The 72,089-nt window shown below is 43.7% G+C and overlaps 1 protein-coding gene across 1 annotated transcript; it reads left to right on the top strand.

The window, feature by feature from the left end:
- The first annotated feature begins 25,713 nt into the window (after positions 1-25,713).
- On the top strand, positions 25,714-51,497 carry GDNF (glial cell derived neurotrophic factor). The gene is made up of 3 exons (XM_033164666.1): positions 25,714-25,886; positions 40,087-40,269; positions 50,487-51,497. Exons 2-3 carry the CDS (start codon positions 40,113-40,115, stop codon positions 50,978-50,980), a joined length of 651 nt encoding a protein of 216 aa, XP_033020557.1. The 5' UTR covers positions 25,714-25,886; positions 40,087-40,112; the 3' UTR covers positions 50,981-51,497.
- Positions 51,498-72,089: the final 20,592 nt, after the last annotated feature.

Below are 72,089 nucleotides of genomic sequence, written 5' to 3'. Positions count from 1 at the left end.
GAGCACCAATTTCTTTTAAGCGGGGGACTAAACTAGGCATTGGCTATGGAGTCTACTGGGGTCCTGCCAGCACTTGGCCAGGACCAGTTGTACGCATTTAAACTATCCAGTTGTTGGTCTGCCTCTTGGCATGGCATTAGACACATGGTTGATTCAATGTGTGAATTTTGTGTACGTATGTTTGTAGCCGATTTCTTGGGATTCGATCCCACAGTGCTTGGTGGGGAGGGAGGGGGGAGGAGAGGGAGAGAGAGAGAGAGAAGGGGTCATAATAAGCATGCTCAGTGTTATTGTTCTAGAAAAAGAGCTGCCAGAACTCACCATGAACACTTCTCTTGTTCTCCTATGGCAATAGCGCCCACCTGAGAGGTGCCAGAACTGAGTTCTGGTGATTTCCAGCTGGAAAAAAGCCCTGAGCATGCTCATCTGACACCAGTCATCTTTTAACCCAGATCGCCCGGTCACTCCCCAGAACAGTAATCCTCACCTTGGGTAAACACAGATGTCATGGGAAGTTACCACATGATGAAGTAAACCCACACCGATTGGCTCTTGCATATGTTATGGCTGCAACAGGTTGGGATCCCCCAACCACACAGAAGGAATTTTTCCAGCGGTAGCCATGTTGCTTAGGTAATGCCTGAACTGAGCCAAAGTTTCGGGGTAACGGTGATATCTCGGAATTGGAAACGTGACGTAAGGAGTTATGAAGCTGCTTGACAGAAAAGTCAGCTCACATGCCTCCCCTGAGTTACAGTCTGATTAGCATAAAGAGAGGTGAGCAGCTGAAGCATTATAAGGATGCAGTAAAGGCCACCCTGAAGTCCAGCAGAATTATCACCTTGCAAGGCATAGTTACTGATGGACTAAAGGCGTCATGCTTGTCGGGCTGCGAGGCGCCCGGCATATAAGGCACCTTGTGCCCTCCTCTCTCATAGTTACAGCTGGCGCCTGTGACTGCACATGTGCATCCAGAGCTGGGACTTTCTCTCGCCTGCATGCCCATAAAAGCAACTAAGATTCATCCATCACACTGACAGGAGACACCATCCACATCATCGCTGAGTGAGAAGTTATTCCAAGGATGGTGCCATCATAGAGCAGAAAGCAACAATACACATATCAGCTCTGGATTGCTGGTGCCAAGCTCAAATGTCTCTATTTGTACAATAATAATGAAGGTAGACTCAGCAACGATTACTGAAATCACATGTTTGGTTTTACATGGGGTCTTTTCCTCCTCCGTTCTAGATTTTCTCCGCCAGAAAGGCTTACATCACAGTAACGTGTAAGGGGGAACTTGGAGGGAGAAAATTAAGATAAGTTAAGCTTTGTCTTCAACCATCCACCACAGAAGTTACTAATCCCAGAAAGAAAAATTCCGCTAAATGTGCATGTTAAAGGATACTTATTTCTCGAAGAGATTGTTCATCTATAGAGCAGCTTACCTGAGCATTCAAAACATTTCACATATATTGTTTCAGTAATCTGTGCAACAACACTGCCATTCCCTCCAATATTACTTGTTGCTGAGGGGCTTTTTGCTACCTGGTGTATGCTGTTCCCGTTTACTCTGCAACAGCCTCTCTGGCACTGATTTGAAAGCCGGCGTAGTATTTGTCCCTTAAGTGAAAGATGCATTTCAAAAACCTAATTTATCACCAACAGCTCAAAATATACCTCAGCAGCTGCAGGGTGTGAACCATATGCACAGGTCTGCATGCAGCACCCTGGGGCAACTGCTGGGGCCCTACACCCTGAAAGGGTTGAAATCAGGGGAGGCTAGCTCATTACCTCATATGAGGCACTGCCCTACCAAGCTCAGTTTACTTTCAGCCAGCTACAGTCTGCTTCCCCCAGAAACCAGAATTACTTTGTACACTTAATCTTAGTGTATGCGTTTGTGTACTCCTTACTTGGCTGAAAAACTACATTGCAAAATTCAGAGGTGTGTGAATTTTGATGGGTGGCTATGTTTTGGTTCACGTAATGTTTTAGAAGTGAATATTAGGTAGACCTGCCTTTAAATGCAAACTTCCTCTCCCATCCCTACCCAGTCCTGCCACTGCTGTCATGTGCCTCTCTGTCCACACACTCAAGGCATGCCTGCAGAGCAGAAGATTACTCAACATGAGCTGGCACCCTGCACAGTCAAGGTTCCAGCTAACCTGTACATGGTTGGCAGATTTTCCTTCTTCCACAAGACATGGATAGCAAGGGAGGTGGTGGGAAATGCTAAGTTTAATTGCACACTGAAATGGAGAATGTATGTTGCCAAGGGTTTAACGTTGGGAAATTCCATTGGAGTATGCTAAGCTAAAAAGATCTCTCTCTTAGCTTCTGGCTGAGTTCACAATCAACTGTTGATGTTCTCTGTTAGCCTTCACATGTGTGTTTAACCTTAGATATTGTGAGTAAAGTACTCAATTGCAAATCTGCCATTATGAGGAGAGTTGGTCTTTGCGTCTTTTGTCCCCAGGCACAGAGAAAGAAGGATGGGATAATGAAGCCTCTCAAGGAACTGCATAGCCTTAGGCTGGATGCAAGCTAATGCAATCTGTGGGAGAGACAGAGCATTGATTTCAGTTCCAATTGTGATTCAATTATATGTACAACTTTCTGGGTGTATCATTGTTTGGTTTGATTTGTATCTGTTTTGAAGAAGTTCTGGCTAGTAAAGCTTTGAATAATACTTATGGGTTTGGACAATTTTTATTCCAAAAGGAGTCAACTTTTCTGCATACAATTGCTTCATGCTGTGTAGTTTTAATATCTGAAACAGAAAACACGGGAGTGGGGTCAGCATATGGGACTCAGTATAAAACATCTTCCACTCTAATGGTAGGATCAGACCTGGAAACGCAAGAAGCAAAAAGGGCTTCAATGTGGGTTTTAATAATGTACTTCTGGAGTGTGGATTGCAGTAGATGTGCTGATGGTCTGGTATTCTCTGAAACTATCAGGGGTGGACAGCACATGGAACTGACAGTACATCCCTAAAAACCATACATGCACCCTTAATTTATTCCACATGGTTTGGGGCTGCCAAATCATAAGCCAGACCTTCTATGTGAAGAGGAAGAGAGAGAGAAATCCATTCTGGAAGCAGGGAAAGAGGCTTGCCAGTCTCCTGGTTTGTCTATCTCCCTCTATTTTTAATTTTAATGCCTGTGAGGAAACTGGCTGAGCATGAAGACAATGGCCTGACAGCCATTCTCCAGAGAGCCAGTAAACTTAGCAAGTATGCTGGAGGCTCCTATGACAAGGTTAATGGGTGCTAGGTGGAATTGCAGCCCCGTGGAATATGTCCCTCCTTCACTCGGTAATTCAGAAACAAAAATATTATAAATTGTTGCCATGGATCACATGGGGCACAATATTTTCATTAAAATAAATGGAACTGGCAATGACAGTATATCAAAGAATAGTTTCACTTAGGACAGCCAGCAAAGAGCAATTGATTTTAAATGGAGGTGAATTAGCAGAATGATATCAGAAAATCAGGCCTTCCTTTTTCTGAAAGTCAAAGGGAATGCCAGGGCAAATGAGGAAAATGGGATCTGGAATAGGAAATGTTGTTGCAAGAAAAGTTTCTTACCTTTTTAATTAATGAAATTCAGAATACGTGGGCCAACATTTCATTTTCCAAACAACAGAAAGTCACATGACAAATACTCAGCTGACATTAATCATTCAATAATTTTCGTCCCCTGGGTAGCCAATGCAAGAGAACTCATTGGCTTTGCATAAAAAGAAAACAGATATGGGAAGAATAGGGTGTAAAGTCCTGTTGCACAAGCAGAAGCTGTTCTGCTCACACAATTGTTTATTTGAATGCTTAATGGCTGAGTGGAAACCTGAACCTGAGTCTCCACGGTTCTAGCCTGACACTCTGACTGCTACTACACAAATCTGGCTTCTTGGTACTTGAGGTCCTGCATTGATATTGAAACCAACTATGTATCTTGTCTGTTTCCTCTTCCACTTCATAAGATTCTAACACCATCGGTTTCCACCTGATCTCTTGCTAACACTAGATTTCACTGGTCAAGCCCTCTTGTGATCAGCTTCCAACAGCTAAATATCTTGAGGAAGTTGGGTTTTCTTTTCCTCTGTGCTGATTTATAAGACACACAAATACACTTTAAGGGTGTCAAGAACCCTGTATCCAACAGTGAGCTGGACACAGAGTCAGAGGCTTCAGGAGCACCAGATGGGGAGCCAGGTCTGAGTCAGGTCTCACAGCTGACTGCAGAAGATAGGGCTGTCATTGTGCTGGAGGGGGTTGAACAAGAACTCCAAGTGGAACCTCCAAGACCACCAGGGCATATAGGACCAGTGTCTGGGCCCTCATGGACACTTGAGAACCAGATGCCTCCCACTGCACACCAGCAGTCCAGTCATGCTGGAAGCACATCAGGAGGGAGGTCAAGGAATGAAGGAGGAGTGCCTTTCTTCATGCCACAGGGTTGGCCCTTAAAGGCTCTGAAGTTCTCTCAAGGGGTGAAGCCTGGACGAAGTAGTCTGGAGACTGAGACATTAAAAGCCGTAGTCTGATCCAAACCTTTGTTGGAACAAGTTGCTCATTTGGAGCTGTCCATGGTCCAGGAACCTTCAGCTAGCCTCGCCTCACCTCCAGCCTTGCCACTTTCCCTATGCACTCTGGAATTGGACCAGAACATGAAAAGATATGAGCCATAGTGCCAGACCTTGGGCCTTTTAAAGTTAAAGTTAGCTGCTATCTCAGGAGTAGGGAACCATTTTCATCATCATCATTATCATTTTATTATTTATACCCTACCCATCTGACTGGGTGGCCCCAGCCACTCTGGGCGGCTTCCAACATATATAAAAACATAGTAAAACATTACACTTTTTTAAAAAAAAAAACTTCTCTATATAGGGCTGCCTTCATATGTCTTCTAAAGGTTGCATAGCTATTTATCTCCTTGACTTGGGAGTCACATGAGACCATCATAAGTCTCCAGCACTCTCTTGTCTCAAAGAAACTGACTCCATAAAACGCTGCTCTTAGAAATTCCTACATCTCAGGGAAGTGGGAAAACACGGGACAACGTTTTTCAGTTGAAGCTAAGACTTCAAACACTCGCTGCCAGGGTCCAGATAGCCAGGATATCTTCTACTTTGTGGAGAATTGCATGTCTGTTATCAGGATGCCACATGCTTCAGTAATTTCTTTCACGGGCATTAAAAACTAATCCCGAGACCAGATAGGTCACTTTCAAAACACAACAACAGAAACCCAGAAATCCCTTTGCTGAGACTGTCATAAAGTTGGTGCCTCGAAGCTCCAACACACCCTGCATCCATTGGAATCCAGGAGATCTGCCTGGGGCAGTCTGACAGGAGTCCAGCAGCTCTGCAGATATTAAGCAGAACTATCCGTGGCATGGGGCACGAGCTTAAGTTAAATCTGTTGCGTGTCACAACAGACACTTTTCTCTTTGGGGGTTTCCATTAGGAGGCCTAAATCCATTTCCCCTCCTATCAGCCCATGCCAGAACAGTAGCTATAGTAATCATTGCTGGCCTTTACACAGAGCACTGGAATGACCTGCTCTTTCTGGTAAATCTCTTGGCATCCAACTACACAGTTTAACTACACAGCAAGATCTTCAGCAAAAAGGCAAAACCAACTTTGACCTGAAGAGATAACATTTCTAATTCCACACATCTCTTTCACCTTCCTTCTCCCTGCCTCAGGTGCAGAGGTGAAATGCATACTGATTTTGTTGACCTGTAGATGACCTGTGTTATTACTACCACTCAAGACCACCACCACCCCCAAATGGTCTCCTGGTAAGTTAGTCAGAAGAGTCAGGGAATACTGCAATCCCAACAACTCTTGACCACCCAAGTATCTGCTGATGTTAGTGGTCCTATGGGAGGGGCAGATGGGAATATATGCCACTTATTTCAAAAGCCCCCTTTTAGATGGCAATATGGATTATTTCACATACTTCAATGTGTAGTAAGTCAGCTCTGGTGCATTTTGGGACCCTCCTACTCATTCTGTGGAGTTGTCTCCTGGACTTATGGCCCCAAATTCTGCACCACTTTTCACCAAGGTGCTGGGCGACATCTTTGGGGGCAACTCAGGTGCCTCCTGCTGCTTCCTGCTGGAGGTCCTAGGAATGCTCACTTGTTTGTGTTTGTTGCTGTTGTCGCAGCCTATGGGTTCTTGTGTGGTAACTGTCTGGCACTCATAAATAAATGCAAGCAGAAAGCAGAAAGTTACATCATGGGGTGATTAAAAGGAGAATCCCAATCCAGTTCATACAAAGAGAATAAAAGAATCTAAATTCTTTCCACCACCATTCACACTTACAAAATACTTTAGAACCTGATTTCCTTGTAGTTCTTCCTTGTTCCCATTATCTTATCTTCCCACACAGATTGCGTCAGGAAACGTTTGCTTTATTCTGGCGGTAAACTACAAATCCGGTGCAAATCACCAAGACATCAAATAATGGATTAGTTTTTTTAATGCTGTTTTCTTAAGTTTAATGTCTTTCCTATGTATAAAATAGTTTTTATGGCAAGCATTCATCATACTGTTTAAAAAGTTAGCTACACCAGTTTGACTCTATTGCAAGCTGTTTTGTGGAGGTTGTTTGCTCTTAGATTAATACTATAGATCTATGAAATCACCAAAAAAGAAAAACCTTTGTGAGCACCAACGCCACTAATTGAGCAAACTCAGTACATAATGTTGAAAGCACTGGCTGACAAACTAAGTTAAAATCAGTGAAAAGAAAGCTAGCCTATGAAGTTATTAACAGTAGTATGGCAATCAGTCTGGGGAGTAACTATTATTTCCGTTTTACAGATAGGAAGGCAAGGCCGAAACAGAAGCTTCGGGTCTCTATGGGGCTTCCATGCAAAAGACCTGCTTTGGACCACCACCACCACACACCCAAGACAAAAGCCCACCTCTCTTGACTTTTGCTTCCATGACCTTTAATCCACCCACCCCACTGGTGTCAGGGGATGTAAGGGTCCAGTAGTGCTCCTCACGAGTAAAAGGTGATGACTCAGGATCTGTATATTTACATCAGTTTATTATACAGATATGTACAAGTCACAGCTCAAATTCCGGAAGTAGCACTTTGCGAGAGCGCCTCCAACAAAACAACCCAGGGACCCCAAGTCTCCTCCTTCCATTTAAGCCCCCTACGTAGTTGGGGCGACAGAACTATCGATTCCCCCTCAGCCCCTGAACTGCTGAGTTGGTGTCGGGACCCTGCAACATCTGACTGCCCTTCCGCCACGGTACTCCCTCCCTGCCTATCGCTCCCAAAGGAAGTCTCAGGGCTTCTCTGGCGGTGCTGGGTACTTTCAACATCAGGGGTCCCTCCCTCCACCTCAGCCTGCTCTCCTCTGCCTCCAGAGGATCCCCTGACAGGGGAGGAGCTTGGGCCAGGGAACCATTCGGTGGCCCATTCATTCTCCCTGCTGCTCCAGGCAACTCAACCTTGCCTGCAGCTTCTACTGGCCATGAAGGAATGATGTGCGACTAAATTAGGTCCTTCTGGTTCACGTTTGCAGTATCAGCTGTCCTTTGGCACCTGCTTTGTTCAGGCAAATGGTACACAAATTGCATGCAGGAAAGGAATGGAAAACAATGTGTGTAAAGTATATAGTACAGCCCGTGTTGCCTAGAAGATCCTTCCTCTGTCTATTTGCTAGGCAATCACTGGTTTCCATTCTTACCTGCCTTCTCTGCTGAGATCACAATATACACACATCCCAGTGCTTCCTTATCCAAGTTTGTTTCATCCTATGAATTATATTAAGTTATTCTGCCAGTGATGCCTGGCTGGCACCTTATCAAAATTCTTAATAGTACGTGCTGTGGCTTCTGAGCATGTCACATGTAGGCTTTGACATCCTAGCCTGATGCACCTCCAATCCTTTAAAAAAAAAAAACTAAATGCAAGTTCTCACTCCCAAATTTTTACCGTCACAATAACAAGATCCCCTTTTAATACCATTTCGGTTAATCGCACAGGACTTTTTAAAATGGCACACGAATTTTCTATCTGACAATAGTAATAAGGCCTTGAGTAACAGGACTACAGGCAAGTCCCCATTTGTGCTGGGATTTCATTTTGGGTCATTGTGTACATCAGTGGTCATGCATATGCCCGCTCTGCCCTGCCCTATTCTGTGCCCTTCTGAGTTCCTTCCACCTTCCCCTTTAATATCCTTATGATCTACGTGCCATGGAAGCTAGACAAGAACTTTATTGTCTCTCTTAAACAAGAGTATAATAACAATACAATATTTCTGATGCCACCCAGAAACAACTAAGTCCAGCACCACCTAGCGACCAAACTATGAAATGACACTATCCACACACTCTTCAGCATCAATCTGAAGGGATTGCTAGACTGGTTTTCACCTTGTCCTCACAGGACAAACATGGAGTTAGTAATGTCTTTCAAGCAGATTGTTCCAACTTACATCATGATTGTCTGAGCATTTTGGCCATTTCTGGAAAGGGTGCCAAATCGTTGCCTGCTGTGTGTCCTTGCCACGTTCCAATTTACCCAGGTTGTACAGCATCAACTCCATTTTGAGAATCCCATTTTGACAGCTCAAATCAAGGTCTATTTCAGGAAGCATTCCCTGATCCAATCCCCTTCTGTGTGCTACTGGGAGCCAACCGTACAATGCATACCTTATAGCATGGGTAGGCAAACTAAGGCCCGGGGGCTGGATCCGGCCCAATCACCTTTTAAATCCGGCCTGCAGACAGTCTAGGAATCAGCATGTTTTTACATGAGTAGAATATGTGCTTTTATTTAAAATGCATCTCTGGGTTATTTGTGGGGCATAGGAGTTTGTTCTTTTTTTTCAAAATATAGTCCGGCCCCCCACAAGGTCTGAGGGACAGTGGACCAGCCCCCTGCTGAAAAAGTTTGCTGACCCCTGCCTTATAGGTTCTCTAGACCACTTTGGGCACCTGGTTCCAAATTGGAGAAATGGTTACCTTATTATGAGGAGAATTGCTTTACAATTTGCAGCTGCTCAAGAAAATTCTCTTTTCAGAATTATGCCAAGTGCTCAGACCCAAGGACAGGCAGTAGGCAGGTGGAAGCCAATTGGGGCGAAAGGAGGATCTGGCAGCTCAAAGAGGAGCTTGTGTCCTCCTTCTGGAAAACATTGCCCAGTCTAAGAGAAGACAACAGCTCAAAGACCTCAGTTTCACACAGTGGCATTTCATTGGCCCTCTAATATCACCTGACTCCTCTACCAGGAAGATTCTGGAGATTTTTGTGGAAGTGTTCCCACAGTTCCATCCTCCTGAAAGAACCCTGGTTGGCACAGAAAGCCAGCCTTTGACCTACAGGATTCCTGGTTTACAGCTATGATCGCAGAACATATTCTAGGAAGCCATTTCTCCTGACACACATAGTCCACATGTCAATCCTACCCTCCTTTCCATTTGTTCAAGAGCAAGTCAGATGCTTGCACATATAGGAAAAGAATGCTGTATGAATCCAACCAGCACAAAGTTCATTTAATTTTTATTTTTTTTAACTAACTTCCTCCCAGGCAAAGTGAAACAAAACACTATGTAAATAGTTTGGGCATTACTCTGTACTTATCCAAAATATGGGTCAACATTCAATGTATTTTTAGATCTTGCACTCACTCGGTATACATTACTACATATAGTATAGCATAGCCATGGCCTGCCATTAAATCTTTTCTTAATTTAAAGGGCTATGACAAACCGAGGGGTGACATTTGTCTTCGAATTCTGATACCCAAGTACAAAACGCACGTATATGGTGCAAGTTATGAAGAGCAGCTGTGTGGGAGATAGACAAGAGAATGAAGCAAGTCCTCACCCCATTCAGATATAAAGAACAGGTCTCCTAGGAAAAAACAGCACACCCACCCCTTACTAATGTGTGTTAGGAAATTTCTACATGTACCCATCCTTCAGAACTGACATGAAATGCATGTAGGTGGTATTTTGGTTTGTTTTATTTAAGTATCTTTTTGCTCTCATATTTGTCCTGTTCTTCTACATGAACTGTGCTCAATGTGGCACACAAAATATAAATAATCATTAAAATGCCCCCCCAAAAAAGATTAGTTTTTTTTTAACCCAATGAATTTGCTGATTGTATGCCATTCATTTTGATGGATTTTTGTGACTCCTTCCTCTTGATTTACTCTGTTTTCATAGAATCACCAAACTCTGGCATTGGAAGGGACCACAAAGGTCATCTAGTCCAACCCCCCTGCAATGCAGGAATCTTTTTGCCCAACATGGGGCTCTATAAATAAACGACTTTCCGTTGCAGTTGGAACTTGCTTATATAATATAGCCTGCTGAGCTCCTGCATCCTTGGTTACTCTTTAATCCTGCATTCTGGCTTGCTCTTCTTTCCTAACTTTTGGTTTGTTCTTCAGTTCTGACCTATGGTTTTTTCTTCAACCCTGGCTTGTTCTTTGACTCTGGTTTGTCCTTCAGTCCCAACTTAGTTCTTTTGGCCCTCGTTTCTGGCTTGTCCCACAGCTTCGTATTCCTGGCTCCTGGCTTACCGCATATTGCTGGTCACAGCCCAGCCCTCACACTGCACCCTGTCTCAGCATCAATCCTATCAGGCATTTTGCAATTTTTTGAATTTTCTGTTCGGAAAATTTGGTTTTCTTTAAAAGTTTGGTTTTCTTTTTTAAAAAAACTGCCCTTCATATTCTCTCTGTGTGTGTCTGTCTCTCTATTTCTAACTCTAACTAACTCTAACTCTAACTAACTCTTACAGAGTTTGGTGTAATTACAGCTAGAAGACTACTCCATCACTTTATGGGAAGTCATATAATTATCTAATATACTGTATTCACTTAGTGAAAGTGATAGTTTGAGACTAAGAAGGGGATTCTGCTCTACATGAACCTGGAGCAAATTCCATTTCCTTCCAGGAAATTACTCCAGATTTATGCCGGCGTAACAGAAATAAAAGTCTAATAACCCAGGATTTCTTTTTCTTCACTGCTTCTCAACACCCACACAGCTCTTGCTGCCAATAATTTGACTACCTCTAAAATAAGGTATTTTAAACAAAGGCTTTAATTACCTGTACGTTGTCGGGCATCGGCCAATATCCAGCTACCATGGGAAGCTTCTGCTTATTAACAGAGCAACAACCCTTAGACCTGAACGTCATTCAAAAAGTATTTTTTTAAAAAAAAAAAACAACAACAAAACCCTTTCTTCTGCTACCTTATCTCAGCTGATCAGGAAGAGTTTTATGTGTGCACCAAAATCTTTATATTCAGGAAAACATTGACCACATCACCCAGATGGACAGCTACCCGGAGGCAGTTTTGCCACCCTCTAATGACAGATCCTGAAGTTGAGGCTCCAGTACTTTGGGCACCTCATGAGAAGAGAAGACTCCCTAGAAAAGACCCTGATGTTGGGAAAGATGGAGGGCACAAGGAGAAGGGGACGACAGAGGATGAGATGGTTGAACAGTGTTCTCGAAGCAACTAGCATGAGTTTGGCCAAACTGCGAGAGGCAGTGAAGGATAGGCGTGCCTGGCGTGCTCTGGTCCATGGGGTCACGAAGAGTCGGACACGACTGAACGACTGAACAACAACAACAATGGTGTCAAGGCAGACTTAAACAAAAGAAGCAGCAAAATCACATTGGGAATTCTGCTAGCTGCTTTGCAGCATGTAGAGAATGCCCGCAGCTCTACCAGTAATGTGCACACTGTGGGAAAATTTACCTTATGGAAAATAATCATCCATATTCCTCTCGCCTCTGTGTCCCAGTGAAATCCATGGGACTTAATTAAACTGAACCAGAAGAAGGACCTGTATCAACTTACCACAGGTACTAGAAAAGGAAGGTACTGGTACCTTTTATCATATGTGGTGGACTTGTAAGGTAACAAAAGCTTCCTGGGAGATGATATATAATGAATTTTTTTTTTAATGCTTAAAATAACCTTTGTTAAGAAACCAGAAGCCTTTTTGTTAGGAATTACAGGTGCCGTCATTCCAAAAGAGCAGAAAATACCTTTTAATTTATGGAACAACAGATGCTCGGGTGTTAATAGCCCAAAGATGGAAAGAAGACAAAGACCCTACCAGAGAAGAATGGCAAACCAAGCCGGTGGACTATGCCAAGATGGCAAAACTGATTGGAAAACTCAGAAACCAAGAGGACAAAAACTTTATAAAAGAATGGGGGGAAATATAAGTTACCGGTACTTAGGAGACCACTGTAAGCAGATGGTAACATTGGCAGGAATTTGATTTCACTTCTAGTGTAATAATTACCATGGATAATATGGTTTGATATGAAAATTGGAGTATGGAAGAATATGTCTAAAATGGGACCCCATGGAAGGGATGGAGGGAAGTCCTGAAATTCGGAGGAATCTCTTTATATGGATATACTTTTTGATTTTTTTGTTTGTAACTTTGTATTTATAAAACCAATAAAAATTATTTCCAAAAAAATAATAATAATAAACTTGCCACAAGTACTCGACACATCTTCACTGTGCCTTTGCCAGGTCATGTAAGGCAGATGGAACCAGAAATTAAGCCACCCATACCATTTAACATTATTTGCCTGGAACCAATATTGGTATATTTTTGGTGCCATAGAAAACACTTTCGTTCTCCCAGGACTTTTAAAGTTCTAATGCTAGCTCTAAGTTCCAAGTCCTTATGGCTGCTGGTGTGATTTTTCATTATATTCTTCCTATTTATACTCTCTGGTTCATATTCTTAATTCTGTTTTCTTTGCATTTATTTGAAAGCATGGTTGTATATTCATTAAAAAAATACATAAATTGTGATGAAGAGCTTTTTTACACAAAAGGCTTAAAACAATCCTTGCTGCAAAAAGTACTTTGTAAGGTGCGTCTGAAACCTACACTAGTAATAATGCTAATTTGCATTACAGATCTCTCTTTTCCACACTACCAGCCACCAGCATAAATTGCTCAAGAGACGTTCAGCACCAATTAAAGCCTCGTGCCTAAAATCTGCCTAAATTTCATTCCAGTGCTCGGAAAAGGTCTCAGGCTCCAATCCCATTCTTTTTAGTTTGAAGGAAGCCCCACTGAATTCAAGGGGATTTATTTCCAATAGCATATGCATAAGATCGAGCTTGTACTCAGTTGTCTGTTTTCGCTGTTTCCAGTTGGTTAAAATAATGCTGTAATTCAAAAACTGCCAATTAAATTATCAGCTCCTCCAAGTGGCAGATCTTTATTTCATCTGTCCTTTACACGCCTTTTATCATCAATCCATTTTTACATGGTGATAAATTAATCCTCCCCGTCATTAATACAGGAAAGAAGCAAAATGCTGTAGCCTTCACCAATGCAATTTACTCCAGCAGATGTGTTTGTCTGCAGCCAGATCAATCAGTGCATGGGTATCAAGTTTAATTTTTCGGGTTTTGCCTCGGGGCACATAACTGACATTTGGTTACATTTGCTACAGTATATGCCAAAGTTTAAACCACAGGCAGAAAGGGCAAATAGATTACAAAAGAAGCTGCTTACAGACATTTCAAGTGAGTGCCTTATTATCTGGGTATGCTCATGTTGACTAAAAAATTAAGCACAGGCTTCACTCCATAATGAGGCCAATTGAGGACACAATGGGAGCCTTATGTCTTCTGGTACACGATGGGGGTCTTCCACACTCCAAAGGAAGTTTCTAAGCTGGTGCCTCCCTGCAGCTCTAGTACCATCCCATAATGTTCCCAGCTCACTGAGGGCGCATCTATGGAATATTCCCACACTCTTGGTCTGGGACTTTATAGCTGATTCACATGAATGCATAGGGAGGGAGGGAGGGAGGGAGGGAGGGAGGGAGAGATCACTTGATTTCATCCACATGAAAACATTCTGTCTGAAGTGATACATGGTAGAATTGTGTGTGTGTGTGTTTAGCATAAGAATATAAGAAGAGCTTGCTGGATCAGGCCAATGGCCCATCTAGTCCAGCATTAAACCAAGGTTTGTTAAATGTGATGTGCAAACTGGGCCATCGAGTTGGAAGGGGCCATGTGGATCATCTAGTCCAAATGCCTGCAATGCAGGAATATTTTGCCCAACATGGGACTCAAACCAAGGACCCTGAGATTAAGAGTCTCATGCTCTACTGACTGAGCTATCCTCTAGTCAGGTAACTTCCTATGTTCCTACCTGGTCCTAATACGAGTATTATGGTATTTGGAGTGTTTTCTAATGGAACAGCACAGTTGCCAATGGTTTTTATGTTTCTTGGATAGTGTAGACAACCAAGAAACCTGGATTAACAAAGCACACTTAGATGGCACTGTTCATTTTTGCTGCGTTGCATCCTTCCACAACTTATATGTATATGTATATATAGCTAGAACATTCCTTGACACTTACTGTAATCTCTTGTCTCTCATGCTTTACTATACAGAATGTAGCAGAAGCTATATCATGAGAGATCACCGAGCTAAGGACACTGTCATCAGAGCTTCCCACTGTCTAATTTCCACATTATGGTTAGTCTCAAAGCAGTTTACTTGTAACCAGTAAAATATAGGGTTTGTGAAGTCACGGAAGAGAGTGCTTCTTCTTTTTCCTCTCTCTTATTGTTCAAAACTATGCTTCTTGTTTATTGCTTGCTAACTCTTGTATATAAGTACTCCTTTTTGCCTACATTAAGGTCATCTTGAGGTTAAATGGTTGGTATGTAAGGAAATAAAAATGGCTCAGTTATGTAGACAAACAAAATAGGTTGTCTTCTGATTTGAGTCTTTCTCTCTTCCCTTATTAATTCCAGGAACAGCTCCAGATTTAGAAGGGAAGTGCAAATTCTCCCCAAACACTGGTGGAAAATGCAAAGCAACCCAAAAGCCAATGCCTTTTTCCGTCATTAGTGGTCAAGCCTCTGTATGCCAAATGAAAGTCCAAGTTTAATGTTGAAAAAGTCCAAATTTTGGGATCAGCCCTTATTGCAGAGATTCCCCCCCCACACGCGTTGTTTGTTTTGGGTTTTTGTTTTGCTTTGTTTTTGTTTTGTTTTTCTTCTCCCCCCCCTTTCCTTTCTACCCAAAGCAGCTGCTTATAAACTGCCTTGGTCTTCTTGAGCAGGTTAACGTGAACAGTCAGTGCAGAGCTGGACATTCCATGAAGCTACATGAAGGAGAAGGAGCGGAGGGAAGGCACAACCACCATGTAATCTATACGAATGGGCTGTTTTGGCTCACCCTATACTTAGAATGATAGACTAAGAGATAAACACACACAACCAGCAGCTTCATGTGGTGTATCCGTTGCCAGACTGGACAACTTCAGACAGAGGCTGAGGTGAATCCAATGCTTCAACGTAAGCCGCCGCCAGAACCCGTTGAAGGGCAGGGTGGGAAATCAGCATCGGCCTCCAAATCAGCGTCGGGGAACCAGGGCCCCTCCAGATGTCGCTAGACAACAATTCATACCCAGGGGCACACTTGGGTAACCCTTTGTCATATGGCACCCTGTCCGAGACCAAATTTTGGCACTTCCAATTGGATCTTCTCAATTGTGGATCTTCTCAATTTTGCACCCCCTCAGCACAGTGCCCTGTGCAGACGAACCTCCTGCACCACCCTAAATTTTGGAATGTTCACACCATTCCTCTTTTTGTATTTTTTTAATTAAATTTTCTGTTTTACAATTTGGAATATTCATTTAAACAACCTTAAAATGTCAATGACTTCCCTTCCTCTCTTTCCATGGTTCATTTTGCGTATCATAAACCCCTGCATAGTTTACATAAACTAAACCATTCAGTATTCCATTACTACATCCATCAAAACTTGTTTACACTGTTGAATTTATCTTAATGCTGCCAACGTTTTCAAGTGTACACATTCCCCCCCCCATATATTCAATAAACATTTCCCAATCTTCTCTAAATGTATGTTCTTCTTCTTCTCTTATTCTATGTGTTAGGTCCGCAAGCTGCACATATTCCATCAGTTTAAGTTGCCATTCTTCATTTGTTTTCCATTTTTGGGTTAGCAAAACATGGGCCGCATTAGTGGCATACATAAATAACCTTTTTTGACACCTGGGAATTTCCATCTGAATTATCCCCAACAAAAAGGACTCTGTGTTGTTGTTTTGGAGAAGTACATTTCTTCAATTCATTATGAATTATTTCCCAGTACTCTTTTACCCTTTTACAGGCCCACCTAACCTTTGGGAATGCTGACTGGGGCTGCTGGGACTTGGATTCCAGGAATAATGATAATGATAATATAATTTATTATTTATACCCCATCCGTTTAGCTGGGTTTCCCCAGCCACTCTGAGCATAGCTAGAGAGAGCCTCAAGTCCCCACCCCTGCCTTAAATAAATCTATACATCCATCTATACCTCTCAGCACATTCAGAACTGCTCTGGGGGTGGACATGAGATTAAAATCTTCCCCCCAAGACCCAGTAGTTTTGTAAGTTCAGGGTTGTTGCTGTTTCATGTCAGAGGATCCATTTGCCCATCTAAGTCTCCATTGTCTAACTGGCAGAGTCTCAAGCAGAGGTCTTTGCCATCTGAGCTCTTTAACTAGAGATGCAGGGATTGAACCTGGGACTGTTGGCTCATAAAGCAAATCTTCTTCTTAGCTGCAGTAATGCCATTGGAGCGGGCATTTGGGGCTGAGGTCCAGGGCCCCGCCCCCCACCAAACACAGCAGGGCTGGTTTTCCACAATTTGAAGTGGGGAGTAAAATATGTTATAATCTAAAGAAGAGTTCCCATAGCAAAATTAAGCCCAGGATCCAAAATGAACTACCACTGCTGAGTTATAGCATCTGCATTTAAATATAACACCGTACACCACTCATTGGACACTATTAAGATCATAGATAGCTGTATAATTTTCACAAATAGAATGCATTCCTGTATGTTATTTTCACTAATATATGCATTTTTATGGACACTCTGCATGCATTTTTATCCACATTTGACTGGAGAACTGCATTACAAAATTCGTAGAAATGTGGATTTTGAAAGATGACTGTGTTTCAGTCTGCAAATGGTTTCAGAAAGTGCAAAGTGAATCGAATTTCTCCCCCATTGCTATTGACCATTTTTGGCTGGTTCTGTATGTGCTGCTTTCAGCCTGTAGCAAACCCCAGGTTTCAAATACGCGAGAGGAAAGAACAGATACAAGGAGATCGTCCAATGTTTGCACTTGGCCTGCTGTGTCAGATGAACCAAGCAGCACAGCAAATGGCTGAGAGCTTTCCATAGATATAAAAACAGAAGGTGGATCTTGGTGTTTTAGCAAAGGAGACAATCTGCTGATTGAGGCTGCCATAACAGCAGACAGAAAAACAGAGGAAGAACAAGCACAGAGGGTAGCAAAAGATCAGGAACTTTGCCACGAAGAGCAACAGTTGTTGAACAATAGAGTAAACTCTCTTCTAGTGATTATTGGAAGAATCTCCAAATAACATGAATGAGCAGCTAAGGAATGTGAAAGAAGCCCCATGGTCAGTATGATCAGTAATGACAAGAATTCAGCAACAGTCCATTGCCAAATGATAGAATATTGCCAAGAGAAGCAAAGAATTATGGGAAATGTGCTGACACCCTTGTTTTCAGGCATTATGGCTACTGATGAAGGACAAGTGCAACCTGAGAAACAAGGATGTAAAAAAGAGCTCTGCTGCATTAGACCAAAGGCTTGTCCAGTTTAGCATCCCATTTCCCACATTGACCAACCAGGTGCCCATAGGAAACCTCTAAGCAGGACCACAATGACCCATTCCTGCTGTTGATTCCCAACAATTGTATTGGTTGAGCATATAACACCAACACTGGCTGCCCATTAGCTGATTTTGACCTATAAAGCCTTAAATGGCTCAGGACCGCAATACCTCAAGGACCAACTCTCCCCATATGAACCAACCTGGACCCTGCAACCATCATCTGAGGCCCTTCTTCATGTGGCCCCTCCACTAGAGGTCTGGAGGGTGGCAACGTAAGAACAGGGACCCCACTGGTCTCTCTTCCAGCATCTGCAATGCATAGTTGTAACTTAGCAGCAGGGTAGCCAACAACCTCCTTAAAGAAAACTCCAGGCAAGGAGAGCCCAACATCTCCCAAGGCAATCTGTTCCATCATCAACAGCCCTTACCATTACAAACTTTCTCCGAATGCTTATAATAACATTTTAGATAAATAATAATAAATACACATCTTGTGTTTGCAATATTTAAAGATATGGCACCTTGAGATATCTATTCGTTGCTGTTTTAACTGTACACATTTTTTAAAAAATCAAGAGTATACCATTGTGTTTATCCAAAGAACCGTGCATTCAATTTGCGTCACTGCATCTATCAGAAGTAGAAGCCCTTCTTTTGTCCACAGCTACTGTTTTTATGCTTGACGAGTCTAAATCAAGCTCACATAGGCAATATGGAAGATCATTTCTCACACCTGTGTTTTAAAGCCAGGAGACGATCATATGACAAATCCTATCACGGACTATTCTGAATGAAGATGTTTTAATAGGCCAGCTATTTAGAACCTGCTATTTCTGTTTAACCAGCATCACCTCATTCTGGCTTAATGACCATGAATGAGGAGACGCTCCCAGGGGACAAGCAGTCGCATGTTGTGGCGCGATAAGTCATTAAAGACCCACTGACGCCCCACGGGCTGGAGAATTTGGAAAGCCAGCCTGTGTAAAGACACTGCCACTTTTGCTATGCAAGAATCATTTCTTATGATGCATTAATGTTCAGGCAAATCTATATCCATGTGCAAGGACACCTGCATTTTGCAATGTTTCTGCTTATCAAACATTCATGTATGGTACTATCTGTGGCTTCAAAACAACAACCAAATCCAACATTTATATACTGTTTTATGGAGACCTGAGAGTGCTTCAGATAGAAGAGTGTTTCCAAAGATCTCAAAAGCCTACTCTGTGGTAACTCAGAGCAGGGCTTTTAGTGTGGCTGCCCCTGTTCTGTGGAACAATTTCCCTGTCGAAATATGGCAGGTGTCCACTATCTGTACTTTCAAAGGAGCCTTGGTGTCCACCATATAATAGCCATCCTTAGTGAAGCCCCGCCTCATTCTGTTCTACATGCTCACTCCTCCTGGCATCTGATCATCTCAGCTGCTATAACAAAGTATGAAGTTTGTTTTCTGAATACACACCCTCTCAGAGCCAGGGGTCAAGCTCCTCACAGCAAAGCAAAGAAAAGGAAACTCTCCAAATGTCTTGTCACTGATATGCAGTAAAATAATAATGCTTTGTACTCAATGGGGAAAAGCAATGTTAAAACACCATGGAGATCAAATAGCATTTTTAAGAAATTCCATGAAAGGGAAGGAAGGAAGGCTAGAATAAAGAACATTGGGACTGAAAGAGCACCAATGCACAAAGGCATCTTGGCAAAATGCCCTTCCATGAACTGGGGAGGGGGGGACATGAGCTGGAGGCAAGTGGGGCACCGCCCAAGCAACCTGCACTGACCCCCAGCCACACCCCAGCTGCCTGCCTTATGACATACTTCCACTCCAGGGAAGGAACTGCCTGTCAGCTTCCTTCCCCGTCCTTAGTCTCAGTCAGTATTGTTGTGGTAAATTCAGAAGTGCAGAGTCTCTCCATGACAGCCATAGGTGCAATCCTCACAGCCCCACCTGCTCACGACACACCTGTCTTGAAACTGTAATAAAATAGAATTTCTAAAAGATGGTTTGTCAATGAAACAAACTAGTTCAGGTAAGAGAGAGCAAGAGATTAAAAAAATGAAGACCTTGGTCGGCTATGCACCTGCCAGAAAGTGACCGTGTTTGCACAGAAGTGGAAGGCCACCCAAAATGGACTGTGTTTGTAATTATGTGCGTTTGTAAGCAATCCTAAATACTCGTGTCTGTGTGTTATTAATCAATGGGGAATTGTGGGGCAGAGGGCCTTGGCACGCAACTAGCAGTGGTGAAATGGTATGCCTATATATTGCAAGATACAACATGCCATTGCTTGTCAGCTATAAAGTCCTGTCAAATATGGTTATTAACAGTGCAATCATATACATCTCTATTTTAACCTAACTCCCATTGACTTCAGTGCTATTTATTCCCAGGCAGGTGAGTATAGGATTGCACCACCTATTGTGTAAAAGACAGACATCAGATTGTTGTCGTATTTTCCAGCAAATATTGGAGCACTCAGAGAACTTCTGGAAAACTTAACATTCAAATTTGCAGAGGAACATTTTGGAAGAGAATTCTTGGCAGCTCTAGTCCTAAGTGGCCTGGGAGATATAACATTACCTGCATTCCATGGAATGGTACTTGGCTTTGCATGATCTGTCAAACTTCAGATCTGTCAAACTTCTGACCATTGGCTTAGGATGAGAACAGTATGGAAATGGTGCCATGAATAACAGATTATCTCATATTTTGTTTAGGATCTTCTGTTTGGCTCATCTGTCTGGATCTATGGTAATCTCCTGAACAGCTTAAATTATCTTTCTGCTTCCTTGATTCAAATGCCATTAAAACTCTTCCACGAGGCCAGAAACAAATCACCACTATTGTATTACAGCAGCCTTGCAATTAACCACTAGCCTGGTAGCTGCAGGTGACAAGGAACTCCATGTAGGTGATTAAGTGTGCTGGCAGAGAAGGGACAGATTGCAAGCAGGCTACAGAGGAGAGAAACCCACTCCTTTCCTCCCAGCATAGAAATGGAGGAAGAACAATGCTTTTAGTGCCTTCTATGCTAGTTCCAAGTGAACTAGTACTTTTTTAAGGCTAGTAGTTTCTGAGAGCTTTTTGCAAAGCATTTCAGTAGCACATCTCCAGTCCAGACAATGATCATTCTGGAGATTGGGTGGTTAGTCCATGCAGACATAGTTATTGGTTTTGACATTAATAACCTATGTTTTCTCCAAGAAAAGAGCTGATTATCCCCCCCCCCCATGAGGCGGAGATACATCTTAAACTGAGAGACAGTGACTAGCCTCAGATTACCAAGTGAGTGTCACAAATGGGCAGGATTTAGTATGCGTGTGTCCCCATTCCATTGCACCACAAAATCCAATGTTCTCTTACATCACAAACTGGCCCTCAGGAATGCTTCAACCTCAAGTATTTCCCCTATGAGGAAAGGTGGCAGCACTTGACTTTTTAGTTTAGAGGAAAACCAAGCAAGGGGTGACATCACTGAAGTTTGCAAAACAACGCACGACACAAATGGACCGAGAAAAGTATTCATCCCTCCCCCATAACGCTAGAACTTGTAGACATCCAATACAGCTGAATGTTGGAAGATTCAGGTCAAAAGAAGGTACTTTCTCACACTGCACATAGCTAAGCTATGGAACTCAATTCCAAAGGAGGCAGTTACGGTTCAGTATTACCTGTGCATCTATGCTAATCCGCTCCCCCGTTTTAACCTGGGTTTAAAAAACAGACTTTAGGGTGCCGTTGGAACCCTGAACTATGATTAAGGCTGGTAAGAAAAAGAGGAAAGAATTCATGCCAGACTTGGAGATGGGAAGATGACGGGGAGGGGGGGGTAGTCCATAGCCCACTTCCAGACTTTTAACTGTGATTAATACCCAAATTATGTCTGCACAAGACTATAGAGTTATATAATGTATTTTTCTCCATTGTGTGTGAGGATACTGGGTACTTGTGCTAGAGGTCTTTCCAGGAAACCAAATGCCATTTTTTGCATTACTGTGGTTGCATAACAGCTACTAATTAGACTGCCTATTATTTCAGTATTCAAGTATTCATTGTTCACTGTCTTGCTCTTAAAAGAAAGTAGGAAATGTTTCAGCTAAAGTAGGGGTGAGGAACCTGTGACACCTCCGTAAATTGTTGGACTTAACTCTCATCAGCCCCAGCTAGCCTGGTCAATAGTGAAATCTGATGGGAGCTGGAGTCCAGGAACATCTGGAGAGGTTTCCCACCTCTGGACATTATTAAACTGACCACCACCACCTCTGATTCTCCAAATTTCCCAAAGGTTATGGAGGACTTAGCTATACATACAGCACTTTCAACATGATCCTGACCTAGCCTTAGTGATGACCCCCAAAAGGCTCTGTTCATTCACAGCCCATGTCCCTCAAAAATCCACTGCATTCAGGGTCTGTCTGGAGAAAGACAATAGCTTTTTTCAGAGAGCTGGAAGTGGTACGACGGAGGCATCATTGGTCATAAGCGTGTGCACACTCATTTCTTTTGACTCATTCTTGTTTTCTCCAGTCACACAAATTGCCCTAATTTAAGACACCCCCCCATTCCCCGAGACCTTTTCATAATATGCATGAATAGCCCTAAAAGTGTAAAGAATTGTGTCAAATGTACAAGTACAGAAACCAAGCTGCAGCTGACCGGGGTTAGGTGTTTTGTAAAGGGTGAAATAGCTCTTACTCAACTTAGTTAAGCAACTTGGTGCCCTCTAGATGTTGTTGGACCACAACTCCCATCAGGCCCTAGCCAGCATGGTTAATAACCAGGGATGATGGGAATTGGGGGCCAAAGCATCTGGAGGGCTCAGGACTGAGCTACGCTGCCATAAAGTGATTCTGCCTGACAAAGCTTTTTGTGCAATCAACATGCACTTTAAGTGATGATACAGCCATCACCCAAATCATGCATTCTAGCGAGACATCAACATATTTTTTTAAAAAATATTTTTTATTAAAGATTTTCTTGATTTACAAAGCTAATGCAATGTCTCTCTCGTATTTTTCCGTATAACATTTTTACAAATCGGTTGTTGTCGTTGAGACATTAGGAAGAGAAGGGGGAGAGAGGTGGGTGGGATGAGGAGATGGGTGGGGTAGGGTGACGATGTTTTTAAGAACTGTTCCGCTAATTTCCATTGCCCCTTGGTATACTTCCTGAACTCTGTAAAGGAATGTTCCCCAGACTTCTGTGTGATGGTATCACAACAGCTACCCTGTGGCAGGGATTCCGAGCAAAAGTGCAAAGATCCCTATGGAGTTTGAGGCAGCAGAGAAAAGGCAACGATGTGGCAGAGGCAAATGGCAACTAGAACAGTAGCAACATTTGGCAGCTGTTTACAGTTATATTCAATTAGTCACTTTTAAACATTGTTGTAGTAGGAAGTGTGTGATGAGAATAAGCTGCCTGATTCTCCAGACTTTTTATACATTGCATGCTGAACGACTTAAGGTGCAGTTCTATGCATGGGCACATAATGAGTTCAATGAGACTTACTCCAAGGAAAGTGTTATAGGATTACAGTATTTAGTTTTTTAAAAAGCTAAGTTTTAAAAGAAAAACTGCATCAGGGTTGTGGATCAGTGGTAGAACATCTGCCTTGCATACACAAGGTCCCAAAATGTTCTTTTGCCATCACGGCAATGTTGGCATGGAACTGTGCCACATGGCAAGGAACGAGAGGGTGGATTCTTTGGGACCAAGAGTCATGATAACATTGCACCAGACTGCTTATTTATTTTTGCATTTATTTATTTATTGCATTCATATCCCACCTTTCCTCATTTAATTCCTATAAAAACCCTGTGATGTAGGCACGGCTGAGAGGCAGTGAATGGACCACAGTCACCTAGGGAGCTTCATGGCCTGAGTGGAGATTTGAACCCTGGTCTCCCAGGTCCTAGTCCAGGCATAGGCAACCTTCGGCTCTCCAGATGTTTTGGCCTACAACTCCCATGATCCCCAGCTAACAGGACCAGTGGTCAGGGATGATGGGAATTGTAGTCCGAAACATCTGGAGAGCCGAAGGTTGCCTATGCCTGTCCTAGTCCAATACAGTACACCACACCTGCTCAGACTATTCTGTCCATTTCAAATACTAACTAATATTTGTCCTTCAGGGTTATGGAACCCTAATAGTTCACCAAGGTCCATTAGAGCAATAGTAGTTTATAGGATGAATGTTGGATAAGCAACAGCCAAGCTTTGGAGCTTGTTGAGGTAGTCTTGTCCTTCTCCTCTGGTCATCTCCCTGGTGTAAACATCAAGCAGTTAGCATTCAGTTTCAAAATATCTCTCTCATTCAATCTGTGCTTAACCCTGCATGCAAAACAGTGTGTGCAAATCCAAAAGTGCTTTCAAACAACCTGGGCAGAAACTCCCAGGTTATGGTTAGATGGGTCTATATTTAATTTTCTCTTCCCCACCCCTCCTCCAACTTAGTCCAAGGGCTTGTTGCAATGCCTCTGGCCATCTGCAACACAAGCCACTGATTTATGCACCATCTGCGATTAGGGGCGGGGCTTCTTGGACATGGGCGAGGTTTTGTAAATAAGTTTATTCCTGGGCTTTCCCCATTTGTACAACTTCATTGATCTTGCCTCTTCCCTCCATCCCATCTACCTGTGTATTCCCCCCCCCCCACTCAACCAGAGAACAATAAGATATTGAAGAGGCGACAAGAAAGAGGCATATCTTCGGGAGCAGCAGCGGTGGCAGCAAGCGATGGCAGCAGCCGTCGACCTGCCCCTTTAGCAATGAATGATGCGAGCGCTCTGGAATTGGGGACAGGGCTGCCTGCGGCGGGCGGGCGGGAGGGGCGGCCGGCTGCCCAACGCCCCTCGGGCGGCTTGCACCAAAGTGCGGCGTTGGGTTACATCAGCAAAGCAAATGTGAGCCCAAGACGCCGGGCCAACTTCAGAAGCCTCCTTCGCGCGGCTGGCCATGGAATACGCACGATATGTCGAGCCGCTGACTTCAGCCAAGAGATATTCGCTGGATCTCCTCGTGTTGTTTGATGCTGGCCCGGGCTGGACGGAGCGCGCGCGGGGGAGGCGGAGGCGGGGGAGCGCGAGCAAGAGAAAGGAGAAACGCTCGCGCGTGAGAGAGAGAGAGAGAGAGTGTGTGTGTGTGTTTAGGTCCGCGGGCGAATCAGAGACGGCGATGGGGGCCGCGTCACCGAGCGCCAAGCCTATAAAAGCATCTCGCGGGCCGTCTCCCCCTGGCAAAGAGAGCTCTCGGCGTGCGCTTGGGACGGCTCGAGCGCGCCCTCCTGTGCCCCCTGGCGTGCGAGCGGAGCTAGACCTCCCGCGGCAGGAGAGCCTTTCTTCTTCTCTCGCTTGCCCCCCTCCACGTCAATTCCAGAGGATCTTACAGTGACCTGGTGGTGCTTGGTGGTGTTGGAAGAGGAGGACGCGAGGGGAGGGCGGGAAAGACTCGGCGGCCCTCCGAGAGCGCCGTCTGGATTTTGCACGAGCCTCTGTTGGCGCAGCGCATCATTCCACGTGGATCTATCTGCCAAGCTTTGACTTGCCCTCGGGGAGGACGCAGCTTTGCTGGCTTCTGAGTCCCCTTTCTTCCTCGGACCCTCCACTCCCGGGGCCCTTTTCTCCCTTGGGTGCGCCCCGCGCCCCGCCCTCTCCCCTCCCCACCTCTTCTCCCTGGAGCAGCCGGCGTGGCCGGGGCCCCCCGATGTCTTCACTGGACTCCCCGCCGCTGTGGGTGGGGTGTCTCTCTCCGGCGTCCGGCCAGCGGCTTCTTCTTCTGAACTGTAGGCTCCAGGGCCAGTTGCGACTGACAGGCGGCGCGCCCCGCGGCCAGGCGAGTTTCTCGCGCCGTCTACCTTGAAGATTTGGATCGGGCGCAGCGCAAGGCGGGGGAAAGGCGCGGCGCCCCCCGGCTGCACCTGCGGGGCGGCGGCGGGGGGAGGGTGCGGGGCGGCGGGGGCGGCAACATCTCCCCCCCCCCGCCTGGATTGCGAGCAAGGCTCTTCTCCCCACCCCATCCCACATCGCCCACCCACTTCGAGGATCTCCGCGCCCCGGGCTCCACATGCATCTCTGAGCCGGAGAGCCGTGGATCCCGGGCGTTCATGTCACCCTTGGGTCGGAAGAGACCAGATCCGAGGTAAGCCGAGGGAGGGCTCTCCGGGGAAACCGGCTTGGGAGCTCAGGGAGTTGCGCAGCGATGGCATGGCTGGTTGAGGGGCCTGGGATGGGGGCGGGGAGAGACTCGCCTGCTCCGAGGACAGGAGTTTTGGGGCGGCCTCTCCCCACCTCCCCCATTTTGAGAACTCCGCCCTGGTTATTCTGGATCCGCAGCAATCCAGGGGTCTAAACCAGCAGAGTCGGGTGATAACATTTCAAGAGCACCAGTAGCGACGGACCTCTAACAAAAAAAGGAGGGGGAACTTGCAAGAGTTAAAAGTGGTATTTTTTATAATTATTTTCTTGGAGAGTGGGTTGCTTCTGTCTCCATCCCGCCATCTCGCGTTGGTGAAGTGGGCTCCTTTGCCTACCGGGGAAGGGGGGGCGTTTGGGAAATCCCCAGGGAGGTCTTATGGCACGAGCTCGTTTTAGAAGTATAGACTCATCCTCTGGTCATTTCAAGCGGGTTAGTTTAACTTCACTGTTGAACTTCTAAAAAAAAAAAAATGAAGGTTATGAGCGCGTTCCAAATAACTGTTTGGCCGTCATTAGAGAGGCAGTTACGTCGGGCCGAAGTTGAGAGAAAGCCTTGTGAGAACTGGACAGAACCGGGGTCCTGCCCCCACTGATGCGACTCTGGCAGCGAGACGCAACGTTTGCTTAGATTTCTGGAGAATGCGCCTCTTTGCTATATAAGGCCACTCGCAACACCACCCCAGATCCAAAACAGTAGGCTAGCCTATGGCTGGGGAGTTATCTGAACCCGGATCCTATGTCTATTTTTTTCAGAAGGGAGTCCCACTGTCTTCAATGGGGCTTACTCCCAGGTAAGTGTGTAATTATAATAACTCCCCGCCCTGCAGCTCTAAATATTTTGCCGTCGGCCTGCTCACCTGAAAAGACGCTTCCTCTGGAGAGCTTCAGATGTGGGGGAATTAAATTTGTCTCGTTATTCTCCCTTGGACCAAGGCGGTATAGTAAATATCTGCCTCTCCCCGTTTTAGTCTAACATCAACCTTGTGAGGTAGATTAGACTGAGAGACTAATCTCAGGGTCGCCTGGTGAGAGTTTCAAGTTGTGTGGGGGTTTTGAACACTTGTCTCTCAGGTCCTCCCTGTTATGCCAAGGTTTTCCTCAGCTTCAAGAGTGAAGGGCGACATTTTTTGCATCCATCAATAACAGTGCAAGCCAAGAAGTAGGACCTGCTGAGTTCAGTGGGACGTACTCCTAGGTAAATCGTTCTAGGTTTTCAGCCAGGTTCGTCCATCCTTGGTGTCCCTGGAAAATATCTCTCTGGTTTCGCTAGGATGTAAGGGGCTTAAGGTGTCTCTGGGGGAATTGATCCTAGAGATGCGTAAAATAAGACTTTTCCAGTGCCGAGTGTCCGCGCTGAATGGGAGGGCTGGGGAAAGGCGAGTCAACGGACCGTGCGCTCCACAAAGCATTTAAATCGCAAACCAGCTTAGTGCCACGAAAACCTACAAGAGGGCTAGAAGCTTAAGCGGTCGCCTAAACTTTTCCCTGGCTGTTGTCACCTCCGCCGTCTCACCGTGGATTGTCCTTTCCTTTAAACTAGCAGCCTCCGAATAGCGTCCGCCGATCGTGTGGGAAAAGGAAACCAAAGCGCATGGAAACAAAAAGTGCGCTGGATGGGTTTTCCCCAGGCGTGAGCTGGGCACCTCTTGTGTGAATCGAGAACCGAGCTTTGCTCCCATAATCGCTTCTCTCCGGAGGCCCAGAGTTTCCTGATCCTGCTCGTGCTGGGACGGCAACACCAGCCCCGCCGAGCCAGCGCCTCTTCTTGCGCCTAGAAACGTGTCCGAAGAAGCGCTTATCCGACGGCGACGCGCGCTTCGATCGCCCTCTTCTCCTCCCACTGGGAATGGGGAACACGCCCAGCACCGCCGCCTTGCATCGAGGCAGGGACTCGCTCACCTTTCCTCTCCGAGGAGAAATCCTCGTCGGCAAAGGTCGGGAATGCTCAGTGGGAGCGTCGCGATCCCAAGGGAAAGAGAGCTTGGGTTGCAATTGCCCGAGCCATCTTATTTCCCTAAAGATTTCCGTGGGGTTCGTAGGTGATCTGGAGCCGCCACCGAGCGACGCAGAGGCAACACATTTTGGAGAGGTGCGTGATCTCTGGAGAGGGAGAGAGAGGGAGAGAGGGAGAGAGAGAGAGAGAGAGAGAGAGAGAGAGAGAGGACACGATTCCCCTCCGGGATTAAAAAAAGGTAGTTCGTTAGAGGTGTGAATCTGGAGGAGGTAGTTAATGCATATTCAAAGTTGTTGGGCACAGGTGATTAGCACCCTAGAGCAGGAGAGGATAGGAAATGCCCAGAGAAGGAGCCCCAAACCGGGCTCCATCCTGCATCAGAATCTTCCCACTGATCACATCCAGGGATGTTTTCGATTCTGGGGCCAGTGACAGGTGGGAGGGGGTCTATTGCCAGAGTTATAAGATGCTTGGGCATGTTACCCAGAATTCAAGAGTAGTAACTCTTTGTTGGGAGTAGCAGGCCTATATATGCATAAAATCACCAAAACAAAGGTCTCTAGTCGCATCTTAAAGACGAATTATAATATTTACATAAATAAGGCAGACACTTTCATGGACTGCACTTGGCCAGGTGCGTCGGATGGAAGCTATTTATTTGTTGTAAATAAAATGAGTTGGTCTTTAAGTTGCCACAATACTTTCTAAAATTCTCCGCCTCCCCCCTGCAACAGACTCACACTGCTACCTCACTGGGAAATGCACAAGACCGCAGCATGCTAGCCTAACCAAGAGGTAGGCTGAAAATAAGAGCTGTTCACACAGATAGGCTTTTGTGAGAAGATTGCGTGCAATTTATTTATATAGATTTAACCTGCTTGGTGTATTGAGTCCGGAATTGGACAAGGGCATCTCTCTCCCTCTCTTTGCCCTGTTAAGAGATTTGCATGTGCAAAAGAGTGTTGTAATAATTTGATTAGGGTTGTGGAGTTTTAAGCGGTTTCCATGGTGATGAGGCAGCTTGGCTTCCCAAAGTTATACAATGGGGGGGGAGCAGGGAAAGCCCTCCAAAAATATTGAGGAAAGGGGAGGGGCCGCATGCTGCAAACCCAGGAAAGCCAAAGTAGATTTGGACTGCCCTCTAGTGACAGGTTTGAAATGGTAATTTCACCTGAGCACTAACCGAAGCAGGACTGCACCGCTTGTCATCACCAAGTGTGTGGTGGCCCATCAGAAACGTGGCCAAGTTCTGGTGTTTGCTGCTTGTCTGAGGCTGCAGAAACAGGGGAGTTGCCAAGCACATTGGAGGTCGAGAGCCAATGTGGTGTAGCAGTTAGAGCAGGGGTAGGCAACCTAAGGCCTGTGGGCTGGATGCAGCCCAGTCGCCTTCTCAATGTGGCTCGCAGAAAGTCTGGGAATCAGTGTGGTTTTACATGAGTAGAATGTGCGCTTTTATTCAAAATGTGCGCTTTTATTCAAAATGCATCTCTGGGTTATTTGTGAGGCATAGGAAGGAATTCGTTCATTTCCCCCCCAAAATATATTCCAACCACATGGTCTGAGGGACGGTGGACCGGCCCACGGCTGAAAAACGTTGCTGACCCCTGAATTAGAGTGTCTTTGATTAAGACCTGGGAGATCTGAGTTCGATTCCCCACTTTGCCATGACACTCACTGGGTGACCTTGGGCCAGTCACGCTTCCCAGACCAATTTACCTCTCAGGGTCATTGCAGAGAATCAAATGAGAGAGAGAACCATGTGCATCGCTTTTTGCTCCTTGGAGGAAAAGGTGGGATATGGATGCAATAAATAAAGAATAGCTGTATTTGGTTTGGTTACAAGGCCTGCCTGGAGAGTTACTGAGGTGATGTATCCATACATGAAGTATGGTGACACACCATAAAAGCGGGGTGGGGGTGGCATTGAAGGCATGAACTGCTGTCTGAATAGTGCAGCAAGGCTTTTTTTTAAGTGTTGGCCCTAACTGGGAGGGGTGAGTGGAGGTGCCCTAGCGCTCCACTTCAGGTCCAAGGCCTGCCCCCCTTTGAGGTGCATCTCTGTGCTGGACTCTGTGGTTCAGCCATGGGATATGAACATATGGCAAAGGAGGACAGCAGCTCTGAGCCTGTACAGAATGCTTTCCCCTCATCACCGACCAACCACAGCCAGCCCTTGCAACACCTTGGCTGGAAAGCAACGGGATTGGATGAGGAAGCAGATTTCCTGGCAGGCATTCTGGACCACAGCAGAACTTTTAGAAGCTGTAGATTGCCAAGGCAAGCATTGAAGGGAGCTTTTTGCAGTGTTTTTGCATGCTTAACTACCTCATTTCAAATATGAATATATACACTGGCTTACTGATGAATGCCCTTGTTTGCAAAGGTCTATGGCTACAAGCAGTAAATACTCACTGGATTTGAGTGCCCTAGTTCTGGTTGTTTACGTGCACGGTCTCTCCTTCGCTTTATTTTGAGAGCCCTGTGTTACTCTTTAAACCTTGCTCTTTTAAAAAAAATGAATGAAAATGAAACATTTCCCCCCAATTGTTTACCACATTTACAACAACATTAAGAAACAACCTATTAACTGCAATAATAAATAAAGTAGGATCATATTGGAAAATGTAGCTAAATTGCCCTATAATGCATGTATAAGTGTGGCAGTCCCAAATCAACTCAGCTTCTGTTACTGTATAGAGTTCTATCACACAGACAAGCTGTCTTGCCTTGGTGAATAAATTTGCATAGCAGTCATTGTCAGGCCTTAAGTTCTTTAGGCATTGTAGCTATTGGCCAAAGTCGAAACAGATAGGGGAACTTTGGAAGGACCACAGTGTGGTCAAGCCAAGAAAGGTGAAGCTCCACCCAAGACTTCAATTCCTGTCTGGTTTGTGTTAGCAGAAGTGCAAAATTTACCCTCTTTGAGGAATGCAGGTTTTTAGTACCAAATGCTTAAGTTTTTGAGGATAACTTTTAAAACCAGTAATGTGCTTTGTATTAGCCTGAGATTGCAATGGAGTACCTAAACACATACCGGTAAATTCAGATTTAGGCTCATTTATTTGCAGTCTTGTAACCTCACCATAGTACCTCTGTTCCTTTGCAAGCCCAGGTGTTGCAGTTTCTGGTTTAGATAACATAAGGGCGATGTCATCAACGAAAAGGCTGCTAGTATGCTATCTCCCATTTATTGTTACACCCACCATTTTCACATTGTTTTTAACAGACATCGCTAGTGGCTTGATAGAGGGAACAAAGTGGTGATAAAGGGCAACCGTGTTTTACTCCACACTATCAAGAAGAGGTTGGAGTCAAGACCATCCATTCATACTGTGGTAAAGGAGTGTTCATACAAAGCAAAGATTGAGCTTATGAAACACCAGAACATCTTTAGAAATTAACATCTTTAGAAAGATGCATCTTTCATATTAGTGGATGAAAGCAGACATTTTGTCATGCACATACAACATCTTGTTGTATTTATATTTTGTTGGAATAATAAATTATTATTATTATTATTATTATTATTAACAAAACACTAAAGAGCAGTGTTTGCGCTTCCAAGAGGAGTTCAACTTAACCAATAGATTGTTCCATCCAAGGTCTATTCACAGCCTTGTCCTCTTGATGTGTATTTGTTTTCAGGTGGCTCTTAGTTGTTCCATTTCATGAACCAGACCAGGGAAATAACCGGATAGATTGTTTGCAAAGGAAGGTAAAAGGGGGGAGGTAAATATACTGGGGGAAATGGCACAGGGCACCCATTCCCAGGAAGTTCTACTCTGCAAAACTGTGCCAGAGAGCATTGGTCAAATGTTAGACATGTCAGCATTTCATCAGTGGGCTCCACAGCAGGATTGGATTGGGTATCCTAACTATGCAAACTATTGAATAATGGGACCAGTTGTCCAGGGAAGCTATGACATTGCATTCTATGGACATTTCAGGCTAAGCAATCCTGAACAATGCAAAGAACTAGACTAGCTTACCACTGAGCTTTCTCCTAAGTTTTCATTTCAGATCATAGAATCATAGAATCATAGAGTTGGAAGAGACCACAAGGGCCATCCAGTCCAACCCCCTGCCAAGCAGGAAACACCACCAAAGCATTCCTGACAGATGGCTGTCAAGCCTCTGCTTAAAGACCTCCAAAGAAGGAGACTCCACCACACTCCTTGGTAGCAAATTCCACTGCCGAACAGCTCTCACTGTCAGGAAGTTCTTCCTAATGTTTAAGTGGAATCTTCTTTCTTGTAGTTTGAATCCATTGCTCCATGTCCGCTTCTCTGGAGCAGCAGAAAACAACATTTCACCCTCCTCTATATGACATCCTTTTATATATTTGAACATGGCTATCATATCACCCCTTAACCTTCTCTTCTCCAGGCTAAACATACCCAGCTCCCTAAGCCGTTCCTCATAAGGCATTGTTTCCAGGCCTTTGACCATTTTGGTTGCCCTCTTCTGGACACGTTCCAGCTTGTCAGTATCCTTCTTGAACTGTGGTGCCCAGAACTGGACACAGTATTCCAGGTGAGGTCTGACCAGAGCAGATGACCCGACAGGTTGTCTTTCTAGAGCTGTAGTGCACAAACCTGCTAAACAGGGGTGCCAAGGGAACAGAACTTGTTCTAGATTGAATACCATGAAATGCAAAAACGATCTTATGCATGCTGTGTGAAGTTGTGCACTGCCAAGTAGATCCACCAATTTTTGCAGAGTTTCTCATGTGAACAATTAAAAGATGTCCAGTTCTTCCTTCTTTTGGCCCTAAACATGTTGCTTGGAAATGTAGGACTTAATTTCACGTGGCATGTTGATAAGGATGTCTGGCACCTTAATGCCCCCCCTTTTTTTGAGGGGGAGCACCAAAAAGCAGTAATTTATATAAGGAGAAAGGCCATGTAACTTTGCATTGCAGAAGAACCCAAGTTTGTTTTGTGGCATCTCCAGATCGATGGTCAGGTAGCCGATAAAGGAAAGACCTCTGCCCAAAGACCCAGAGAGCTTCTGCATGACATAGTACTGTGTTAGATGGGGTAAGGATCTGACAACACAAATACAGGATGGGTGACACCTGGCTTGAGAGCAGTACATGTGAAAAGGATCTAGGAGTCTTGGTAGACCACAAACTTGACATGAGTCAACAGTGTGATGCAGCAGCTAAAAAAGCCAATGCAATTCTGGGCTGCATCAATAGGAGTATAGTGTCTAGATCAAGGGAGGTAATAGTACCACTATATTCTGCTCTGGTCAGACCTCACCTGGAATACTGTGTCCAGTTCTGGGCACCACAGTTCAAGAAGGATACTGACAAGCTGGAACATGTCCAGAAGAGGGCAACCAAAATGGTTAAAGGCCTGGAAACGATGCCTTATGAGGAACGGCTTAGGGAGCTGGGTATGTTTAGCCTGGAGAAGAGAAGGTTAAGGGGTGATATGATATGACATGTTCAAATATATAAAAGGATGTCATATAGAGGAGGGTGAAAGGTTGTTTTCTGCTGCTCCAGAGAAGCGGACACGGGGCAATGGATTCAAACTACAAGAAAGAAGATTCCACCTAAACATTAGGAAGAACTTCCTGACAGTGAGAGCTGTTTGGCAGTGGAATTTGCTACCAAGGAGTGTGGTGGAGTCTCCTTCTTTGGAGGTCTTTAAGCAGAGGCTTGACAGCCATCTGTCAGGAATGCTTTGATGGTGTTTCCTGCTTGGCAGGGGGTTGGACTGGATGGCCCTTGTGGTCTCTTCCAACTCTATGATTCTAATACAAGGCAGCATTCTGTCTTTGTCACTACCTGCTATCACTGGAGCTGCTTAGAGTTGCCACCTGATGGGTAACAGATCAACTGCATCATGGCTAAAAATTCAGCAACTGCAGCTTCCATCATCACTGTCTTTACGCTCAGCAAAGCTGCAATTGATTGGTGTTCTTTCCCACTTTCCTTGCAGAGCCTCTTTTGAGGAGACAAATGATCTCATTGACTTTGATAGGCTATATCCACAGCTCAGACAGCTTTAAATAACAATTCCTAGAAAGTGCAGTTCTGTGAGTTGGGACTAGGGAACATTAATGTAAAATTCTCGGCACATCCACCAGGTGACAGTTCCCGGAATCCTTTGGTGCAGCCATGATGGTTAAACTTGGATAAGGCAGATAATGTGTTTGGGGGGGGGGAGTGTACAGATGTTCTTAGTCGGACAGCTCATCCCACTAGCCAGTGAAGAAGAACTGGGAGTTTAAATTAATTTTTAGAAGCTTTAGGGCTTTTGAAGGTGATTGGTCCAAAGTAAGCCAGTCCTATCTGTTAGGGAGAGTGAGGTGACCAGGGAGTTGATTTTGAGTGTCATGAAAGGGAAATGGATTGTTAGTTTTTGTTTGTTACGATATTATATTTGTGTTTTTATATTGCGAACTGCCCTGTGTCCCTCAGAAGAAGGGCAGTATAGAAATTCAATAAATAAATATGAATAAAATTAACCATGGAATCATAGGTCACATTGATGACCACAAATGTGTTCGGTGGTTAGTTTTGTTGTCATCCTCGGTTTTATTAAAACAAACAAACAAACTGATGAAGAAGCAGCAAGGACCTATACCCTGACTGAGCATTTTTGAAGTGTTGATGAGCACTGGAGATGTACGGGGGTTTTTTTGTTTACTATGCAATCTGCCAATGGAGGCGCTGGTTTGTTGGTGGGTTTTGGTTTTTTATTGAAACATAAAACACAATGCATGCAAATTCAAGATGATCTGTTTTAATTCTGGCTGCCCGGAGATGAAAGAGACTTGCACCTGTTAGAGACTGGGGAGTTTTTATTCTTGCACAAGGTTTCAGAGCTGCCAGACCATAACTCAAAAAGTGATACTTGTACTAAGTGTTAGTGACCAACACAGCTCTTACTTTAAATTCCTTTATGGAGGAGGAGACAAGCAACCCACAGCTTCTTCCACCTGCTTTCACCTCACAGACATAGTGCCTAATTTACAGTGCAGCTCAAGACACCAGGAATCTTGCTCATTACCTCTGATGTGGAGGGCTAGATCTAAATAGCTGATATATTTCCATGAGGACTTTTTAAAAAAAACGCAAACTGATATGGAAATGCACCAAGCCAGCTTGGGCTGTGGGCTTAGGCTTAAGGCTTGCAGAAACCCAAAGCCCAGCCAAAGGAAGCCAGAGACCGAGCCAAAAGCACCTTTAGACCTCATTTCCAGCTTTGGCTTGGCTTTGGCTTCAGTTTCCAGCTTTGGGTTTCCGAAAGCTGGCGCCAAAAGCCGCAGCTGAAAGGCGCGGCCAGAAGTCGGAAGCTGCTGCTGTCGAAGCCAGAGAGGGCAGCAGCTGAAGGAGAAGGGTGCATGGTGGCAGTGGAACATAATGCTCATGGCAGTATCCAGTGCTGGACTTATGTATAAGCTGAACAAGCAATAGCTTAGGGCCTCACTCTCTTGGGGGGCCCAAAAAAATTTAAAGGGGAAAAAACTGGATGTACCTTTCCAAAATATAAGAAAAAAAAACCAAATAAAATAAAACCTACATACAGCAACAGTGTTTTTTGCTGTGTAGGCTCCTATGATGTAAGTAATGGGCCCCGCCTGCTAGCCTGCTCCCTAAAATTTCACCTGCTTGCTCATTTCTATATATAGGGTGCCTACATTCTGCATGTACAAATGGCTTTAGATACCTATTAGGTCCATAAATTACCATATAGCATATATTCAACACACAAAAAACAGTGACAATTTGTTGTTGACAAAGGACAGCTGGACATATAAAGGGCCCCATTACCTTCAGTAGCTTAGGGCCTCATCAAACCTAAATCTGGCCCTGGCAGTGTCCCTTGGGTTCTGAGACCCAAGGTGGTTACTTCAGTCTGCCTCATGGATGTCCCGGCCCTTCTAAATACAGTGACACTTTTTGTGCATAAAAGATGCACAGGACTTCACTTACTGGTGTCAGCTGCATGAAAATAGATCCATTGTGTCTTCTCTGGTGCCACCCAAATGAACACCCCAAGTGTGCAAATACAACTCTTCCCCCAATGTTATGTATGCCTCAGTCCAGTATACATGAAGGAGCATCTCCACCCCCATCATTCTGCCCGGACACTGAGGTCCAGTGCCAAGGGCCTTCTGGTAGTTCCCTCGCTACAAGAAGCCAAGTTACAGGGAATGAGGCAGAGGGCCTTCTCGGTAGTGGCACCCACCCTGTGGAATGCCCTCCCACCAGATGTCAAAGAGAAAAACAACTACCAGACTTTTAGAAGACATCTGAAGGCAGCCCTGTTTAGGGAAGCTTTTAATGTTTAATATATTATTGCATTTAATATTCTGTTGGAAGCCGCCCAGAGTGGCTGGGGAAACCCAGCCAGATGGGTGGGGTATAAATAATAAAATTATTATTATTATTATTATTATTATTATTATTATTATTATTATTATTATTATTAGATTCCAGGGCAGCACCAACAGAAAGTCTTTACGCAATATGTGGTAGAATTCTACCAGAATTAATAAAACTAATGAGGGTAAACACAGGTGTTGGAAATCCCACAGAGGGGAAAGCTGCCTTTACGTGCCATGTGTCATTTAGGCTGGTCTAATTTGTTCAGGATGTGCTGCCAAACGGGTCAAATCCAAATGTCTCATCTTCAAGGGGTTGCAGATAATGCGGTAATCCCGCTGAAATCCAGAAGTGTCGGATCTCCGGTTCGTGTAGAATTCGTTTGTGTCATTTGCCTTAGAAGCCCTAATCGGAGCTCCGAGGATACTGCTTGTGGTTACCCAGTGGCGAGGGAAAGGCACTCTGCACATGCGCAACGGTGCTAATTTTTTTTTATTGTGGCAGAACTAAGCCTTGCAGAAATAAGTCTTTTTTCACAGTGTAAACAGGCTGGCTTGCAGGGGATCCACCCTGGCTCTAATTAAGCACCTGCAAGTGCTCTGGTTTCCTTTGCCCCTGACCTCAGATCCGCTTGGGCAGAACTTTCCAAGAAAGACAGAAATGCCTCTCCGCTAGAACTATGTTCTGAAATATTTACAGTGGAATTTAATGCAGTCCACACACCAGCCTGTTCTTGGTGAACAAGCTGAAAGGATGGGAAATGCCTGATTGGTCCCAGATTGCCAGTTTGCAAGGCGGATAATAGTTTCAACTAGGATAGGAAAACTCAGCCAAGAGAGAGTTGCACGCCTTCCAGTTTTGCAGATGCCTCCTCCTGTTCTCCCTCCCTCCCTCCTTCCCTTTTCCTCTCCTCACTTTACCAGGCCCGACTGGTGCCTATATAACGCTTTATGACTGAAAGTTGCCAAATCACTGCTACTTTGATGTGAAAGCCAAAGTATCCCACTTTCTGTAAAGTTTACGTATCAAAGGCCCTTTAAATGTAACCCAATCTGAATCCCCCCCCCTTTTAAAAGAAATCAAAAATCAAAAACATGCAGAACCAGGGGCAAACCTTAAGCTACGGAAGCTGTTCTGAATCCCAGTGCTGATGCACAGTGGGGAGTCCAGCTGAACATGTGCAAAGGGTCTCTCCCATACTAACCAACAGTAGTGGTCAGTGGGGCACAATGGGGATTTTTTGCTTACCTACCTTTCCAATACAGTATTACATTGCTTCCACTTACTGAGAGAGCAAGTTTATCTGCACAATTCTGAGCAGGCATCCTACTCAGGAGGGGATTTTTTTTTCTTCCATGGGAGGAAGAAGACCCAGGTCATAGCCTTTCTACTGATTATATCCATTGGGCCATTCCCAACTCTTCCTTTTTCTTCTTCGCCACAAACTTGGAAGCTTTTGGCTAAAGCAATTAAAACCACATTAGTTGTTGCAACACACACATGTTGCCCAACCCACTACCGGCGATGGGGCGGAAGAGATATTCAAATGTTTTGCGTTTTAACGAGGAAGCATGTAATTCGCACTTCTCGAACCAGTACGAGAAGTGAGGCGCAGCTATCATTTGAAATTTGCGCTTGTCTGAATTTTGTAACAATCCTGTAACTAAACAGCGAGTCCAAAATGCATGTATCAGGGAGCTGCACTTTAAAATGCACATGTTAGTAAAAATATGATGGACAAAATTTCATTCTGTTGGGCAAAATTGCTTGCACAAATATGAATATATTGGGTAAAACTGCTTACAGAAATGTCTGTAATAGGAGAAAATTGTGCTAAAGTTCTGAAAAATACAAGGATTTAAATAATAATAATAATAATAATAATAATAATAATAGTGATTTTTAAGCACTATGCCTTGTCACAGGGCTGAAACAAGTTCTGTGTTTTTATGTATATGATGCTTAAATCTCTCATTAGGTTGAATTTGGGGGTGTTGGGTTTTTTTCCATTTCCAATCCTATGTAATTGAAGAAAAGGTTCTGCATGCATGTTTGGATTATAACTTAATACGCAAAATGTCCTGTTGTCGTGTTCTGATTGGAAATGAAGCAGTATGTCCACCCTGAAACTTTTGCCCATACAAATGCTATTTTGAAGCAGATTGCTTATTATTATTTATTAAATTTCTATGCCACTCTTCATCCTCAGATATCTGGCTGTTACAGGTGGGTAGCCGTGTTGGTCTGCCATAGTCAAAACAAAATCGAAAATTCTTTCTAGTAGCACCTTAGAGACCAACTGAGTTTGTTCCTGGTATGAGCTTTCGTGTGCATGCATCTGAAGAAGTGTGCATGCACACGAAAGCTCATACCAGGAACAAACTCAGTTGGTCTCTAAGGTGCTACTAGAAAGAATTTTAGATATCTGGGTGGTTCACAACATAAAAAAATACAATATAAAAGCACAAAATACATGATAAAGCAAGAACAAAAAACCCTACAAACCATTAATCATTATTTCACCCCCCTCCAACCTGATATAATCCTGAGCACAAATAATCATGAATGCACCCTTAAGAGGATACCAGGGTGGGGCCTCAGGCAGCACAATGCCTTGGGCAGCCCTGAGTGGGCTGCTCATTGTGACGAGAGAAGGATGTTCTGTGTGCGCTCAATTATTACTTCATGGGGCTGAAGATAGGCCACAGTCAAGTGCTGCAGAAAGCTCGGCATGAGTGCTTTTACACGTGACATTCACCTCACCTGCTTTTTGCTTGTTTGTTAGCTTTTCGATTTCCTGTGTCTCTAATATAAACGTGCAGCCTGGTTAGAGTGTCAGACCTGAGAGACCAGGGCTTGAATCCCCACTCGATGGGTGGCCTTGGGCCAGTCACTGCCTCTTAGTCTAACCTACCTCACAGGGTTGTTGTGAGGATTAAATTAGGAAGGGGAGAGACATGTCCACCACCTTGAGCTCCTTGCAAGGGAGGAAGGTGGGGCCGAAATGAATAAACAATGATACTAAAAGGTATGGTTGTTTTTTTCAAAAATAGTATTCATGACACTTTCTCTCCTGTATGAACACAGTAACCAGACATGCTGGCAATGAGTGTGAGGGAGACTCAAGCGCTCATGTCACTTGGGAACGTGCTGTTGATGGAGCAGAGTGTGTGTGTGTGTTGGTGTTTGCTGTGTATCTGAAGGGTTGTCTGGTCCAAGCTAGGTTGAAAGACAAAGCGTAAGGTTTGGAACATAGAAACGGAGAGCAGGGAAGGGCTTTGAGGTTGGCCATCAACAGTTTGCACCTTAACAGATCCACTGTCTGGCAGCAGCTTTTGAGAAGACAGTGTTGGGTTCCTTTCAACGGCTCTTTAAAGAAGGTGCGGACCTCCTTACTCCTCCCTGACCAGCAGCTGAGTCACAGAACCAGGGCCAGCAAGACGAGTTATTACTTGCTTCTAATAAACATGGCCTCAGTGCCAAGCACTGTGTTTGTTATTGTAAAGGAAGATGGAAATGGCAGCTTTCTAGTCCCAGAAGACTTGGCGCTTTAAAGCAGACTGCCAAGATGGGGATATGAGATAGAGGCCAGGGATTGGCACATGACATAAGAACATATAAGTCACACTACTGGTCCATCTAGCTCAGTATTGTCCACACCGACAGGCAGTGGCTTTCTGGGGTTTCAGGCAGGAAGTCTCTCCGAGCCCTCCTTGGAGATGCTGGGCATTGAAGCTGGAACTTTCTCTACATTGAGATGCTCTGCCACTGCGCCATGGAGCAGTATGGATGGGATCAACGGAGAAGATGCAAACACTAATGTCATGTCTCTCTCCTGTTTGCCAGGGTCCTGTGCTGGAAGGAAATCTAAGATGAAGTTATGGGATGTGGTGGCTGTCTGCATGTTGCTACTCAACACAATCTCCACCTTTCCTCTTCCTGATGGCCAGACCCGCTCAGTGCTAGAGGGAACTGAAGACGATCACACCTCCAACCGGCTGCTGACTCCTTATGCTGGCCAAATGGACTGTAAGAAAAAGTTCCCTTTCCTCCTTTCAACTTCTGTCCATCTTAACTACTGAAAAAATTCTTTTGGTTGTCCTGGCACCAAGTCTGGACATTTGTTTAATCAGCTCTCCTGGGAGGGTTCCTCTTTTCCCAGCCTAGAGCTGAGAGAGAGCTAAACCCAATAGCAGAAACGTAGCAAGCGTGACTGACGGCTCAGGCCCAGTCATGCAGAAGCCATTGGGAATTAAGAGGACTAGGCCGACTCATTCACCATGAAACTGTAATCCCATTGGCATCAGTGGGTCTGAGGGTCCGTTCGCACATATGCTTGTCATTGTGTTTTACCGTTTGGTGGTTTTAGGCTTTGGGAATGGTAGTTTGGTGAGGTTGTTGAGGATACCTTACTAGAGATTAGATGCCATGATAGTCCAATTGCTATAAAACCAAAAAGATTCACAGGTGTGCTCTTGTGGTGCCACCACTAACTTCTCTACTTGCTTGCCCTCTCCTCTTTCTTATGAGGAGGAAGCAGCATGTGAACCAGAAGTCTGTACATGCCTGGTTCCAAAGGAGTGCTGGGATTCCTTAACTCTAGTGATTCCGTCAGCGTTCTTGCCATTGCGAATAATCAGGAACATGTGTACTTTCAGTATATTTGCCGCTTCCTCTGCATGAATACAAGGAAGTGCAAACCTCTGTCTGTTTGTTTTGAAATCAGGCGGCACTGCTGAGTGCAAAGCATCCCTAATGAAGTCAATGAGGTGGCAGCTTTTGTTCGTGGAGAATGAGTCAGAGCTCACCAAGAGGAAGGGGACACACCAATGGCTGGGAGGTGGAACAATGCTTCTTGGGCTTAAATTCAAAGTCCATCAGCTAGCTGGGCTCAATTAGGCTATGACAAAGAATCCCACTTGTAGGTGCAAACTGAAGGCTTGTGCAGATCCGATGCTTTTCAGGGTGCAATAAGCAAACTGTGTATCTAGCATATTGATATGCCAAATCACCTAGAAGCACCAGCTGCTAGAAATAGGATTGCCACAAATTACTGACAGTCCAGTTCTCCTCCACATCAGTGGAGCAAAATGAGTAGGAGACCGAAAGGGTTAGCTACATTTAGTAGAAGCATCTAAATGTGAAGTTGAAAGCTGGTCCCTAATGTCCAGCAGCCCAGTGCCAGATTTGTGTATAAGCTAAACAAGCTATAGCTTAGGGGCCCACTCTCTTGGGGCCCCCAAAAAAATTTAAAGGGAAAAACCTGGATGTACATTTCCAAAATATAAGATAAAAAACAAATAAAATAAAACCTACATACAGCAATAGCGTTTTGTGTTGTGTAGGCTCCTATGATGTTATGTGCAAATGGCTTTAGATACCTATTATGCCCATAAATTACCATATAGCATATATTCAACACAAAAAACAGCCACAATTTGTTGCTGACAAAAGACAGCTGGACATATAAAGGGCCCCATTACCTTCAGTAGCTTAGGGCCTCTCATCAAACCTAAATCCGGCCCTGGCAATGTCCCTTGGCTTCTTCTTCTCCTACAAAGTTGCCAGTTTTCATGACAAGTGATGTAGCTATTGAACATTTTGCTCACGTTGGGTTGTACAGAATGGTGTTATTTCCGTTCACCAAAGGCTTTTCAGTTCAAGTGAACAGAAAATAAGCTTTATTTATTTTGTTATCGCACATACACCCCACCTTTCTGCTTGGATTGGGCAGCCCTTCAAATACGTCCTCTGTTTGGTAGGCCACATGTCCACCCTGCTGCACAGCATCCAAAACTGAAAGTTCCTTTACCAAGGATGCTTTTGGATGCCTGGCATCCGCCTGTCTTGGGAGACAATGAAAGTGTGTGCCTTTGGGATTACTTCAGAATAAAAGCCCCTTGAATGGCCGCCATCAACGTGCATTAGAGTACTGTAACTCTAAAATAAAATGAGTAGAGTTTGTAGGCAAGTCGACAATCCATATATTTTGGAGAATCTTGCAATTTTCTTCCAGGATTTCTCTGGCATAAGTGAATTGCAGTTTGCAAGGCCAGACATCCTGAAACCGATTTATGGTGTCATTTGCCCAATTGCAAAGTATGGCACATGGCACCCCAGCTTTCAGAGACAACTTTTTCACTGAAGCCCTTTTCATTCAAGACTGTTTAACCTTACTGACTTTTTTTACAACTAACCAGGCTGAAATCAAAGGATGTCTGGTAGTTGATTTTCCCTTTTCTCTTAACATAGCCCACTCTAACCCAGAAGCTGGTGTTTCAGCAAAACATGAAAATTGTAGGCTACTATTTACATAGAAGGTGATAAACAGTTTGTGTTAACCAAAAAGTTTCGCAATATGAGGGGAGTCTTCTATTTTCATTTTTAGTCATACACACACACACACACACACACACACAATCTTTGCCATTCAGTTTTAACAGTTTTAACTGGGTTGTTTATTGAATTGACAGACAGTTTAAGTAGTTTGTGGATTTTGGTGCCATTGGCTTTCACATTTTGCAAACTGACAAGTGTCACATTTAGTGTCACAGCACACTAAATTCAAGTGTTTGGAAACTTTAGATTAAAAGTAATTGAGGGCACCAATGTAGCTTTAACTCTGTAGAGGCTAAAGCTGCCGTGTTCAGTGGTGAAATGGGAAAAATGTAGGGGGAACATAGTATGGGTAAAGTATATTTCTAGGTGGGTGTCCTACATGTTAAGATCTCTGAAGGGGGAAAAAGAAAAGGTAACAGGCTATGTTAATAATAGGAGTCCAGCAATGGGGTGGGGTCTTTCCCCCTTCCTCGCTGCCCTCCACTCAGGGCCATGTTCACTGATAAAACCAAGTTGGTGTTGGACAAAAGCTGCAGTCAAGAATACATTAACTCCAGAGATCCCCTGTTGCTTTCAACAGGACTGCTTCAGATTAAGTGGTTTACATGTAACAGCCACACAGCTCAATCCTATGCATGCTTGCTAAGAGGCCTATCTCATGGAGTTCATCAAATGATAAAATTGTAGAGTTCAAAGAAACCCATGAGTGCCATCTGGTCCAATTCAGGGATCTTTTTGCCCAATGTGGGGCTCAAACCCGCAACCCTGAGATTAAGAATCTTGCTCTGCTGACAGAGCTATCTTCCAGGTGGGAAACATTCTGTGAGGTGAGTTGGGCTGAGAGACTTCAAAGAAGTTTGACTAGCCCAAGGTCACCCAGCAGCTGCATGTGGAGGAGGGGAGATGCGAACCCAGTTCCCCAGATTATGAGTCTACCACTCTTAACCACTACACCACACCGGCTCTCTGGTTAGGTTTACTTCAAGCCTGTCGAGCAGGGCAGGAGTCACATAGAAAGCACTAAGGATGGAAAGAAGCATGCAACAGGCTACAAGACTGAGCGGGCCACAGTCAGGTTCACAGGCCTGCCCAGAATATGCCACATACGCCTACTTCCCTGTTCCACAGGCCACCCATGCTCACTGCAGCACATAGGGCACTGTGCTCCCAGGGTAATTATTGTTGCTGCAAATCACAGAGTCCTCTTCACTGTTGCTTTCCTGTGAGAGAGAGGGATTCTCAAGCCTCTTTTGCCTTCTCAGCATCTTCCCAGCAGATGCAAAACCACATCTGCATTCTTTCGCTTTCTGCCTTGTCTGATCCTCCTCCTCTCTCGCTCTCTTCCCACTGGAATCTTTCCTGGGTTTCCCTCTTCACATTTTGGAGAGAAGCCACATTTCCTTTCAAGGAATGATGTACGTTGACCAAAAGACCTAACTGTCTCCATTCCCTTCTCCTTCCACCCTGCTTGCCCTCTGCTCCAGAGCGTAGATGAGCGAATGCTTGGATGTCTTGTGAACTTGCTTTTCTTTTTTATGAATACAGATAGGAGATCCTATGTAATCTCATGTTGCCCTTCATTCAGAAGCCACCTTTGGCAGCCTTATTTTAATTCATAAAAATATTTATATACCTCTCTGTCTCGTGCAAAATATCAAGGCCAATTGGAGGTTGATCCCAAAATTTCTACTTGGCCCTCAAGTGACTGGCTCTTCCTTCACAGCTCTGAAAGTGGGGTGAACGAGTCATTGCAGAGGCTCTGAATGTGGAAGGTGAGGGTAGAAAGGTAAAGGCCAAAGGTAAAGGACCTCTGGATGGTTAAGTCCAGTCAAGGACAACTATGGGGTTGCGGCACTCATCTCGCTTTCAGGCCGAGGGAGCCAGTGTTTTGTCCACAGACAGCTTTCCGGGTCATGTGGCCAACACTTCTGGCACAACAGAACACCATGATGAAAGCCAGAGCACACGGAAACACCGTTTAACTTCCCAGTGGTACCTATTTATCTATTTGCACTGGCATGCTTTCGAACTGCTAGGTTGGCAGGAGCTGGGACAGAGCAACGGGAGCTCACCCTGTCATGCAAATTTGAACCGCCAACTTTCTGATCAGCAAGCCCCAAGGGCTCAGTGGTTTAGAACACAGCGCCACCCACTCCCCTGGTGAGGGTAGTGCCTGCTCTCCCTTAAGCAATTGTCCACCACAGTGATGGGATCATTCTCCTACCCACCCTTCTCTATGCAAGTAGGGAGCCCAAGAGTCTTCCTCTATGGGTCAAATTCGCTCCCAGTGTAAAAGGCGATGGAGCAGCCTTCTCAAAGTTCATCCTGTTGGCCTTGGCCTGGCCTCTGTTTTCTGTCCCTCCCCAGCTTCATGTCATTTGAAATTTGAGAAGCATTCCCTTTATACTCTCATCCAAATTATGTCATAAAAAAGATGACAAGCACAGGGTCTAGGACAGAGTCCTGCCGCACTCCAGCCGAGATCTGCCTCTGGGTTGGTGCAGAACCATTAATGGTCCTTTGCCGCCAGCATTACTACCTGCTCCCTAAACTCTTTTACTTCAAAATCAAACATTCCAGTTTTGTAGCTCTCAGCTACTGAATTTCTTTCTTTTACTCATGCCTGACTGACCCTGCCTATGCAAAAAAGGACACACATCTGCATACTATTTCATGTGTGCAAAAAAAATTCTGCAAGCAGAATTTGGGTTGCCTTGAAAAATTCCGTTATTCTGTTTGCCGTTCGCATAAGCGGCTTGAAGAAACCATTCCTCACCATTTGTCGAAACCTTCCTTAGCCTCTCACGTTGGCTTGCAAGGAGTAGAGGTGGACAGGTGGCGGCATTTCCTTCAGTGCTTCATCAAAGCCCTTTCCATGCGCCCTGCAGGCCGACATGCAGTCCGGTGACTGCGTGTGCGAGGGGGAATCAAGTGTACTCTGGGAGGAAGTAGCGGGCAACAGGTGAAGACCTCACACACATACGCACATATCAGACGGCATTTTCACCGGGCGGCCAAGTCTGTCTGTGCACAATGAAAGAATCATGCCAATCAGCTGTTCAGTAGGCAGAAGCAGAACTAAATCCAGTGCTTCCCCTCCCCTCCCCTGTCCGGCATCCCCCCCCCCAAATAGATGCCTGGCATTATCGCTTATTTCCTAACAGGGCTCTGTGCATGCAGTCCTGGCAGCCGGATTGAGGGGAGGAACTGCATGGGCAGCACCGCTTGCAGCCGCTAATCGCTCATCCAACTAGGGCTATATGCATCCACCTGCAGGTCGACCGCTGCTTGATTGGGCAGATATAAATATCCTCTCACTTCCTGAGTGAGATCCTGCTTGTGCTTAGGAAATTAAGCTTCATAACAGAGCAGGGATTTGGATGTTGGTTTCTAATATGGAAATTCAGTACACTGTATTTTTGTTTAAACCCTGGTCTGCCCAAGTACCGGTAGGATATATTGGGTGCGGGGGGGGGGGTAAATTTTAGGGGTGTGAGAGGTGCTAAGTCCTCCTGCCTCTTACAGTCTGTATCCCCGGTGCCACTTTCCTCCTGCACCTGGTCTCTGATACCTGAAGACAACTGGGAGGAGTGGGGATATTTCATCTCTTTCTCCCTTGCCTGGCCCTTTCATGAAAAGCAGACATCTCCACCATCGCCACACTTGAGGTGTCACTGGGGTTGACTTAGCTTTAGATGACGGGGTCTCCTGTTGTCAGATGTCATTTGAGATTTACCTGTATAAATGTAAAATACTTCTGTAAATATTGAACTTTGGATAGTTCCTCCGTTTCTATTTAAAAAATATTTTATTAGTATTTATTACATTTGTATACTGCCCTTCATCTGTAGATCTCAGGGCAGTTCATAAAAATACAAGATAAAAATCCAAACCATTCCACAAATGGGGAACCACTGCAGAAAAGGCCCATTCTTGTGTTGCTACCCTTTGGAGCTCTTGTGGAGGAGGCACATGAATAAAGTTCTCAGATGATGGCCATCGGGTCTGGGTAGGTTCAAATTAAGGGACGCTCATGCTGGATGATGTCATAAGTAAAAGGTAAATATGGGACACCGGTGTGGTCTCTTGGGCTTGCTGATTTGAATCCGGTGGTGAGCTCCCAGTGCTCTCGCCCAACTTCTGCCAACCTAGCAAAAGCAGTTCGAAAGCAGACCAGTGCAAATAGATAAATAGGTACCACTGTGGCGGGTTAGGTAAACAGTGTTCGCATGCGCTCTGTCACTTGTCACGGAGTCCCATTGCACCAGAAGCAGTTTAGTCATGCTGGCCACGTGACCTGGAAAGCTGTCTGTGGACAAACTCTGGCTCCCTCGGCCTGAAGTGAGATGAGTGCCACACCCCTTTGACTGGACTTAACCATCCAGGGGTCCTTTACCTTTACCTGTAGAGTTCCCTCTCCAACAGAGGTGTGTCTCGCTTCTTCACTATATGGCTTTCAGCGAGTACAAAAGACACATCTCTTTTCCTGGCCATTGACACCCTAGAAGTGTGTTTTCAGGACCCACCTTACCCGTAGTAAATACTCTAAGTACCTCCTCCCCATATGAACCGACCTGGACCCTGCAAACATAATCTGATTTTAATGTGTTGAGATATATCTGTATCTATCTGTCTATCTGTCTATCTGTCTGTCTATCTGTCTATCTATCTATCTATCTATCTATCTATCTATCTACCTACCTACCTACCTACCCACCCACCTGCCCTTTGACCTTATGCCGAAGGGCAGTTAAGAAATCCAATAAATAACATAAGAATATAATTCATGCAGATGGAGATTTTAGACTGTGGCTGAGGAAAGATTTAAACCCAACTCTTGTAGGACACCCCCCCCCCCCGTTTTCTTGGACTAAAGTGTGAGATTATGGCTGCTTACGCACCAGGTATTTAAAGCACACAACTTCCCCTGGGAACTGCAGTTTATATTAATGGTCCTGAGAATTGTAGCTCTCCAAGGGATAAACTACAGTTCCCAGGGTTCTTTTATTGTATGGGCTTTAAATGTGTATACAGCCTACAGGTTATATTGAAGCATTCATTATATCTGGAGTTTAAAACCAGCATGTTTCTGCCTCTCCCTGTCACCTGATAAGGGAGATGCAACTGGAACCATAATGGAGGCAGGGAACAACTAACTAAGCGACTTCAGTTCTGATTCCTCCCACCCCAAAGTATTGGCTTGTTCCAGTACTGCCTCAGGACATTTAACATGCCACCAGAGAGAGAGAGATGACACCAGTAAGAGTGTCAGATTTTGTGGGAATTCTAAGATGGGGGAAAGATTGCCCTCTGTTCTTCCTCTGACACATTGGTGAGCCAGCAAGGAAGATAATGAACCTGAACACCATTAATCATTTAAAGATTATTTGATCTCAGCATCTTTGATGTTATATTCTGTTAACAAATGCCGCTCACGGGTCTCCATTTCACTCAAGCCATGCACGAAGCCTCTTCTTAATACGAGAAGTTCCTTTAATTGCTTAAGCCCTGTCACCATTTCAGAAGGCCAACAGGTGAATTTTGATTCCTTTCTGGTAACGTCCATTACTGAGAAGGGCTTGTAACGTGAGTATTATATTCTGCTTCCTAGCCTGCTACGTCTGCTCATTTCAAACCAGGCTGCGGGAAGGTGAAAAGATGAGAACGGCTCATTGTTTTCATGCACTTTCACAGGCCAGCGGTTGATGAACATCTAAATATACTGGGGCCAGGGAGGGCAGGAAGGATATTTGTTTAAGGCAAGGCTGGGGTGCACTTTTTCAGCTCAAGGGCCAGATTCTCTTCTGCACAACTTCTTGGGGGCCGCATGCAAGTGTGGCAAAAGAGGATGGAGCGTGGAACGTTTGTTTGGCCTATCACACATCCTATCTTTCTATCTTTCACTCATCTATGTTTAATTTGAATATATTGAAACCAATCATAAACATGAACTTTAATTTCTGAATAATCTTTTAATCTCATATCCCCGTTGACTTCTTGCAGCAGTCCAGTTTTATCTCATGTTTGGTTTTTTTTAACTGCTACAATTTCTAATGGCGAAACCCACCATTGGGTTTTTGGCTCTAGAATTTTCTTGTACTTCTCCCAAATTTTGTATATTGATTTCCTGATTATATGGTCTAAGAAACCTTTGTGTACTTTAACTTTTTCATCGATTAAATAGGCATGCCATCCAAATCTTGTTTCCACTCCCTCTAATTCTAATACATCCGAATCCTCTAATTTTACCCATTCTTTCAGCCAGGTCAGGCCCACTGCATCATGGTATATCTCTAAATCTGGAAGGCCAAATCCTCCTCTTTCCTTCTTGTCAATCATAATTTTGTGTTTTATCCTCGGTTTTTTCCCCTGCCCATACAAATTTAGCCAAATCACTTCTCCAATTATTAAAAACATTTTTCTCCTCCTAATATTGGGATACCTTTTCTGTACTAATCCTCTATCTGAGGATCTCATGGTCCATCTAAAACACAAAAATACATATCTATGTCAAAAACAATAACTATAACACACACACCCCAACACAACTTTGTTTGGATTTGCTCTTTTAAGAGGGGGACAATCAAGTTTTGTTCATAAAGCAAACATCTCATAATGTTAACCTAGGCAAACACATATTTAACAACAGTTACAGGTAGGTAGCCGTGCTGGTCTGCCATAGTCAAAACAAAATAAAATAAAAAAATTCCTTCCAGTAGCACCTTAGAGACTAACTAAGAACAAACTTAGTTGGTCTCTAAGGTGCTACTGGAAGGAATTTTTTTATTTTATATTGTTTTAACATATTTAACAAGATAGGGTTAGCATGAGTGTAGTGCAAAGAGGGCTTTTTTCCACTGATAAAAGCATGATCACATTTACAAGCCCAAATGTGCTTAAGATCTGGTTGGTGCCTTATAAAATGCTACAAAATCTTTCAGAGTAACTAGCAAGATGGCACTTCTCACTTTAACCATCTTCCACAAAGAGACATTATCGGTGTCCAAGGAAAAGCACGCAAGGGAATGTAATGTAGGGCCAGCAGTGGATGTGCCTGGGAAGGGGTCTGGTCTGGGGAGAGACCCAAAGGTCAGCTAGAGAGGCTTACAGGGCCACATTCAGCTCCCAAGCCTCTTTTGATTTAGGGTACAGTCCTCTCTAAAGCTATTCTGCTCGTGGCACTCCGAGAAGAACGGAAGATGCAGAGGAAAGATGGGTTGGATTCAAACACAACCTCCCAATGCATGTTAGGGAACATGGTTCATACATTGCAGAGAAGGGGTGCCTGAGGAATGCTACCATGATGAATTTCTAGGTGAGGTGAGCTGGCCTGCTCCTCTTGCTGTAATGTGCAGGTCTGGACTGAGCTACCAACCAGTCCTGTGCATTGAGCTCATTCAGACTTGCTCCCAGGTGAGTGTGCATAGGATTGCAGCTGCAATTAGCAAAAGATGCATTTAAATAATGTTCTGAGAAGAATTATGCATTCAGAGAGAAAGCATGCAGGTATATAAAGTGTGTGTGTGTGTGTGTGTGTGTGTGTGTGTGTACACGGTCGTACCTTGGATTCCAAATGCCTTGCGATTTGAACGTTTTGGCTCCCAAATACCGCAAACCCGGAATGAGTGTTACAGTTTTCAAACGTTCTTTGGAACCCGAACGTTCAACACGGCTTCCAGTTGACTGCAGGAAACTCCTGCAACCAATCAGAAGCTGCACCTTGGTTGTCAAACGTTTTTGGAAGTCGAACGGATTTCTGGAACGGATTTCGTTCGACAAGCAAGGTACGGCTGTGTATGTGTGTATATATACATATACATATATACACGCCTGTATATAAAAAGAGGTTCTTTTTCCAAATACATGTTCACCTGACAAACTATTTTCTTTCTGTATTTTCAAACCAGCTAATATTTCTGAGGATTATCCCAAGCGGCTTGGTGACGTAGAAGATTTCATTCAAGCCACTATAAAAATCCTGAAGAGGTCACCAGATAAACCGACGCCATATAGCTCCAAAAGGGAAAGAAACCGTCAACGTGCAGCAAAGAACAATAATAATTCCAGCAGCAGAAAAGGACGGAGAGATCCGAAGGGAAGAAACCGGGATTGTGTCTTAACTGAGATGCACTTAAATGTGACTGACTTGGGCTTGGGATACAACACCAAAGAAGAGTTGATTTTCCGGTATTGCAGTGGTTCCTGCGAGTCCGCTGTAACCGTGTATGACCAAATTTTAAACAATTTAACCCAAAACAGAAAGTTGGCCAGTGACAAAATCAGACCACAGCCTTGTTGCAGACCCATTGCGTACGATGATGATGTTTCATTTTTGGATGATGACCTATCAACCTATCACATACTGAAAAAACATTCCGCGAAAAGATGTGGCTGTGTCTGACATCCTTTTTGGGTTTGATATTGCATTCCTGCTAAAGAAGGGTCCAAGGCTCCCAAGAAGATGGAATGGTGGCTTCAGAGGAAGGCAAGAGGACCAAGCATATGGGAGAACAACAACAAGAAGACGGGATATAAATCAATCTAAATATAATAATGATAATAATAATTGTGGGAGCCTGGTTGTTAGAAATCCAACACAGGAGAATTGGATAGGATACAACCGCTGGGGCGTTTTGTTTCTACAGGAAGGCAAATAAGCATCAATGCTCAGGGGCAGAGATCCAAGATGGATGGAAGATACTTACAACATTTGCTTTAAGGCGATCCACTGTTAGCAAACCCTGGCAAGGCAGGTGCTTAACAACACAATCTCTGTCGGATAACTTGCTCCGCTCCTCTCTCTTTTTTTTTTCTGTTACGGAATTGGAAGTAACAGCCACCCGCCACTGGCCTTGACCCAAGAAATATTGGGCAGAGGGGCGGGGGGATCCTTTATTTATTTATTTATTCCATAAAATTTATATGCCACTAGATTGTCACAAAAGCCTCAAAGCGGTTTACAAAAAAAAAGATAAAACAATAAGATGTTCACCAAAAAAAAAAAATCACAACAATGATTTAAAGCATAGAAAAAAGTTGAAACATGAAAACCAATTAAAACGGCAGGTGCAATGCCTAACATTTATCAACGGCAAATTTTCCACTTGAGGCAGAGCAGGCGGGAAAATGGAAATAAGTTAAGTAACAAGATAGTAGAATGTGGGACTCTTAAGCCTGCTACTCAGCTTGCCCCAGGCACTGCCTTGGGCCAAAGATTGGGGAGGTTCAGCTGCCTGGCGCGCACTTGTGATGTCATGTGCGTGACACGCATCATCAGGAGGTGGGGCGTCGTTGGCAGGAGGCCTTTGCCGAGGGCTGCACAGCTTCAAATGGCCGCAGCTCCTCCTCCCTCTTGTGCCCAGAAGGAACCTGCCTTTTGACCATGCTTGGCGGCTTGGCCTCTTCCACCCCTTTAATATTTGGGGGGCTGAGCTCCCTGCTAAGGAATATTGAGGGGGGTGATGGCACCTCTGCCCTGCAGAGTTGGCGTGCCTGCAACATACCCTGGTAATATAGAAACCACAGCACCACCACCACTGTCAGAATCAGGGGGAACCCCCCCCCCAGGTATGCTGTAGCTTCTCTGCTCAACAGTATCAGCTTTCACAAAATTAGGTTAACGTGAGAATGGAGGGGAACAGACTCTCCATGTACTGGGTTTCTCATGTTACCTGGTGGAGCAGGAAGTCGTGGCACTCTTGAAGCTCTCACACCATGGAGGTAACCTGAGTAGCAAGCCTAAGGTGTCAGCAAAAATATTTTTAGCCTGCCAATCTATACCTGCTTACGTGGGGATAAGGCCCATTGATCTTGTTGAGATTTGGTTTTTTTAGTAGATATGAACAGGATTGCACTGTTGGTATATTGGCGAGCAGGGCTTCCAGTTAGCTAGCTAAAATTCCACCCGCTCTTGAAAAGCAATTCCAACACAAAAGTTGTGAATTGAACTCAAGCATGATTATGAGAATTGGGGGAGAAATAAGAGTTTTCTTTTCTTCATCTCTCTGAAGACAAGTTGTGTTTTTAACCACTTGCTCCTGCCTCGGCCACACCATGGAAAAAAAAATGTGGATCTTTTTTTCTTCTTGGTTTACAAAAAGGACTAAAGGTCACTTACTTAAAGGACTACATTTCTATTTGAGGTCGTCGTGAGTGAACAAAGACTACTTGGTGCAATGCATCCGGTCAGAGACAAATCTAGAGAAAATATTTATTGAGATTTAAGTTATTATGATGATGATGATTATTTATTACGGTTCGGTCTTGAGTTTCCTTTCCTTTATTTATTAAAGCTTCTTTCTTCAAAACAGGTGCCAAAGTTAACAATGAGACACAGATGCTGGGAACAACGGTCCATGGTTGATATATGAAATGCTAACTTTAAAAAAAATCACTTACTTTACCTTTTGAATGAAAATCACAGAACCACCTCACAACTGATAGGCCAGTTCTATAGTACCTCTACACACACACACGCGCGCACACACACACAGAGGGTCTTGGCTGTATTCTTGTTCGGTGTCAGTGGAGCATTGCTGTGCAAGAGAAAGCATAAGCAGGTTGCTGGTAGCTTTGTTGCACAATCAAATCTGGTGCGCAATAGACTGTGAAATAGGTTTCCACTAGTGCTGTTGGTATGGAGAATACCTCTGCCGTACAACATTAAAATTCATCTGTCTGCTAGTGTTCCACTACTGGAACTAGGTGCTTTAAATACTCAAGACACAGGCCCATGACAGGAAAGTACATAAAATTTGCATATGCTAATTGAAATGTATAGACGAAAATTTAGGTTTCTGAGCAAATTAAGATGGTGGGTGCCTGGGGTTAGGTTAAAAAAGGGCAGCAGAGGAATAAGATCTGGGAGCACTGGAAAATACTTGGGTTCAAGTCCCTTGTTCCCCACATCAGATCCCCTGCACATGGTGATGTGACATTACTGAACTCATTCAGCTAGTTGCAAGTTCTCCTGAAGCAGGGAGAGCCGTCAATCAATCAATGATTGATCACCCCAATCCATGAAATGTAGCCATGAATTCAGGCTTATGTGCATGAAACTTCTGTAGATAAAACTCTGGATGCTCAAGCATATTTAGAAGTGATGCTCACCTAAGTCTTTTTGAAATGTATTTGAATTCAAATCCCCATCCAGGACCACAAACAATTGCAGCAGATTAGAGCTGGGATCAGAGTCCACAACTTCATCATTAACACTCCCCAAATTACTATGTAACATTAGCTAGAATAATGAGTAAAGCTAAAGGGACCCCTGACCATTAGGTCCACTCGTGGATGACTCTGGGGTTGTGGCGCTCATCTCGCTTTATTGGCCAAGGGAGCTGGCGTACAGCTTCCGGGTCATGTGGCCAACATGACTAAGTCACTTCTGGCAAACCAGAGCAGCACACGGAAACACCATTTACCTTCCTGCTGGAGCGGTACCTATTTATCTACTTGTACTTTGACGTGCTTTCGAACTACTAGGTTGGCAGGAGCTGGGACCGAACAATGGGAGCTTATCCCGTTGCAGGTATTCGAACTGCCGACTTTCTGATCGGCAAGTCCTAGGCTCTGTGGTTTAACCCACAGCGCCACCCGTGTCCCTAATGGGTAGGGGAAAACAAAGAGTATAATCCTGCTAAATTGAATTCCCATTGACTTCAATGGGAGAATTAAGCATGCATTTAAAACCATGTCCCACTGCACTGACCTGGAGTTGTAAATCCTCACCTTTTGGCTGGATGGTCCCCATCAACAGATTTTGAACTATTATCTTTGTCAGATGGAATTTAACCAATCCCCATAAGCTTTATATTATCATCCATGAAGCAGGTTTGCAGAGAGTTGATAGTTTGTTTGTTTTTTTAAAGTTACTGTTACCCTTAATGAAGAGCATAATATGGCTAGAAAGATTCCAGAGCACTTAAGCTTTATACTTGTGCTGATAAATTTGACATGTTTCTGCAGTCTTGCAAAAGGCTTGGGCTTTAAAATATGGTGTTAGTTGCTGAAAATGCTACTCTTAAGAAGCAGAGTAATTTAATAGATATATTTCTAATAGGGCTCTTTTTGCCTTCTCATTTTATGACAGTAGGTGTTGTACATATTGGTGTATTGCTGCTATACCTCATCTATACATATCAATTAGCATATGCAAATGTTATGCAAACCTACCTCCGCTTTCCTCCTCTTTTTCGGTGTTGATTTCCTCTTTCTTTTCTGTTTCTGGTGATGCATAAGGTGTCACCCTAGATTAGAAATGCCAGGGATTGAACCTGAGATGTTGTGCATGCAAAACCTTGACGCTACCACTGAGCTATGGGCAGTCCTCATGAATGTCAATAATTTATTCCATTTAGTCCTTAATGAAATTTCCCTCCCTGCCCTTCTTAAATCTGTCTCTTTCAGCATATGTACGTAGCATCTCCCTAACACTTAACAGGACACGAAGCAAGCACCTTTTCTTACTTGCCTCTTTCTTGCATTAATTGCTGGCCAGGGTTGATGTGCAGGGGAAGGTGACAGCAAAGCTACCCACAGGTTTACTTTGCCAGCATGGGTTGACTATGCAGTACAGGTATGAACTGCGTGTACATCCAGGCTCACCCCCCCCCCCAAAGTTAAAACTGTGATGCCTCTTAAGTCTTCCAGCTTTCGGGGCATTTCATACTAGGAGGACCAACTCCTTCTATCCTTCTGGCAGAAATTCACAAACCCCTTTGTTGCAGCTAAGGCATCTATTTATTGGCAATTGCATAACCCGGGAGAAAGCAATCCGTACAGGGTATCAAATCAATGTCTCCTGTGTTTAATGAGTTTAGTAGTCAAAGCAGAAGAAGACCAGGTTTTATATGGTCTGCCATGAAGCACAGAGATGAATGATCTAATTTAGAACTAAAATACATTCAACAGCAATTAGTCCTATATGGAAAAAAAAGATATGCAAACACATTTTTAAGTCAAAGAGCATCAAAGTATGCATATGCTTTGCTGAATCTACAGCAGCATTCTTTGGTATGCAAGGGTTGCATAATGAACTTTTTTTTAAAAGAAAAGAGAAAAGAGATGCTTTCTGTAGCAAGAGCTCTAAATGCTGTATATTGCAAAAAGTCACTAAGAGTGCATCCAGGTCAGGAACTCTTTTCACATTTCTTTTTTTTTTTTACTAGTTTTGCTTCTCTTTGCTGTGGATCACAGATTTAATCCTGTTCCATTGGTTTCAATGGGTGGCATTTATACACATGCTTAACACTCCACTGAAACCAAGGGCCCTTAATTTAGCTGGACTGTGTCCAGGGAAAGACTCTGATGTCAAAAATAGACAATGGTCATGAGGATAGACAATGCACCAGGCAACCAGACACACACTTTTGCATCATCCAGACAACACAGATCATGCACACACACTCCTCCCTGCAAAATAATAATAATATTTGCATCCAATTGCATTAAAAAAATGTTGGTCTAGACATATCCTAAATCCTGCTTGTTCTTTTTAGCAAGCCAAGACTGCTTTGCTTCCTAAGATGAACCAATAGAAAACCCAGATTTAGCCAGGGTGTTTTCTGATCAATTATCCATTTGGGATGTGTTGTGCTTAAATGACTTGTTCTCCTAAGTCAACACATCAGGCTGCAACCCAGACTAAGGTCATTCGCATTCAGTTCGGAATTAATGTGTGTGATGTTAATAGCAGTCCTTTAGGCAACATTTGGGCACTTCCAGACTGTGGCTATTTTGGGGTGGGATTCAGTGTCATACCAGCAAATTCAGGTTGTGAAATTACGGCTGCTTGGGGAAAATGTACTGGAAAGTGTAGGACAACACTTGCTTTGATGCAACGCCATCTCATCTCCCCGCAAGCAAATTAGATAAATGCTCAGCTTAGAACATGCAGTCTGGTAGTGTAAGAATATTGGTTCGTACTCTTATGTTCACCTTCACTCTAGTCTGCATTGGCCCCTTAGCATAGCGCTGGCTGCACAAAGCCTGATCGCTGAGTCATACTGTTTGCTCAGATTAGCTTTCAGCACCTTAACTGGAGTCAGTTGAGCATTTGCAGTGAGCCTTCACTAACAGTTGATAGTTTGCTCCATCAGCTTTTCTTCCAGAGTCTCAACCTCTAATGGCAGCCTAATGCTAACATTCAGAAACTACAAAAAGGGTAAAGTTTGTGATTTTTTTTTCTCTGTGGAAAATCAAGGTCAAAAACAAGAGAGCATCTTTCTTTTGGGATTTTAACTTCACCACCAATTTATGTCTCAAACATTTGTGTTAACCAACCAAAGTTCTCTACAGACTTTATTTTTGTACAATATGCATTTTATAAACTTTTTATGAAATAAAGCTCATTTCTATTGTTACATGGGCCTTAATATTCATTCATACACTACTTTACTAATGACTTTTCTTTGTCCTTTTTCAATCTGAGATGTGAGCAGAGTATCAAGTTCAGACAAATTTCTGTCTTCTTCCACCATTCCCCTTCTGCTACAGATGAGAAGTATGAGAATGCCCAATCCCAGGTAGGGTTGGGAGAGAATCCTGCCTGAAATCTTGGAGAGATGCTGCCAGTCCGTGCAGACGACACTGAACTAGATGGACCACTGGGTCTGATTCAGTGTAAGGCGTCTTCCTATGTTCCCAGGACTCTTTGGGGGAAGCCATGACTATTTACAGCAGTGTGATACTGCCTTAAATGCATAGAGCAGATAGGGCAATAGACAGAGGTCAAGTGCCTTTAGGACCCTTGGCAGACACTGAAGAGGATCTTAGGCAACATATTGCCTGCCCATTCATGTATTACTGTTCCCAACAAAAAAACCCACTGCAATAAAGTACCGTATTTTTCGCTCCATAAGATGCACTTTTTTCCTCCTAAAAATTAAGGGGAAATATCTGTGCGTCTTATGCAGCGAATGGTGGTCCCTGGAGCCGAATTGCCCAGGGGCCAAAAGCAGATAGTGTTTTTTATGTTACAAAGAAAAAAAGGGGTGTTGAAAGGACCCCGCTCAGCAGCTCATCAGCAAGAGATGGGAGAGAGATAAGAGTCCCAGCTCCCTTTCAGCCCCGCCCTTCATTGTTGAATGTGCTGCAGAGGGAGGTTGTTTGTTTCCCCAGACATGTGACTGGCTGATTAGATTATCTGTCTGGAAACTGTAGAAATGGCTCCCTTTCCTTCAGAAGCTGCAGAAATGTGAGTTAAACCCCATAAACAACGGGGCTTTTCCTCTTTGCTTTTCCCCCTCTGCAAAAGGAGCTTTGCTTTTCTTCCTTTGCAAAAAACAACAACAACAACAACAACAACAACAACTGGAAAACTTTTAGCTGATCCTCAAAAAAAACCCAGGGATTTTCCCTTTGCAAAAAAAGCTGCAAAACTTTCAGCTGATCCTAAAAAAAACCAGGGCTTTTAGAGGAGGAAAACCTTATTTTCTTGTTTCCTCCTCTAAAAAGGAGGTGCGCCCTATGGTCCGGTGCACCCTATGGAGCGAAAAATACGGTATATGGACCAATATATGTTAAGGCAATGTAAACCATTTTAAAACAAAACACAAAATCTATAGTTCACTCCACCCCCAGTCATGTTGGTTCAAGGAAAAATAGATATAAAGAGAACATTTCCTGGATGCCAAGATTCAAGTTTGGGACAAGTGCTCTTTGGTGAGAGAACCCCAGCACAGGTTTAAAACCACAAAATGTGCAGTGAAGTAAAATGCGGGATATAGGCTGTTAGACCTTCAAAACATACCTTTCTGGGTTAGAAACATCCCTCTTTCTCCAGCATAGGAAACAACCACACCTTTGGTAAGTTAAAAATTGGTTTACTTACAAACTATTCAAAGGTCAGGTTCACGTGCTTGTCCATGCAGCAGTCAGAAAAAGCTTCAGAGGCAGTAAAACTGAGTTTAGTTCCAAAGTGGTAAAAGTTTCTAAATTATTGGTAATAGAACTCAAGAATGGTTTCATGCAGTCTGAGCTTGGAGCAACCACACGTTGAGCTTCTCAGGTAGACTGAAGAAGAACAAAAGCTTCATTACCTAGTCCCTCCCAAGGTGAGCCAAGCCTGGCAGGAGAGCTTACTCTATGGTCTTAACCCCTTAATGCATTAAGTAGACTTAAGCATGTTGGTTATATATTCTACAAGTCATTTCTGGAGAAAGCTCATAATGAGTGCTCCATGTAGGATTCAAGTGGAATAGTGATCACAAATCACTAAAAATTAGTGCCACATGATTGGCACAATAAGGCCACTCCATTTGACTAGGCCACTTTAATGCAGGTCTTTTCAGTACCTATGCAGAACTGTGAAATGATGCAATGAAGGAGGAATGATCTCACGCTTGGTCGACTGACACAATCAGGTCCAATTCAGATCCTAAAGAATTCAAAAATAATATTTGTGAGAATCAGATTTATGCAGCAGCTAATCATGCCCTAGCTCAGAACCAGCCTGCTTAAAGACACTGTTCCCAAAGAGGTTTTACCACGGAATTCGGGCAAGACAGCTGAAGCCAGAGATCCAAGCCAAGATAGGCTTGAAACAGTCAACTCAAAGGCAACATGCACCTCCTGCTGTTTTAACGCTGTCATGATATATGCATTTGCTCTGGTTTTCATTTGGCAAGTAGCAGTGTTTGTGTGTGAGTGTAATTAGGACTCTGGAACATAAAGTGCTGTCACGTTCAAGGAGCTACATTTCAAATTCCTTAATATTCGGAGGAGGCCGACATTGGAAATGGACATGCCTGCTAAAGTGCGTTGCGAACTTTCCAGGGAGCTCTGGCAACTGGCAGCTTTGAAACCAACAGCTAAAAAAGAGCTTTCCCAAGTTCCAAAGTGTTGCTCAGGGTGGGTGTGCGCATGTGTTAGGACAGCATTTAAGCCCTTGGGTTCTCCTGTTATGAAATCACCGGCCTTCACCAGGCACTACCTTGTTCTGTCCTTCAAAAGATGGGGGTGGGATTGGGTCAATGCCAAACACATCTCGTTTGTCCTTTGTTGGGCCTGACAAGTAACACCCTTCAGTTACATAAATGGCTCTTGATGAATTATTTCCAAGTTAAGTTCAAGCTGTTCCTTTGATCTAGTGCTGCCAGGCTAGGACTAAATGATAGTTGTTGCTGGGTCCACCCCACCACACCAGCTTTCTTTCAGATAATTGATGGTGGCATGAAATAGACATTGTTATTTGCTCAGAGTGTGCACCGTCCGCCTAGGGCACCTCTGGCAAATCGATTCTGCAGGTTTCTTTCCATAAAGCTGCAAAACCCTGCTTGAGCAGAGGTGACAGTAGAACAAGAGAAATAGCACTGGGCACCTGTGTGTCATTTAGGGATTGGAGGGGGGCAGATTCAACTCAGGTCTCCTTTGAAGCCAAGCCAAGCCAATCTGCACACTGCAAAACAGCAGGAGAAGCGAAACACAACCATCCTTCAAAATCCACGCTTATGCGAAATTCACACTTATCTGAAATTTGCTATGAAGTTTGCCAAGCAAACAATGTTTAATGACAATGCATAGATCAGGGGAAAGTGTGCACAAATATATATTTTTGACAATAGCAGAGAGAAATGCGTTGTGTTAGAGGAAACTGCTTGCTAAAATGTGCACATTAGTCAAAATCAACACTAAAATGCCAAGATTTTCATAAGGATTTTTTTAAAAAAATGCACAAATTGCTGCAAAATGTGGGAAGGGCAGTAAATGCAAAATTTATCTTTGCACTGAAGTCTCTCTCTCTCTCTCTCTCTCTCTCTCTCTCTCTCTCTCTCTCTCTCTCTCTCTCTCTCCCCTACCTAGCCTCCATCCAGAAAAGCAAGAAGGCATTATAGTTCTATTCAAAGGGCACATTCCAGTCAGGCAAAAACACTTGGGGTGCAAAGAAGGTACAGAGGGGTGCGGTGCCTGGCATGGGGAGTGTTCGGACTCCCCACCCCTGACAGATACTCAGATCAGCTAAGACAGTGTGGTGTAGTGGTTAAGAGCAGTGGACTCGTAATCTGGTGAACCGGGTTCGCGTCTCCGCTCCTCCACATGCAGCTGCTGGGTGACCTTGGGCTAGTCACACTTCTTTGAAGTCTCTCAGCCCCACTCACCTCACAGAGTGTTTGTTGTGGGGGAGGAAGGGAAGGGAGATTGTTAGCCGCTTTGAGACTTCTTCGGGTAGTGATAAAGCGGGATATCAAATCCAAACTCTTCTTCTTCTTTTTCTTCTTCTTGCATTTCACACCACAATCTGAAGTAAAGTTGGTGCAAGGTAAAGTGCTGTGTCAGCAGCAGTTTTCAAGATTTCTCCCCTTTGAAAGACCCACCTAGTGCCCTTATACATTGAATCCCACCAACATCTGAACATTTTTTATTTTAGTTTCACAGGCCTCTTCCCAATTTATTTATGTTCTTTAACCTCCTGATTTGTATTGTTTTTGTGGTGCACTTAGATTATTTGATCTGATTCTGTTCTACTCCTTGTATTGTGTTAGTTGTTTTAATGCGGCTTTGTCTAAAGAGGACAGGAGAGCAAACACACACACAACCATTCATTTGTACTACACTACAGGGCAGCAAAAGAAATACGGTTCTCTTGTTGCAGGCAATTTGCAGTCTATAGACCTTTTGTCGTTTTCCTTTCAAAAAGACCGTTACTGTTATTTTCACATGAGAGAACATTTACATGCAAAGGACAGAAATATAATGCATGTAATAATTGTAATGACAGAATGAAGGGAAAGGGGGGAAAGGGAGAAGGAGCAGAAAAAATTAAATGCTTAATACAGCAATGCTATGTCCCATATACTCCCAATATATTACTCTTGAGTAGGCAGGAGGAAGGATTTCCAATGGGAAATCACAGCAACAAAAGATAGGTACGAAATCTGACCAAAGTTTAAGTTTTCTATTTCCAGGACTTACAAATATCAACATAAGGCACATTTCAGACAAAGTAAGCTTTTTAAAGTCCCATTAAAATCAGCTAGAGAGTTAAGCATGTGTCTAATTCCCTTCATTGCAGTCAGAACATATTAGAATTGGGCTATGAGTTGAGCTCAGCCATGAAACCCATGGTGGCTGGCCCAAAATCACCCAATCTCTTGGATTTACCTACCTCACAGGGTTGCTGTAAGGATAAGAAGGGCAATAGTCTATGCTACCCAGAACTCCTTGGAGGAAGGACATGATAAAAATATTTTCATCAGAGAGATGTTGGAGGGCATGGAGTTATGCGACCCCCGAGACAAGTAACTATACAACCCTATGCCAAAGGATAAATGGACATAAATCTGACATCAGGAATCACAAGACAGAGAAACCAGTAGGAGAACACTTCAGTCTCCCAGGACATTCTATACAAGATCTCAAAGTAGCTGTCTTATTACAAAAGAATTTCAGAAATAGACTGGAAAGAGAAGTTGCTGAATTTCAACTTATTACCAAACTTAAAACCATGGAGAGACCTGGTCTGGATAGAGACATTGGATTCTTATCTCATTATACATGATAAAGCTACTTTTAGCCATCTCACCCCTTGCTTTTTTCTGTAAGACCAATTGCAGTCGTTAACAGTCGTCAACAGGTTTACCACACCTAAGGGCCAATCACCCACTCCCACCACCCTTCTGAGTAGTACCCCTCCTCACTCTCTCACTATATATAAGGGTCTGGTGACTTCTGTTTCAGTGTATTTGAAGAAGTGTGCATGCACACGAAAGCTCACACCAAGAACAAACTTAGTTGGTATCTAAGGTGCTACTGGAAGGAATTTTTTAATTTTGTTTCATATACAACCTTTAGCAGACATCTGGAAACAGCCCTATATAGGGTTTTTTAATGATTAATATTTTAGTATGTTTTATATATGTTTGAAGTTGCCCAGAGTGGATGGGGCAACCCAGTCAGATGAGCAGAGTATAAATAACTTTTTATTTTATTTTATTTTATTTGTTGAACAGGATTGTCCCTATTTCCATCAGAGAAATGTTGCATGGAATTGACTCAGGTGGGAGGTCTGAATAGCAACATTTATTTCCATGGACTTTCTTAAGTTAACTTGTCTTGGCAATCCAAACCATAGATTTCATTTATGCTTCCAGACAGCTTAACACCGAACCTTAAAATGTACTTTAAAACTAAACCACATCAAGTTTTTTCTCCAATGTATAGTAACACCTGCCCTAAATGCAAATGTACCCCCCTCTGCCAATATGTCCCTTGGGCTCACTCTTAAATTTATTAATCTCATCCAACAGCATAAGTTACTGAATATTGCTATGGCTTCACCACTGGTGCATTGCTTCATGTCAAAGCCCATCCTCTGGTGCTCATTTACTCATGGGTTTTATTACCAGCTCTTTGTAAACTGTCAAGTCTCATTCCTCAGGAAGCAGAGGAGCTGACTTACTTATTTTTACTCAATACCACAGAGTTTCCCCTCCTTCTGCACTCATTCTAACATAGTTGCTTTCCTAAAAGCTCATGCTTAAGGCATTTTAAATAGTTGGCTATGACTATCAGATTGTACATGCTGGGTATCAAATATGAAGGATGCAGGCATGGATATGTTATCCCAGTTGCACTTGAAAATACTTGTGAAGAGAGCAGCAATTGTATATTTTAAAGACGTGTGTGTGTGTGTGTGTGTGTGTGTGTGTGTCATATTCACTTCAAGTTTTTATATGCTCCAGCTGTCCTTGCTAACCAGGGGAAATCCCTGTTTTGTGCCACCTGATATGACACTGTCCCTATTTTGCTTTTCGATGGATGTTGGGAATGGCTATTTACAGTGTTGACAGCATGCACCCAGATATGCACTAGAGGTTATATCTGGGTGGCGGGTTCAATGCATCTCTAGAGCATGTGAATGTCAACGGGGGACACATGGATACAAAATGCCTTCCCACGGCTTTCTTGTCCTGTCCCCCAGCATAATCAGCTCTCAGGATAAGCACCTCCCCCCCCCCAAGTGTGCTTGAAATGCAACTCAACAATAATGAGTACAACCAGATCTGTTGTGGGAGCAAACATCCTATTAAAATCTAGGGAAGCAAGCATATACATAATAATAAATAAGCATATCATTCACAGAAGCCAATCCCTGCTTCTGTTTGATTGATAGTTCAAAATTACAAAAAATATTCCATATTTCAAACATGAAACAAAGAAGGCATCAGCCCATGAAGCAGTTCCAGTAATGGGCAAGCTGGGAGACCTTTGGCTCATCGCAATGGTGTTATCGCTCACGTCTGTTAAATATCGGTCGTCTGCTTGGTACTTCGCTGGTGCTTAATTGGGCTATGATTTCATGACTCTTCAATCTGCTCTGTTCCCTGACTAAGCCGTACAATAATGAAGGGATCAGTACAGATGGGTGACATCAGCAACCCAACACAGGAGCTATTCAAGCAAACGTGGATCTCTTACGCAAGCCCCTAATTTTAGGCTCTGAGTTATTGTTGTACAATTGGACAATGTCTTACAAGTCACGAGTGGCTGTTCCTAGTTTATTGATTTCAATTTTACTTTATTTTCATCTGTATAAAGCGATAGGGGTTCCCATTTTTCAATACAAAGTTAGGGGTGGTGGGTTTTTTGTTTTTTTTTGTATGTTATCAAAATATGTCCTTGACACTTTTCTCCCACTCTTAGCTATCCTCGTAACTGTAACATTAGTCGGTTTAAAATCGTGGATGTGGAAGAGGAGATTGAAGATAGATAATACTTTATTCGGCTATAAGCCCACAAGGTAAAACAAATCAATAAATAAAACAGCATTTTATATTCTAAAATATCAACTAAAATATTTCAACGCATAATCTCCTTCGCATTACCGGTACTTACAATCTCTAGATGTACCGTATTATGGCCTTGAAGATAAAGATGATGCCTAGAGTTTACTAGATTTTTAATAGTCATGCAGCATTCCATGAAGTCTTTTATATGAAAGAACTGAAATCAGGAATCTGGCAACCTGTAATGTTCTATAAGAGTCTATGTCCTGGAGTAGATAAGCTAGATGCAATTCAGGTGGTTTAGTAACAATTTCCAGAATGATTGAACTCAGAATCCTTGATTGGGGAACAATGTATAAAGGGCAATTAAACAAGATATGGTAAAGGGATTCTATTGATTTGTTATCACATGCGCATAAAACAGAGGTTTTACCGTTAGAAAATCTATTGCTCAGAACATTTGAGGGGAACACATTAAATCTGGCTCTAACAAATGCGAATCTGTGTGACGCAACCAATAAGGTAGACAGAAGAGGAGATTGATTTTCATGCAACTGTCTTGTCTTCTTGCTTGCTCGTTTCTTTCTTAGATATGAGGGCCACAGGACAAGAGAAATGTTGACACGGAGTCCTCTCATCTCTTGCTACCTGTGAAAAGTAGCCTTCATGTGCAAGAGTTGGACCTCTGCTCTTTCTCCATGTGTTATCAATGGCCTCACCTCTGAGATGTGCTCACATGCCATTGCCTCTGCTTCTCCCAGTTTATACAGCACAGTACTTGCAAACAGAATATGCAGACCAGCCTATAATGGGTTTCTAGTTAAAACAAAGCAAATCAATTAGAGCAGCCTCCAGGAGAATAAGCGAAGGACAAATTGTACCTGTTCTCCCAGGTTGTTTTTTTTTTAGAGGACTGAGTTAAGGAGATCTGTGAACTGATTATTTAGTCTCCTGCTTGATTTCACCTTGCTTTGGGTGTGTTATTTTAGCTGTTTTGAAGGCTTGATTGTATCAGTTGTAGTTTTATCTATTTCTGTGTCAAATGTTTCGAATGAAGGATAGGACAGAAATGTGTTTAATAAATAGTCACAATATTCTTATTTCTTATACACATTCGGTACTGAGTAAAAAACAGGGAAATGGCTTTAAAAGCTGAGACTTATCTGTCTTCGGTGATTTTTTTTATGTCTTGTTAATAGCTTCGTTTGATGTGCTCCATGCAAAAGACAAAAACAAATTATTGCATTTGCTTTCATGTAAATATTATGTGTGATCAGTATAGGCTTGAACAGCTGGTGTAGGATATTCTGAAACAGGACCCTCAAAACCCAAAAATTATTTTCAGATGAGTTTTGGGTACTCTGAGTTTAGTCTTTCCTCATCAGGGCAGGCTCCAGATTTGAGAGTCCTTGGCAAAGTGGGCACTTCCTTCATCAGTGGCCCCTATAGGCTTACCTGGGAGCAACGGCAAATGGAAGCAGGTAGTGAGCAGAGGTAGCAGAGGCAGCAAAGTTTTCAGCAGCACCGGCTGGATGGGATTAGCTACCATTTGAATTTTCCATAATGATCCAGAGGGATGCTGTGCCAGGGATACCGTGAGAAATTAAAAAAGGTAGCTAGCACCTGTCTTTAAAAAAGGATCTAAAAGAGGGTTCAGGACAGGAGTCAATGGTTGACCCTGCAGGGGCTCAGGCAGGTACCCAAATAAACAGGTGGTGATGCCAGCCCTGCTCCCCATTTTTCAGATAAGCCATCCTCTCTCGACTTCCATCTAGTCTCCTTTTATTTCCCCGCTGCATTGCAGCGATACTTGGATACTATCATAATTGTCGTTGTTCATTCATTATTTTCATCTGAACAACATGAGAACATGTAAGTCTTAACAGCTGCATGGAAATGACTAATGCTAACCTAAAAGGAAGAGGGGAAAGGATTAATTTTTAGAAGCATAGGAAGTTGCCTTATACTGAGTCAGATCAATGAACCAGCTAGCTCAATAAGCACAAACCGATGGCAACGGCTCTCCGTGATTTCCAGACTACAGATGCCAGGCACTGAACTTGGGACCGGATACCTTGAGTCACAGCCTTTCCTTATTCTTTCAGTTTTGCTGTACATCTTCCTTAAATGAAGACCTGGTCTACTGCAGTACACATGCAACAGAACCAGATGCCAAGAATACACATTGTACCACTTCAGAGTGAAAATTATGGTGGGGGATCAAAAATTTTAAATATATGTAAATCCTCCTTGCAACCCGCCCCCCCCCCAAGGTAGCACATTGTAGAGAAAAGTTCCATTCCAGCCTCTTCCCTACAGTGCTTGATTTTCTTCCATAGGGAAGATCTCAAAAATTTGATCTCCCTACTGGTAGTCATCATTCTGCTGCATGTTGGGCCTGAACCCAAGTCCTTCTGCATTTTGCTACCTTATTTGTGGGCACCTCATGAGAAGAGAAGACTCTCTGGAAAAAACTTTGATGTTGGGTAAGATTGAGGGCACAAGGCGAAGGGGACGACAGGGGACGAGATGGTTGGACAGTGTTATAGAAGCGACCAAAATGAATTTGACGAAACTCCGGGAGGCAGTGGAAGACAGGAGTGCCTGGCGTGCTCTGGTCCTCGGGGTCACGAAGAGTCGGACACGACTAATCAACTAAACAACAACAAAAAAGGGAGGATCATTTGCGTGATTTGGGGCTGTGTGCTATGTGGGTGAAATTGGAGTAAGGGGGACTTACCATCAGTGCCAAAGAGGTGCTTGCTGCTTTTGCCATCCTCTGGGAACAAAGTTACATCACACCGAATCATTCCCAGGTAGCTTTCAAGCCAAAAACTCTTGGCTTAGAAGCATGGCTCAACACTAAGGGAAAACAGTAACTTAAAAGTTTAAAAATAACACCATGAGGTGGATTCAGAAGGCTCCTTTCCATGAGCAGAAAAGAGTGCCATTAGATTTTTTAAAACATTCTTAATTATTATTAACTATGTTTTTCAATTTTATACATTTCAATAATTTTAGAATCATTTTAACATTTCAAAACTCAACTTCCTTCCCCCTCTTTCTGCGGTTCCTTAAATGTATTTTTTATATTTTCTGCATATTCCAAATTGACTTAACTTACTCATTTATTCATCTACTTTAAATATATACTCTTATAAAACTGCAGGTTATTACAATAATCCTGCCAATGTTCATATCTGTTTTCAGTTTATTTGTAAATATTCAATAAACCATTTCCATACTTGTATGAAAAGTTTGTTATCTTGATTTCTCATTCTTCCAGTAAGTTTCTCCATTTCTGCATATTCCATAAGTTTTTGTATCTATTCTTCTTTCGCTGGGACTTCTTCTTCTTTCCATTTTTGGGCAAGTAACATTCTTGCCGCTGTAGTTGCATACATGAATAAATTTCTATACAGTTTGTGTAGTTCTTTCCCTATAATTCCCCAAAGGAAAGATTCTGGTAAGGGCGCCATTAGATTCAACCCTCTACTTTGAAACTTACCCTTAATTTTTTTACATTGCTGCACGATGGAACACACTTTCAGAATTACTTCATGACAAACTACGTGCATTGAGAAAACAAAATAAAAAATAAAAAAATTCCTTCCAGTAGCACCTTAGAGACCAGCATGCACACAAAAGCTCATACCAAGAACAAACTTAGTTGGTCTCTAAGGTGCTACTGGAAGGAATCTTTTTATTTTTTATTTTGTTTTGACTACGGCAGACCTACCTGTATGTGCATTGAGTTAATTCTTAAAATGTAATAGCACTGACTGCTGAAGCGAACACAAAATGGCACCTCCATCTCCTCCTTCCCAATTTCTACGCAGGGCTTCACATTTCTGCTGAACAAGTGGGGGTGGGCTGGGGAATAAAGATCTACACCAGGCTGCTGCCCCTGTGGATCCTGCTGCCTGAGGCAGTTGCCTCACTTTACCTCATGAGTGTGCCGGCCCCGACTGCTGTAGTTCCATAACAACCCACCAATGTTGCTTTCCCCTAATTGTTTGGGTAAAAATGTATTTTCCCAGAAAAGCTTGCAGGGTTTTAATGCAGTTGGCAAGCCAAGTATCCAACCAACCTTTACAAACAATTGCATATTGTTTCGTTCGAAGCATCCGTGAAACTGTTTACATGTTGCGAAGCAAACCCTTCCAACATTGCAATTCCAACTGTGAAAAACAGTAATAGGAAGTTTTACGATAAATAACACATGTACATGTGTAATGACAGCATAGCACCAAGTGCTGACCTAGAAACAAGGATATTACCAAACAAGGGTGGAGTTGTGAGGCCTTTTGGGGGCACCTGTTTTCTTGCAGACTGTATGTGCAACTTTGAACAAGTAAGTTAGATCACCAAAGACCATGCACAACTCCAAAACTGGCTTGCTTGCTCTCTAATTACTGTACACCAGGGGTTGAGGTGTGGGGAGTTCTTATTACAATATTCTACTATGCACTTCATACCAGAGCAATGGAAAAGCATTCTGTCATGTTTCAAGAAGCATGACTGTCAATCTGTCTCAAGTAAAAGGTAAAGGGACCCTAGACAGTTAAGTCCAGTCGTGAATGACTTTAGGGTTGCGGCGCTCATCTCGCTTTACAGGCCATGGGAGCTGGCATTTCTCCGCTCTGCAGACAGTTTTTCCGGGTCATGTGGCCAGAATGACTAAGCCGCTTCTGGCGCAACAGAACACTGACACCAGAGCAGCGCATGGAAACACTGTTTACCTTCCCGCCGGAGTGGTACCTATTAATCTACTTGCACTTTTTGGCATACTTTCGAACTGCTAGGTTGGCAGGAGCTGGGACCAGGCAACAGGAGCTCACCCCATTGCAGGGATTCGAACCGTCAGCCTTTTGATCAGTAAGTCCAAGGCTCAGTGGTTTAGACCACAGCACCACCTGTGTCCCGTGTCAAGTAAAGCAAGTGCTAAACACAGACACACTTAAAAAAAAAATCTATTCTGTCAGTTTCATAGCACCTTACAGTTAGTTATATATCCAACATGGTGCCCAATGGTCAGGGGTTGGAGGTGTAGTCCAACAACATTGGCCACTTCTGGCCTAGATAGGCAGGGCCATGGCCCCAATGAGCTTAAATCAGGCTGGCCCAAGACAATTTGCCGTCTGAGGAAGTGCAGCAAATGAGAGTGCCCGCCCACCCTGTGTCAAGTTGCATAGGCTCCAATGAAAGTCAAGTTGTTTAGGGACCTGGCACAGAAAATCCCACAGTACCTCTCCTTCTTTTTGGCAGTAAAAATACAGTAGAAAAATAAAATAACTCACAATTTGCTGGTCTTTTGTGACAGCCAAAATTAGCTGCATGAGGTAGTTTCCTCAACTCTGTCTAATGGTAGGGCTGGCCTTGGTCATGATAGACAATGGAGAACAGAAGGACGGAGAGATAAGGCTATGGAGAGACGAACGTAGTTACATGGGCTTAAAACAGGGACCCATCACCCCTGATGACTGGTCGTGCTGGTTGGGACTGATGGGAACTAGACTCCAACATCTGTAGGGGCCACAAGTTAGCTACCCTGATGTAATTCATATGCTCCACATGGTTACACTTTGCACCTGTTACTGGTATGGTATAGGATCAAACCACACAGATGCAGCTTTGATACCACACTGATGAGGATGCTGGATTACAGATATCTATCTTACAAGGTGGCATTAATTATCTAGGAACTTTCAAACCATATGGGCCGTGTCTCTGTTTTACCTAAGGTGACGACTTCTTGTACCCTAGCTAAAAGTGGAGCGTTCACAGGGCAATTCAGGTGAGGAAGCCTTAATTATGCAATCTTGGGGAATGTCTTCTTATAGCACACTAATCTCCAAACTGCTATCTGTCAATGTACTTAATATGATAATTCTGATTTCTAAGAGTCCCCCCCCCCTTAGGGAAACAAACAGGTGTGTATTGAATTATTTTCTTCTGCAGCTAGGATATTTTTTTCATCACAGACAGGCTTTCTGTTCCATTTCCTGTCTCCTCCTATTCATAACTGCAAAAGCAGTGTCTACTTTTTGTCTGCTAATTTCATTATTATGCAGTCTTAATGATCTGTAAAGTGGGAGTATGGTGGCGATTTAGTGTAAAAGCGGACATACCATTTTATTATCATCCCACTAGATGCTTCCCACTCTATATAACTTTATGACCCATCTAGTTTCTATTACTGTATTATTCTCACTCGGTCCGATATGCTGTCCAAAGAGTGTTAACAATGGCTCATTTAATATTGCCGTTAGCTGTGTAATTTGATGGCCTTTAACCTCTACTGGTAGATAAATTGAGGATTACCTTCCCAGAGGACTTTTTCTCAGAAGCTTCTGCAGATCAACACAAGAGCCACTTCTGTGCAGATGTTGGGGCTCCTCCTTTAATGCAGAGAGGGTGGGAAAGCCAGCTTCATGGTGGCATGTCCCACTTCTTCCGCATGCACATGCCTTCACGTGGCTGCAACACAACCCTAGGAGACCTCTGACATCCATAAATGACACTGGAGTTCTGATGATATGAAGTGTGCATGCTCGTAGGCATGCTGCAGATGTGTTAACCAATATGTGTATAGAAAACAGGCAGACCTGCTGTTCCTCAGGCCATACATGCACCTGAAAGGGCCTTCAGATTATTGTGTTTTTGGAGGGTCAAGTGCTTTGCTAAGGATTTTAGAAGTCCAAGATGCACGTGTGGTTGACACCAACTTCCCTACTCTTTGCATTTAAGCTGATCTTATCAATAAGTAAAAGGGAAACTTGAACTTCTAGTGAACCCACCTTTCAGGTTGTTTTTAGCTGTCAGGAATCTTATTTTCAAGGTTTTAAGGAGAACTGCTTGCCAAAAACTAACAAGGAAACTGGGTTAAGCGATGCAGCCTTTTAGATCAAAGATCCATCCAGCTGGAAGACGGTCTGTAGGAAAAACAGAGCAATCCTAATTCCAAAAGTGAAGAGAAAGAGCACTTGATGATCATCGTAAGTGAATTAAGTGTAAATGTTCTAAGAAACAGAAGCATAATTAGGGACCTTGAACTACGCTGTTTCACGTCAGACCCAGTTAATGTAGTCCTCAAGTCACCTCCATATGCTTTTGTGGGATTGGAACTATTTAAAATGGGGGGGGGACAACTTGTTCTAAACAAATGACACTAAAAAAGCATAATGATTCCATCTTGTTCGATTCGGACAACAAACACAGAAAGATAATAGCTTACATGAAACACTGACCATGCATATTGTGCTACTGTATAAAGTATTAGCAAACTACCCTTTCTATCTTCTGCTTTGTGCATTTAACCATGTGCCCTGTTGAAGGAGCTGGGTATGTTTAGCCTCGAAAAGAGGAGACTGAGAGGAGATATGATAGACATCTTTAAATATCTCAAGGGCTGTCACATGGAAGAGGGAACAAGCTTGTTTTCTGCTGCTCTGGAGGGTAGGACTCAAACCAATGGCTTCAATTTACAAGGAGATTCCGACTAAACATTGGAAAGAGCTTTCTGACAGTAAGAGCTGCTCGACAGTGGAATGGTCTCCTCCTTACTTGGAGGTTTTTAAGCAGAGGTTGGTTGACCATCTGCCATTGATGCTTTAGCTGAGATTCCTGCATTGCAAGGGGTTGAACTAGATGACCCTTGGGGTCCCTTCCAACTCTACAATTCTATGATTCTCAAACTATGCTAGGGCACACTAGCCAGACTCTTGGATGTATCCACCATTCTTTGCCCCCGAGAAGTGGTAATGTCTTATGCAGCTTTTATAT

Source organism: Lacerta agilis, chromosome 11, assembly GCF_009819535.1.
Source record: "Lacerta agilis isolate rLacAgi1 chromosome 11, rLacAgi1.pri, whole genome shotgun sequence".
Taxonomy (NCBI): Eukaryota; Metazoa; Chordata; class Lepidosauria; order Squamata; family Lacertidae; genus Lacerta; species Lacerta agilis.
Note: the sequence above shows the minus strand (reverse complement) of the source record. Positions and strands in the feature narration are given on the sequence as shown.

What these genes read in the sequence shown, in the direction of transcription:
- GDNF (XM_033164666.1), top strand. Translation starts at nt 40,113, where the DNA reads ATGAAGTTATGGGATGTGGTGGCTGTCTGCATGTTGCTACTCAACACA. An exon ending in TTATGCTGGCCAAATGGACT is followed by an intron (nt 40,270 to 50,486) that starts GTAAGAAAAAGT and finishes TTTTCAAACCAG; the next exon opens with CTAATATTTCTGAGGATTAT.